Source organism: Phaseolus vulgaris, chromosome 1 (genome assembly GCF_000499845.2).
Source record: "Phaseolus vulgaris cultivar G19833 chromosome 1, P. vulgaris v2.0, whole genome shotgun sequence".
NCBI classification, from domain to species: Eukaryota; Viridiplantae; Streptophyta; class Magnoliopsida; order Fabales; family Fabaceae; genus Phaseolus; species Phaseolus vulgaris.
The window spans coordinates 11,632,014-11,695,986 of record NC_023759.2 but is presented as its reverse complement, the minus strand read 5'-3'; the positions used below and the strand labels follow the sequence as shown (position 1 = coordinate 11,695,986).

Below are 63,973 nucleotides of genomic sequence, written 5' to 3'. Positions count from 1 at the left end.
TTGTAGTTTTGTTTCTGGATTGATTTATTTTCAAAGAATCCTATTAGTGACTTAAAATGAAGATTTGATGTTTCTAACCACTTCCATCTAGTGATAGATATGTTGAATAGTTGATCTTATGATTAATCTAGTATTTGAGTTAATGTAATTTTGATGTTTTAAGTATTAGAAGTAAGTGTTCATTCTTTGATTTTGATGTTTTATGATTTAAGCCTTTTAATTATTTTAATAAAAGTCAAGATATTTTAATTGCTTAATTTTTTTTAAAGTTAAAATGTTTTTCATGTTCTTGAGTTAGCAAACAAAACATTTTAGTTAATTAAAACACTTGAGCTTTTATTAAAATTGATTTCTGTCGTCCTTTATTATATTAAAATGCGAATTAAACAATTAAAATCACTAAAGGACCTTATTAAAGTGATTTTAGGTAATTAAAATGAACTTTTAACCGATTAAAAAGTAGCGTACTATTTTAGTTAATTAAAATATATTTTTAATAGGTTAAAACTATAGTTCAACTTAGCAATGCATTATAAACACACTTGAAACAAAGTTTTACCAAAATATATTTTGAAAAAAGATTTTGTTAGTGTTGAACAATTTTTTGAAGCTATTGATAAAGGATCATTGAATCAAAATCATTAATTGTTAGATATATATTAAAATATCATCATTCTTTATTTATTTTTTTCCTTGAGATGAAATCTTGCCCAAGTAAAAAATTTATATTGAAGATCACCATATTATTTTTCCATATTTGTAGGATATATTGAATCCTGTGGAATCAAAGGGCATATGATATTGGAATTGGTATAAAATTAATCATTGGCATGCCTTGAATGCAATTATGAGGATTATGAGACGAAAAACCTTACGGAAAACAAGGAAAGAAAAATTTAAAAGGAGAAAAAGGCGTTTATAAGAGAAAAAAAAAGTTTAGGGAAAGGACGGAAGAAATTATAGAAAATAAATTAAAAATGGAAAGATAAAAAGATAGAAAAAGAATATAGAGAAAGAAAGGAGAGAGAGAAAAAAAAAAGAGAAAAGAAGAAAGAAAAGAAAGACATCAAAGAAAAAAATAGTAGAGAAAGAGAAGAAAAAGATTCAGTTTTATTTTCACATTGTTAATCATGTAAATCTCCTTATTTTGAGCTTATTTAATTATTCCTTATTTTGTAGTGGATTGAATTGATTCTAAAACTTATGATTGGTCCTTTGATATTGATATTGTTTGATATTTTACTTGGTTAGTATTTAATCCTAGAGAAAGATATATAACAATATTGATAGTGAGAAATTTTTCTTTTATAAATTCAAAATATCAATATAAATTAATTTTCTTGAATTACTTTAAATTTGAGTGTATTCAACACTTATGTTTGTATCTGATTTTTTAGGTGGTAAAGAGTTGAATTCGTAGAGAAAATTTCTCCGATTTGAGCAGGATGATGAGTGCATGAAGGGGTCAATAATAGACTTAGAATTTTTAAACTTTTAATTTGTTATCTTGTAATTTGGATTAACTTTTTTTTAATTTCTTATATTGGTCCTTGTATTTGTTTTCAACAACTCCTGTAATTAGATTAATAGTATAAAAAAACATTTTGTAAACTCTTGCATTCGTAATATAACCTTTTGGAGAAATTGAAACTTAACTTTGATGACAAAAATTCTTATTATTAAAATAAAGAAAAAGAAAAAAAAAATCTCTTGTATTTAAAGAGCACATAGGGTTATGCATAGAAAAAATATGCAAAAAAGTATGGGTAAGCCCATTAATATCTAACATATATAGAAATATCTAACACTCCTCTCCAAGTTGGTTATATAAATCGTATGTATCTAGTTTGTTTATAATTATAATCCATCATAGTCCCTTATAAGGATTTTGTAAACATATATACTAACTGATAATTTAAATAAACAAACTATGTCTTAACATGTAATGATACAATATTTTCTCGAATAAAATGGCAATCAATCTCAATATGTTTGGTTCTTTAATGAAAAACGATATTTGAGCTAATATGAATACTAGCTTGATTATCACATATAAGTGTCATTTGATTGACCTCTCCAAGTTGTAATTCTTTAAGGAACTATTTAAGCTAAATAATATCACAAGTAGTTGAGGTTGTAGCTTTATATTTTGGTTCTGCACTAGATCTGACCACAACATTTTGTTTATTACTTTTCCAAGAGATTAAGTTATCACCAATGAGATACAATATCCGGAAGTGAATATTCTATCAAACAGAGATCTTTCCTAATAAGTATTTGAGTAATATACGAATTTGGTATGGTTATTGTGACCACATTTTTAAGAGAGCATTTAATGTACTTCAATATATGAATGACTACATTCCAATAATCTTCACATGGGGAATAAAGAAATTGACTCACCACACTAACTATAGAGGAAACATCAGCACGTAATGGTAAGATAGTTCAATTTTCCAAATAATCTTTTGTACTTCTCAAGATCTGAGAGAGACTCCCCCTGATTGGCTAGAAGTTTGGCATTAGGATTTATGGGTATGTCAAAATCTTTTGAATTCATCAACCCAATTTCATCCGAAATATCCAATGCATAATTCATTTTAGAGATAACAGTATCAATATTGGGTTGTGCCACCTCAATCCCCAAGAAATATATGATTTTTTCAAAATCTTTGGTCTGAAAGTGGTGAAAAAGACGTTGTTTTACCTGTGAGATGTCATGATGATCACTACCTATAAGAACAATGTCAGAAACATAAACTACTAGATAGATACCAAGCATTCGAGTGACAATAAAAAATTGAGTGATCTGTCTCAGTGTGATTCATACCAAACTATTGAACAACATTACTAAATTTTCCAAACTAGACCCTAGGAGATTGTTTGAGGCCATATAAAGATTTGTGGAGACAACATATAATCCGAAAGTCTCCCCCTAAGCAACAAAACATGGAAGGCTGCTTCATATAAATTTATTCCTACAAATCCACCTACAACCAGCAACATATCTCCTAGACAGTAACAAAACAAGTTCTCAAGTTACACTCTTCAGAAGACCATTTATTCCATCAAGCATGTCCTAACCCTAACCTAGATGGGCTAAGGCATCACCTACAAATTTTTTAATGGACATAGAAGAAATAGACAAAAGGTAGGTATAAAAAGGTTGAGGTAGTCTAGGGTAACTCAAAGTAGTGTAATGAGAAGATGGATTACGGGTAGAGCGTATACCTTTATTGATGGCAAATTCATGGAACTCTTCTCGGATTTATGATCAAGGGTGCGGAAGCTATGGATTGAAATGTGCAAGATCCTCCTAGGAGCTATGGTGATCTTGAAGGTGCATGATGTGTATGGAAAGAGGGAGGTTCGGCCAGCCCTATGGTAAGTGATGAAGATGAAGATTAGGTCCTAGAAACTAGGGAAAAGCAATGTATGGCACAATGTTGGCAGCATAACATTACTCTCATTAATCTTCAAAATACAAGAGCTAGGCATCTCCTTTTATAGGCTAAGGAGGCCGTAAATCCTAAGCTAAGAAAAGATGAAATGTAAGCCAAATGAAATGTAAATGTGAGGCACATGGGCACATGGAGCACATGGGTGCACATGGGTTCACATGGCTACCAAAACCGTCCCTTGATTAGTGAAGGCTTCTAGAAACCTTTGCTAATCAAGGTTAACTCCTCCTTAATTCTAATGTGCAGAAAAATAAACATTTGTCCACATGGCTATGCTATTTACACCCCAATTAAAGCTAAACTACACTTGTTGGGCCTTCACGGAAATTGTGCTAGTATACCACTCTCCCATTCATAGCTTGATCCAAGTCTTCTTGTCCTAGACGCTCCTAGCTTGTCCTAGACGCTCCAGGCTTGGTCTTCTTGTCCTAGACGCTCCTAGCTTGGTCTTAGACGCTCCTAGCTTGATCTTGGACGTTCTTGACTTGGCTCTTGCTTTTCATGAAAGGTTGTGCTTGACCCTCTTCCATCATCCCCTCCCTTTTGAAAAGGATTTGTCCTCAAATCCAATGCCTTTGCTTCCTAGGGGGATGGTTGTGGCTGGATGGTGTCCATCATCTTCTCCTTCTTGAAAAGATCTATCCTCAGATCTTCAGACTGGATCTCGGATAACAGCCTCTTGCTTTGAGAACTAGGATTGCCCTCCCGGGTCAAACGTGTACCTATGGAAATCATCAAATAAAGCAGAGGTGTTAGTTTGAAAATTTATTTCACTAAGTTGCCATGTTTGTTTTTCCTTTGTTTTTGGCAACTTTTCACAATATTTCTCTTTTGATGGTTGTATGTGTTCTATAATCATCTCATTTATTTGAAAATGTTCATTTGTGGTTACTTTCTCTTTAGGCATAAATCCTATAGAAGATGGTAACAACTTAAAAGGAGAAAGATGATTTAGCCCACATAGGACCTCAAAAGTAGAAATATAAGTAGCGTTGTGAGCTACTTTATGGTATGTATGCTCATCTCTAGAGTTGTGTTTGTCTTTTATGATTATTCTAGGCATGGTAGGAAGAGTTAGATTTTTAAATGTATTTTGACCATGGCTTTGAGGATTTAAAGTGTACAACTTAGTTGCAAGTTTTCCAAAGAGAATCCTCAAATCATGGTTTGCGAAATTTGGAGCTCTATCCAACACTATGCTTGAGGATAAACCATGAAGATGTAGCACTTCTCTAGAGAAGAGTGTATCCATGAAAATCGAATCAAAACCTTTTGTTGTCCTAGGAAGTTCTAATATGAAATGTGTGTCTTCCCAATGATCATTTACAAAAGGTGAAGGAGTATAGAGTTCTTGAGACTTTGCTTTAGATGTAGTTTGAAAACAAGAATTGTACCTAAAGTAATGTCTTTGAACCTCTTTTCTCATGGGTGACAAAAGTTTTCCTTTTAAAAGCTCTAGAGTTTTATCAACTCTAATTTGACCCATGAGTTCTCCTTCATGTAGACTTTTTCTCTCATGTGTAAAGAGAGTCTCGTTGGTACAACCATTGTTTATGAAAATTTGTACACTTTGCAATGGTTGTCTCAATAAGACATGACAAGTTGTTCTAGGCACTACTTCACACAAAAATTGGTTTTTGTAGATGCTTATAGATAACTTGACATTCTCTTGGGGATATCCTAACACATTTGAGAAATAGTCTTTATCTATGCAAGCTTCTTTTAAAGGCTCTTCTTTTGTGCTCATGCTTGCAAGTGTTCCTTTACAATAGGTAAGGCTAGGTTGTTCAACAAGAAGCATGTTTTCAAGGGTATTTTCAATGTGTTTGACTTGTTGAATGACCTTGTGGGAAGGAACACTCTTCTCCCACGCCTTTTGTTTCCCAAAAGTTTTCTCTTTTTCTATTTTCTCTTCATCCCTTTTATGTTTCATTTGTATTTGGTCTTTTACCACTTGGAAATGTGGTAAAGGGCTAAGTAAAAACTTTTTGTGCTTGTGGATGAAAGAAATCTCGTTAGTTAGACCATCATGCAAGGTTTTCTTATCAAATTGCCATCGTCTACCTAATAAGATGTGGCAAGCTTCCATAGGTACTACGTCACATAAAACTTTGTCTTTGTAGTTACCTATAGAAAACTTGATTTCTACTTGTTTGTCTACACGTAGTTCCCCATTTTCATTGATCCATTGTAAATTGTAAGGTTTTGGATGAGGAACTACTTGTAGATTTAGTTTTTCAATCAATCTACTGCTACAACAATTGCAGCATGACCCACCATCCACAATAAGAGAGCATAAATTTTCTAAAACATTGCATCTAGTATGAAAGATGTTCTCTCGTTGTGTCTCGATGGATGCACTAGGTTGATTGTGGAGGATTCTTTGAATCATCAATAAGTCCCCCTCCAAAGGATTTATCCTCTCTCCTTCCCCCTTTTCTTGTGTACTAGGTTCATCCTCACCACTAGTGTACTCATTTTTTCCTTTTAAAAACAAAGCCCTTTGGTTTGGACATTGCGCTTGCACATGCCCTCTTCCAAAACACTTAAAACACTTGGTGTCCCTAGCACGGATGGATGGGGTGGAGGCATCTTTCACTAAAGGTTTGGTAGTTTCTTTGGGTTCGTCTCTAGATGTGCTACCCTCCCTTTTAAAGTCTTTCTTGGGATAAAAGTTGGAGTAAGAACCCACCCTTTGACTTGAAGTTTTGCACAAATTTTGTTGTTCAACTTTAATGCAAAGTTGAACCAAGTCATTCAAGTCTTGGTAGGGTAGAAGTTCTACTCTATCCCTTATCTCAAGGTTGAGCCCACTTAGAAACCTATATATGGTGGTGGTTTCTTCCTCTCTAATGGATGCTCTCATCATGTAGAGCTCCATTTTCTGTCTATACTCTTCCACACTCATGTTCTTTTGTTGGAGTCTTTGGAGCTTGTCCATTAACTCCCTATGGTAGTAGGAAGGTATGTGGCGACGTCTTAGGGCTCCCCTAAGGTCATTCCAATATTCTATGGGAGGTTCCCTATGAAGACGTCGGTCTCTCTCTAGAGAGGTCCACCAATACATGGCATTGCTTTGGAAACTAAAGGTTGCTAAGGGTACCTTCCTTTCTTCACTCACCCTATGGCAAGCAAAGAGTTGCTCTAGTTTCATCTCCCAATCTAGGTATACCTCTACATCTTCTTTACCATAGAAATGGGGTAGGTCTACCCTTACTTCCCTTGGGCTCTCTTCCTCTCTTTGCCTATTTCTTCTAGGGGGTGGTTGGTAATAGTCATTGATTCTAAGGCTCCCTTCCCCTAGAGACTCATTACTTTTAGATGCATGAGTATGAGATTTTTTTGATTTCTCTTCTTGGTCTTTAGCCAACTCATTAATTTTAGTCTCATTCTCCAATTGTCTAAAAGAAATCATTTGCACAGCTTGTGAAACTTCTTTCAAAAGAGTTTTTATAGATTTTACTTCACTTTCAATAGACTTTGGAGAGTGAGGAGAAGAAGACATGGCTAAAGTTTTGTGTATACAAGTATTTTACCTTGAGAAAATTTAGGAAAGTCAAAGAAGGTAGTTTTCCAAGTAAGGGAGGTGAGTCACAAAGGACTACTTAAATACCAAGCCTTTGCCTTAGCCAAAAACTATCCCTCAATGTCTTCATACAAAGCTTTCTCTTAGTAAACCACTTAGAACACAATTAAGTTGAGAAATCAGATTTTAATGCAAGAAAACAATGCAAGCTAACTAATTAACCAAGCAAGACGAATTAACAAAGCTTAAACAAGGCAACACAAATGAAAAGCGTAGCTATTTAAGCAAGGAAATGTCATTAAAAACAATTAACAATTGCTAATTAGAAAACTCTACACTAGTCGGCCCTAGGTGAGGCTTCTTGGACACTTGGAGCCCTTGAAGACACACTCACCGTCTAATCACGTAATTAAAGAAGTAATTAACACAAGTTAAGTTGCAAAGAGAATTAAGAAAACTCCCTTTATTGATCTTTTTTTTGCTATTGGCACTTCCTTGGTTGTCTTTTCTTGTTGGGCCCTCCAAGTGTTTTTGGTGTTTTGAGAAGTATTTGTTTCTGCCTTTGCTTTTGTTCCCCTTAGAATTAAGGACTTAATTCTCCAATTCCAGCACCTATCAAGAAGACTAGACCTTACTCAAGTCAAATTTCCTCTCAAATAAGCACCAATTGAGAATGAATTCCAGCACCAAATTTAGAGGCCAAAGAATGAAAGCAAGAAACAATTTAATTGGAAAAACAGTACCACACAAATGGAGTTAGATTGTGACCACTAGAAAGAGCTCCAAGAAATATTAGACAAGCAAATAAAGGTACTCAAATAAAGGTAGGCACACAAAAAGAATCCTAAGAATAGCACTAGAATAGATTTCAAAATCAAAAAACAGCACCACTGAAAAATTGTTGTGGGCCAGAGAACGTGATTTTCCCCGATTTATGCTGAGCTGCCCCTTTAAGATTTGCTTCTGAAAATTTATATGCAAAATATTCAAGATCTTAACTAAATTCTGGCGTTGGTTTCACTCCAAACGCATGAACCATTTTCTTTTAATAAATTTTTCAAATTCAGTGTTCAGTTACGCCAACTGTAGCGCCCAGATTTGCACACTGTTTTTAAAATATTTATCATTTTTTTTCTATTGACTCTTTTGAGCTGATTCTTTTTTTGTCTTTTCTGTAACACCTCAATCTTGCATAATCCAGAGAATCAAAAATTTCCTATGTAGGGAAATAATTTTCTTAAACAAAACAGCCAGCACAGAGTATGTAAAACAGGGGATTCTGTAAACACTGGAAAAAAAACAGCAAGAGACCAAAAGATAAACACAATGGATCGATGAAAAGGAATTTGTGTAGATCTAAACACAAATATGAACTCAAGCTAAAAAATAAAAGGCACAAAAAGATCAAAACACAGCAGATTCAAAACAAATATTTAGACCAAAATCAAGAAACAAATAAGGCAAACAAAGTACTACTTATGATTTGATGACATTTTGGAAAAACATGACTAGACAAAACACATATAGATTCAGAAATTAAAAGACTCAAAGAGCCTAAAATGAACCAAATAAAATTGCAATAAAGACTCAAATACCTAAAATAAAAACAGTAACTCAAAGGTGTATGGAATCCTACCAAAAATTGCACAGGGATTGCTCAAGATCAATTAAGCAAAGTGCACCGATTGGATTTTCCAAATAGCACACCAAATCAAAGTAAAAAATTAAAAACAGCAAGACAAGTATGAAAACAAGATGAACAACATGAAATAAAGAAGAACTCAAAATGAAAATGACCAAGAACTACTCATCTTTGAAGAACCTATGCTCATGATACCAAATGATGGCAAATTCATGGAGCTCTTCTCGGATTTATGATCAAGGGTGCGGAAGCTATGGATTGAAATGTGCAAGATCCTCCTAGGAGCTATGGTAATCTTGAAGGTTCATGATGTGTATGGAAAGAGGGAGGTTCGGCCAGCCCTATGGTAAAGGATGAAGATGAAGATTAGGTCCTAGAAACTAGGGAAAAGCAATGTATGGCACAATGTTGGCAGCATAACATTACTCTCATTAATCTTCAAAATACAAGAGCTAGGCATCTCCTTTTATAGGCTAAGGAGGCCGTAAATCCTAAGCTAAGAGAAGATGAAATGTAAGCCAAATGAAATGTAAATGTGAGGCACATGGACACATGGAGCACATGGGTGCACATGGGTTCACATGGCTACCAAAACCGTCCCTTGATTAGTGAAGGCTTCTAGAAACCTTTGCTAATCAAGGTTAACTCCTCCTTAATTCTAATGTGCAGAAAAATAAACATTTGTCCACATGGCTATGCTATTTACACCCCAATTAAAGCTAAACTACATTTGTTTGGCCTTCACGGAAATTGTGCTAGTATACCACTCTCCCATTCATAGCTTGATCCAAGTCTTCTTGTCCTAGACGCTCCTAGCTTGGTCTTAGACGCTCCTAGCTTGATCTTGGACGTTCTTGACTTGGCTCTTGCTTTTCATGAAAGGTTGTGCTTGGCCCTCTTCCATCATTTATGGAGAGCATAAAAAGGTCAAACTCAACTGTCAGAACCTAAGGGGATAAATAAGTTGGCATTAGAAGTGAGTTAGTTGGTGGGGGGGGGGGGGGTATTTATATGCACTAACAAGAGGATCACAAATAACAAGGATATTGACTTCATTAGAAAAAGATGCAGGAGGAGAAGAAAGAGACTTAAACTTAAAGTAAAAGAAAGACTCGTTGAAAGTGACATCTGTTGATTTTTTTTTAGAAGAACAAAGTTTGTTTATATGTTTTCTAAACATCAAGGATAGTGTGTATCGGTGTTGTGTTGTGTTCAATGCACTCTTCCAAAAGAGTTCCCTGAAACATGGTTTTGAGAAAGTGGGCAGTTGTGTTTCATCTTTTATTGAGAATCACAACAATCATTTTCCCTACATCTTCTTCCTATCTCTTCCCCTTTCTCTACTTTTCTTTTTCATTTCATTTTACTCAAAATCTATTCTTATTATGTTTTTTTTTTTGTAGATCTTTATTTTATTTTTAAGTTGAAAGTGACATCTGCTAAAATCAAATACACGCCAAACAATCTCAAATATTAGGGAGTACTTGACTTTTACATTCTTAGAATACTTTCTGACATTGCTTAAATGTTTTTTTTTACCTTATTTGATGATTGTAATTCATATGAATCATAGGTTTCAAATAAGATAATTGATTGAATGAGTTTGGAAAGTTTTCGTATTCATGAACCTAAAATAGAGCACACTGAAAGTTCCAAATATTATATGTCTTAATGATTTATGAATAGAATACACTTGCTATATTGATTATAAATTGTTTCAAGTACAACTATGCCTTAAGGATTATGTTTAAGACTGTATTGGAAAGTTTTCAAATGAACAATGTATTACAAGAAAGTTTTCAAAAAATACAGGCACATCGATTAATTAAATTAAAGAGTTTTTCAAAAAATATATTGTGGAAATATATCCAAGTTAAAAAATTGATTATGTCTAAACATTTAAACTTTGTATTGACTTGGAAATAATTTGAAAATGCATTTACAACTAAAATTGTGAAAATAGAAGGTTCAAATAATTCATAAATGTAAGAATTAATAGCTTAAACAAGAGGGAGTGAATTGTTTATCAAAGATTTTCGCAAAGACTGGATATGAATGAAGCTTTAACATAATTCACAGATTAAGCAATCAAGGAAGCAATCAAACAATGGTTAACAAACTGTTTGCAGAATTTCAATCGGTTGAAACTTCGTTTTAACCGGTTATTTATAGCAGCAGCAAAAGAAAAATTAAAACAAATAGTTATAAGGAGTGAGAGAGAGAGATATTTACTCAGCCAATTTTGTATTGGTTCACTCAACCTTGAGCTACATCCAGTTCCCAGAACAACCATTGGGTTCCACTAGTAATCACTCACATATTACAACATACACAACCACAAAGAGGTGATATTGAAACCAAAAGAACCACTCACCCTCTTTGGAAATACACACCTCTAGCCAGAACACACTCTAACTTTACAGGATTTCACACACACTTACAAGTTTATGAAAGATCAATTACAAGAATCATGAAAAGAACAAAATACACCTAAGTTTACAGAAATCAAAAAGCTCCTATGATCAGACCTTGAACCAGTGCACAACTATACAACAATCTTGCAAAACTTTTGAAAAAATTCTTTCAAATCAATCTCAATCTCACTGTGTTTGATATAAAACTTTTGTATTTTGTTTTGAAAGAAAGGCTATATTTATAGCACACAAAACTAGCCGTTCTAGGCAACATTTATTAGCCAAAATAGTTTTGATTCACATCCAAAACAGATTAACATGTTTTCAAAAAGCTGTTATGAAATGTCACAATCAACCGGTTGAAAATTCATTTTAACCGGATGAATTGGTTAGACAGTTACTTAACCAAGTCAAAAGCAGTTTTAAAACCTTCAAACAAGCCAAGTGATAAACAATCAATTATTTCGAGATTTCAATCGGTTGTCTCTTTGCTTAGAAAAACACTTTTTTCTTTCAAAACAAATTTGAGCAAGCTTGTGCAAGAAACTAGGAAAGATCTTACAAAGATTCTAAACACCCTAGACTAAACCAAAAATAAAAAACAACATAACTTCAAGCTTCATCATGGATTTGAAACATCAAAGCTCTAATGTTCTACAATAAATATAAGAGATATTATTTTAGTGATACTCATGCCCTATTATGATGATGATTATTATTATTATTTCTAATACTCATAATATTTCCAGAAATTGCTAGAAAAACTTAAAGACACATTTGAAGTCCAAAGCTAAAGTTTCCAAATAAAGCGTCTAACGGGAAAGTGATGAAGCTAAAGAGAGAGATTTGTGCCAGTGAGGATTAAAGCAATATCAAGCTATTGTGAACGAAGAACAACATATAACGAATTATTTCAAAGTCAAAACAAGTTATGCATATTTATTCAAGACTCATAACATAACATTCCTTATTGAGCGTATTATATGAGGAAGATAAAGAACAGTAAAGTGATAAGTGTCATATTTCAGTAATATTTCATATTAAAGATAAACACTAAAAGGATTTTTATTGATAAAATAACTATAATTCAAACCTTAATTTAGGAATTTAAATATTTTACATATTTTATGATTATAAGATGAATGAAAATGATTTATTCCCAAATTTGTGTTAATTTCAGGATTCTTGGGGAAAATGGGGATGAAAGGGCTAAAAGAGAATAGACAAGATGAAAAGGAAAAGTTGGAACATTAGAAACTCGCTCAAAACTCGCCCAAACTCGCACAAGCAAGATCACTCAAGAGGAACTCACCCAAGGCTTCGCCCAAGTGAGTTCACTCTAGTGAAGTTGGGTTTTTTCTCGTCAAACTCGCTTAAGCAAGTAATTACCCGCTTAAGCGAGATGTCACTTAGCCCAACCCCAATTAGGTTAAATAGAAGGCGTGAAGCATAACCATATACATCATTGGGAGAATAGAAAGAGAGAGAAAATCCTAGAGGAGGCAACCGTTAAGGAGAAACATCCTAGATCTTCTTTTCTTGATTTCCATGCTTGTAATGGCCAACATGAGTGGCTAATTCTTCCTTTTGGAATTGAGAGTAATTTTTTCAATCTCCTATGTATTAAGATGATATTTATATATAATATTTCAGTTCTTGATTGGTGATTGGTATTATCATTTTATTCTCAAAGCTTGAATTGTTCATGATTTTTATCCTTAGATTTGACTAGAAAGTACTTCTAAGAATCTGACCCAAATGATAATGCTTAACATATTTGAATGTTGAGAATAAATTTGAAATTTTAATTGTTTTTTAACATATGTTCATAATGATAAGAAGTTTTTATATATATGCGAGAAATCGATATTTAGGAGACTCTTCTAATAATTTTGTATAATTTTGTATGCGAGGAATCAATAAGAATAATTTTTATTTGTGCATCAATATCAACCAAGATTGAATATTATAATCTTTTGTAAAAATACAGATGAGTGAGAAGGATGAACCCCAATCCCAATTTTCCTAATTGACTCATACAAATCTTTTACTTTGCTTTATTTAATTTCCTACAAATTTACCATACAAACAACCTTTTCCAACAAACTTTTACATATTGTCTTGTATTTAGTGAATATTATACTTGAGAACTCAAATGTTCCTTATGGGTTTGATATCCATCTTTAGCAATAAATTTATTACTTATGATATGGTACACTTGCCATAAAATAGTCATCATAAAACAAAGTGAAGAATCGATTCCAAAAATGTCAAAGTCTCGGCGTTCAGATTTTATATAGATAAATAAACTACTTGAAAGAAAAAATATATATTTAAGATACGAACATTGCATCAAAGAAGATATTTCCTCTTAGAGCATCTACCGCATTGAAGAAAGAACAGTGTGGTAGATTCCAACAAAGATTGAGTTAAGATGAATTGAAGTTAAAATGTTCATATTTGTGGAATAAAAAGAAACAATTCAAATTGCCTCACATGTTTAAGACGCGAAAGAAATCAATAAGAGCAAGAGTTTACATTTCAAGCGTATAACGACTATGTGAAGAAAAAGAATACAAGAAGCTTCAACAATTACATTCTGAAGACTGTATAAATACCTTGAAGAGGAAGATCAATATAAGAATATAGAAGACAAGAGCACGAACAAGTGTACAGAAATGCCATTACAAAGTGATACACAATTGTGTGAAATATTTGTGCTTATATAATTTGTATTCATTATAGAAGATCTTCTAGTAAGTTGGGTTATGTGCCACACATTGTAAATCCTTCACTTTGTGAAGTGTATGTTAGAATTTTAGACCTTAAACAAGAATGGGGTGAATTTTTTATAAAAGATTTTCGAAAATATTGAAGGCATGGAGAAAGCCAATGAAGAATCAAAGAGAAAGAAACCAAGTTAGCCAATAAACAAATTTGTTTTATTATGTTTCCAAAAAATCAGCCGATTGTTTATGCGATTCAACCGGTTGTTTTTATCAACATTTAATAAAAACAAACCAAAACAGATTTAAATGAGATTAAGGATAGAAAGAATCACACAGTAGATTTATATTGGTTCACTCTTATCCAAGAACTACATCCAGTCCCCAAAAACCACTGGGTATTCCACTAAACAATCAATAACCTTGATTACAAACCACATACCAAAGAGGTGATCTTGAACCTTTCAAGAACACACACCTCCATTGGCAATCAACACACCGCAAATCACATAACACCCTTTGAATTCTAAAGTTACAAAGCAATCTTATTCCACTCTTAGAAAAATCCAAAGCTTGAAGCAAATCTTGGAGAAAACTGATTTGAAAGATTTAATCCAATATCATAACAACCAGAAGCGTAAAACTGATTATTTAAACTCTAAAAGGTTGTTAAAAACATTTAATGCAAAAGCCAAATCAATTTTGAATCAATTAAAACAGATTTAACAAACTTAACAAATTATGTTAAGGATTTTCAAAAATAATCGGTTGACATGTCGAAATAACCGATTGAATTGTTTTGACAGCAATGTCAACCAATTTCAAGCTTTGTCAAAACCTGTTTCAAAAACACTAAGTGTAAAACAACCAATTGAAACGATAAAACAACAGGTTGTTTTTTCACTTCTTTGGAAAACACTATTTTTTCAAAAGAATTTGATTTAAACTAACTTTGGATCCTAACTAAGAGTGGATTACAAATTCAAACTACCAAAAGCCCACACACACAAGCAGCAACAAAGCCTTCAACCAATCTTCATGGATTTGGAGACATCAAAGCCTATCTTCAATAGTATATCCAATGAGCTTTCATTGTTCTCTCTAAGAAAATGTTTTCTCATATCTTTGAGACATTTTGATCTCAGGGAGAGATTATAACTGGTTTGCTTGGAGAGGTATTGAATACTCAATCTTGGAAAAGTGTTAAAACTCGTGTGCCTGGAGAGGTGTTGAATACTTGTTCTTGGAGAGGTGTTAAAACTTGTGGTACCTAGAGAGGTGTTAAAACTTATTGTACCTGGAGAGGTGTAAGAATATTTTTCCTAGAGAGGTGTTAAAACTCGTTTAGTGAAAAATTCTTAAGTGATTTGTTTAAGGGGACTATACATAGCGTAAGTTGTCGGGTGAACTAGTATAAATCTTGTGCCTACTTATCTTTATCTTTTACTTGTTAGACGTTGTATTTGCTTTGTTTTTCAGCTACGTAAATTAAGTTCAGGCTTCATTAACCCCTCCTTCTAGAGCCAATTGTCCCTTCAAATTATGCATAATCTAGTGAAATATCACTGTTGTTACCTTGATAAAGGTTATGGATTTACTTGAAGGCCTTTCTTGTTCTAAATCTAAAATTCTCAAAAGATACTATTGGGAATATCAAAATTGTAAATCTTTTCAGATCTTTTGTGCACCATCCATTCATTATGAGATTTATCTGATTATGGGAGAAACATAATGAATCAACCACGAAACCACCATGTTAGTGCATCTCTTGCAAATTACATAGAGAATGTGATTTGATGCAAGTCTTTGAAACGGGCCATAAAATAAGTCAGATCTGTTCTTTGCACACAATGGCATAAAATAACTTTGTTGATTGTAATTATATGCATAAAAAACTAGAGCAACCAAAGTCATTGGTGGATTTTCATATAGATGAGGATTATAGAGATTGTGAAGATTGATAAAGTATAATCTTTTTACTGTTAGCCACTCATGATGCAAGAAACAAATGATTAGAAGATTCAAGAAAGAAATTGTTAGAGCAAAAGTTCAACATCCTATAATTTTGATTAAGTGCTGAAAATAACTAAGTATAAACATGATCATGCTTCATTTATAAAATGATAGTTTAGTTCAACAATACATCATGTAAGACACAAATGTTTCATTTGACAAACGATGCAACACTAGCTAGTTTTATCTTTACGTTTGATAAACATAATTGATGCTCATATGATACACACATAGTTTAACCTAACCTTATACCTCTCAAAGCGCTTATTCTATGTTTCAAGATATGTCTATTAGCTTTATCTGCTAAGGAGATTTGTTTGCAAACATGAGTCACATCAAATGATCTCTTTGATAAAGAGCTAAATATGAATTTATTGAACAATTCCCTAATGCTAGCATTGAAAACTCTGAAAAGATTATCTAATTTGTATGATTCTACACTTTAGACAATGTCAAGCAAAAACACACTACCCACGAACAAATAAGTACATCCAACTTTTGGAAAGTTACTTAAAAGAAGAAAAAAGACATTTAATGATGAAAAGAGTGCATTTAACACATCTTTCACATTCAAGCTCATCACATGAAAGAAGGACATTCAGAAGAGTTGAAGTTACTCAACATCTAGAAATAATTTTGCTACGGTTATCTTCTTCCAACACCTATATAAATCCATTAATCAAGAAGATAAACAACATAGAATAGGCATCCTAAAATGTTGTCTACATTTTTTGTGCCTCATAAAGCATCAAGAAGGACATTATGAATGTTCATCTAGAAAACTAGGCAAGAGTGCTTAAATCTTGTACTTGTCGAAAGACACAATCTGGAGTAAGCAAAACCAATAATCTATTGATCATATCCTCACATAACCTCCTTAACTTAGCCATGAGTGGTTGTTTCCCAAAGAATACTCGTTGAGCCAAGAGTGGCATGGGAACGAAAATTGAAGGGATTAATCAAGAGTGATTATGATACTCGTTGAGCTATGAGTGGCTTGGAGAAAGAATAATCAAGGGGTTAGCCAAGAGTGACTACAATCTCAAATAATACTTGTTGAGCCAATAATGGATTGGGGAATACTCAAGAGGTTAGACAAGAGTTACAATACCAAAGAATACTCGTTGAACCAGGAGTGACTTGGGGAAAGATTACTCAAGAGGTTAGTCAAGAGTGACTATGATCCCCAAGAATACACGTTGAGCTAGAAGTTGTTAGAAATGTAGGTTTCCTTTAAAACGAGGGTGAATTGAACTTTTAAAGTTTTCTTGAAAACTCTGAAATACAATGAAATTCTTAAGAAAAATCAACTCATTAGAATATATAACAACTAATTAAAAATATTATTAATCAGTTAATTTTTACTAGATTACACAATTAACCAGTTGAATTTCAGAACACACAAGAAACACTTAAAAATCATATTACATAAATGTAAAGAGAGAGATAGCAGAAGCAACCATACAAATTTTTACACTGGATCATTCTTTCTCAAAAGCTACATCCAATTTCTCAAGCCACACCAGTTGAGATATTACTATAACAATGAATCTTTACAAACAAGAGTAACAATATAATAACTCTTAAACCTTTCAAGAATTACCTATATCACAAGCAACACCTTGTTACTTTAAAGAAATCAGAAACCTTATCTAATTTCAATACAAAAACCTTAGAAACAAAAGAAAGGAACAAATATACATGAATTACAGCAGAAACAACTAGGTTCTGAAAATTTGAGAGGAAATTCTTCAATCAAGACATGCAATCAAAGAATGCTCCAAGAATTAAAAGTATTTACTCAATGAAAATTGTGTTCTCAAAAATTCATTTTTCTCTCTTTCTGAAAAATGTAAAAGCTTGTCTACAAAAAGGTTTTCAAAACACATTTTTATAATCCCACTGAAAAAATGTTTTACAAAATATTTTGTTATTTTTAATGGATTAAAAACTCGATTCAACCGATTAATTTCACTTAAAGTGAAAACAATGGATTAATTCGAATATCTAATATGTTAAAAGCATAAAAACAAAAATAAAAATCCTTAAAATAAAGAGCTTTCAATTTGTTAAATAAAATTTTTTAACAGATTAAACATCTCTTCATAACTTTTTGAGGTTTTAAGTAGTTTTAACAAATTAAAATAAAATTTCAATCTATTTAAAATTTCCTTAATCCTAACACAAAGTTCTGATTATTTAAAAATATTTCAAAACATGATTCTTGGAGTTTTATAGATTATTTACCTTGATAAACAGAAATAAACACACACAAAAGCACAAAGAAATATATAAGGAAATCTTCATAAAAATGGATCTTCATTCTTCAAAATATTGATCTTCATTCTTCAAATGGGTTTGAATACTTCAAATACAACCATTGAGAGATAAAAAGAAGAAAAGCAAGTGAAAAAAAAAAGCTAAGAAGATAAAAGAAGAAAAACATAACTTTGGTATTATTATTTCACACTACCATACATAAAACCTATTTCTTTTATATATACAATTTTGTTGTATTAACAAATTATTGCTAACTAGGACTTTGAAGCCATTGTGATACCGAGGATCGAAAGTATATATATATATATATATATATATATATATATATATATATATATATATATAGAATCTTCCAAAACTTAAAGAAAAATTAGGCGTCACTTAGATTGAATTAATTATTATACAATAAATTAATTTTCTGTGTATTATATTTTAGGAACTAATTAACTTTGAAAATTGTTTTACAATATAAAAGTTTTTTTATTATATACTAACACTATTCAACCTTTTGTCTTTTGTATTTTGTGTATTTAACATACATACTTTGTATAAATATTAAAAATTATTTTTGTGAAATTTTCCATCAACACTCAATTTCTAAGTGCATTTATTTCAAAGGACCAAGCACCCAATGGCTGGCATTTCGAACATGAAAAACATAGGGTTAATTAAACCATTTCTTCAATTATGTTTATATTAATTACTGCTGTAGATTGGTAAAACTTCAAAAGTGACTTCATGGCCCAATGGATAAGGCGCTGGTCTACGGAACCAGAGATTCTGGGTTCGATCCCCAGTGAAGTCGTTGTGTCACATTTTCTTTTAATTTTTAATGAGCAAGGGTTTATATTTTACTATTTTATTTTTATTTGTTTCTTATCGTATTTTTTTAATTGCATTTTTAATTTTAGGTAAGATGAAAATAATCAACGCAAATAATTTTTTATATTTAATGATCTAACGTGCATATCTAACACTTACAAAGTAAAATAAGTTTATTGTGATGCTTACCTTAAAAAACAAATTGGTTTCACCCTCTACCAATGTTTATAAAATCGGATTTGTAATTAACTTATTCAAATTTTAATTAAACATAATAAGTGTTAATAAAATAATAATTTCTAACTAGTATATTACATAAAATAATATCATAATTTTATAATGCTAAAAATTAAAATATATAAACAATTAATATTAACAGTTAAAAATAAAGCATTTGTTTATAAGTTTATAACATTTAAAACACGTACAAAATTTAATCAAATATACATTAGTACTTAGGTTTATGTTTAAAAAATTATTTAGCATTTTTAATTAAAAATAACAAGTTTTCATCTAGGATAAAAAAAATGATAAATTGGTATAATATAAAACAATAAGAAAATGTAGATATAAAATATTCTAAATAGTAATAAGATAAAAAATTTATTAAATAACAATTAATTTTAGAGATAAAAAATAATTAATTACTGACTACGTTAGATACTATCATATAAATTAAAAAAAATATTAATATTTATAATAATTTTTATTATTAATAAAAAATTATAAATTAATTTTTAAATTAACATGTAATATTAATTATCAATATTTTAATTATTAATTAATTTATAATTTATAGTAGTTAATAACTAAAATTTTAATAATTAATATTAGATATTCATATAGAAATTATTTTATAAATTTTTATTAATAATAAAAACTTTTTTAAATATCAATAGTTTTTTAGTTTATAAAATAATATATAATTTAATAATATAATAATAATTTTTTAAAATTAATTATTATTTAATGATTTTTTTTATAGTGTTAATATTAGTACATGTTTTTGTTAATATGTTTTTTATTTATCTTACACAATTAAATTATATAAAATGTGATTTAGGGAAATATTATTTTCAAACAAGTTTTCTAATTCGATTTGGGATTTATTCTTAACGAATTATGATAGTAGTTGATTTTATTCTACTGACATGTATGGAAATAGAAATTTTTATTTTTAATTTATATTTAGCATTTAATAAATATGGTAATTTGATTCTCACCAACTTTATTACTTTGGATTAATGATGTTGAATAGTACTCATCTTATTTAAATATCTGCATATATGTTGAGACGTAACATTGTCAAAATTAGCATGTAACACATTTAATTGAAAAGTAATAATAACTAAAAGAAATAAATTCACATATTTATTTATTAATATCGAGTATAAATATCATTGAAAATGTTCATATAATCGGTTTAATTATAGTGAAAAAAGGTAAATTTAATTAAAGTATAAAATATAAGTCTTTATCATTGTGGTATTATACATTTTGTATTAGCATTTTTATATTTTGAAACATAAAAGATAATTATAGAACAAGAAAAGAAAATTGTTGGAATAGTTAGTGTTAAAAGAGAGGTTTACGTTAGAAGAAAATCATTAGATAGAAATTAATTTTAGAGATAAAAAATAATTAGTTATTATTTTGACTAAATTATATATTATTTTAAGGACTAAAAAAATATTGGCATCTAGAGTATCTATTATTAATAAAATTTATAAACTAGTATATAAATTGGTATCTAATAAGGTACCAAGGTTTTAATTACCAACTACTTTAGATTCTAAAATTAGTAGCTAAAACCTTGATAATTAATTAAATACCTTTAGAAACTAATTTACAAATTTTATTAATAATAGAAACTACTTTAAATATCAATAATTGTTTTAGTATCTAATTTAGTCAGTATAGTAACTAATTATTTTTTGTCTCTAAAATTTGTTTCTATTTAATGATTTTCTTGTAGTGGAAGTTTTTAACTCTTATCATGGACAACTAAACTAGATAGTTTAGCAATCAAGGAGCGCATAAAGAATACAAAAAGTTTTATATTGACTCACCCCACAACACGGGCTACATTGAGTCCCCTTTTAAATTTTCTTAAGAGGTTCAACTAATCAAATTAATGATTACAACGAATACACAAACCACTCCTAGTTACTGTGAGTACACAAATCACTTCTGGTTATCACATCTTAGTCTCTCCTTGAGACTAAGACCTCAAAGACAAATACCAAGAAAATTCTCAAAGAGGAAAAATTTTGCTAACTAGGTTGCTTCATAAAGTGAAGTATTACAGAGGTTTCACTCATTCACAAAGAACATTGAAAAGCCTAGGAATACTAGAAGGATGTATGACACTTGCATAATTATGTTGTGTTCTTCTTCAACTTGATTCCTTTATATGTTGAGATCCTAAACTGTCTAACCATATAATGTTGGGTTCAATAGTGTCAAAGTTCAAGAGGGGGGTGAATTGAGCTTTTAAAACTTTCGCACAGATTTGAATTTATCACATAACAGAGACAAATAAATCGATTTATTTAGCAATGAACAGATTTATTTTTCTTATTCTCTTTAATGAAACAAAAGTAACACAGTGCAGTGATTTCAAACGTTTAGCAAGATGATCTGCAGGCAAGTTCAAGTTGATTTCTACAGGATAAAACGAGAGGGCTAAACAATTAATCACAACCCTGAAGACAAAAACAAATTCTCATTTTTAAACCAATTAACATATTGAGTTTACTTTTACAGAACACGAATTCCAATTATGTTTCACATCACATACAGATTTACACAGAAGATCTTCAGAAGGTTTTTCAGAAAATCAAGAACAGTATACATGTACCCAAAAACAACAAATTCAAACACAATTGAATGGATTTATTTCTTGACAGATTAGTTTGATCAACGATTATTGAGTGCAGGGATTAAGAGAGAATGAACACAAAACAATTATATTGGTTCACTCAAATGAGCTACATCCAGTCTTCACCTAATCCAAGGTGAAATTCACTAAACCACAATTCAAAACAATTACAAAAACCACTGTTCTTGAACCCTACAAGAACATGACACACTTTGCTGAAAAACACTATTCCAGCACACACAACTCTTCAAACCCTATCAAGAAGAGTTTACAACCACACTTTACAAGAAATTGAAATATGAAATGAATACACCTGATAGAGAATGCAGAAATCTGCCTTAGACCAGTAGAACAGATTGCTCACACAGTGACAACACCTCTAACCAAGCCTTAGATTCAACCAAGAACAAGCACACTTTGTAATTTGAAAAATCTTTCAAGAACTCGTGTTAATCCTCAGAAATCTCTTATGTCTCAGTTGTAAAACTAGTTTTCTCAATTATATGAACAATATTTTAAAGCCAGAACAAAATCTCTTTTTATAGGAAACGTTTTATAACAAACTTTCAAAAAGCAGTTAAAGTTGTTACAAAAAGAACATATTGAAAATAAAATAAACAGATTTATTTTCAAAGGCAGTGAGAGATTTTGTTATATGTAGGAGACTTAGTCAAACACTCTGGTGCAAGGATAAAACTGTGAAAAATCCGTTTAAGAGAAACATGGCACCAGACTAAAAAGAATCTATTCATTTACTGAAGAACAGATTCATTTTCAAAACGATAACAAGAACTTTTTAACAAGTGAAACACAATAGTTTTGATGAAATGAAAACTTAGTTAAGATACTTGATGTATAAAACATGATTTTCAAAAACACTTAATCAAGACATCAGATTAAGAAAAGAATTTATTCATTTAGAGAAGAACATATTCATTTTCTATGCAGTAGAGGATATTTTTGCAAAACATGTGAAAAACATTTTCATAAAACTTGTGCTTGCTCTTATCACATGGTCAGGGGTTAAGATGATGGAAGAGGCCCAAGCTTGGGCCTTAGTTCAAGCCCAACAGCTAGGTCCATGGCAAAGAGGATTCAAGAAGATTGAGACTCTACTACTGATGGTAGAGAAATGTTTCTTTATATGTTCAAAGAGGACCACAAGAAGTAAAGCCCAAGCCATGAGAGCTAGTTTCTTTATTTGCAATTTCAGTAGAATAGGGTTCCTTTAGCATAATGAGGGGGTGTGCTTATCATTGTAGCTTGAGTAAAGCCTTTTAGGGTAAGAAGTTAACCTAGCTTCTAGAAGTTTCCTCCTAGGGTGCGGCATTGACTTTAGTTAAAACCCTAGCAGCTACTCTTTTGTGTATTCCCCTTCCTACCCTTACTCCTTGTTCTCCAAGGCACTTGAACCTATATAATGGGGTGCTTGGCACATGTTTTAATAAGATCAATTTTATGAGTAAATTGTTGCCAAATATTGCAAGCTTCTATTCCCTTGTCTAGTCTCTCTAGGTTAGACACTTTGATCTTCACCTCCACCTTTCTCCAAGTGATATGGTCCAACTAATCACTCTTCATACCTTTCATGCACCTACAAGGAACCCATAACTCTATATGAGCCCTCCTTGATCCATCACATCCATTGCTTCCGCCACCCTTTTCAAATCTCCAAGAAGAACAACCCATCATTTGGTATCAACCCATCATAAGATGTGAGTTACCTAGCAAAAAACCTACTTTAAACAACCTCTAATCTATACCTAAGACATTCTTAAAGCAAATACAAGCACTAAGGAAAAATACACATTTGGCTTCATCAAACACTTTGTCTTGAAGGGGCAGCATCCATCTTCAACATATAAGATCCACTAGACGGTCTAGTACAAGTAGACCATCTATGAATTTTGATGATAAAAAAACATTTTAAGTATCTTATCTATTTGAATAAGATTAAATTATTTGAACATTTTAACATGTGTTTTGTGACAGTTGAACGACACCTTAAACCATCTAGTGAGTATAACATGTCTTGCAATAGACAATTTAATCAATCTTATGAGTTCTTAATTTGAAACTAACTTAAGGATAAGCCATTACAATCATTTTTTTAAAATAAACATTAAGTGTTTGAAATTTATTCTCAACGTCTATATTATTCATGTTTGAAATTTTTTTAAGACCAACAGTCTTATAATAAGCTTCTTAAGAAAACAACCAAATCTAAGTGTTTATGATTAATTGTGAGATATGAATATCTTGTTCAATTATGATCTACATGTACTTGTTCAATTATCATCTACATGTACTTGTTCAATTATGATTTACGTATACTGTAATGATGTCTTCTAATACTGATGGGAACTTCATCGCGAGGTGGGGAGTCAACAATATCGCTCTAAGCTGGTTTAAGGATGATCTCCCCAACAAGATGTTGTATAAGGTGTTTGCTTTGACTAGTAGGTATCAAATTATTATGGTATGACTTTGGAACCTTCCCATCCGAACTTGGTGTATAGGTCTATGTATCCTTGAGTATCCCTTGTTCTCCTGAGAAACCCACGATCTGGTCGTCGTAAGGCTGGATCTTTGTCTCAGGGATTTTGATAAGTGTCTAATTTCAGTAATATTTCATATTAAAATATAGGCACTTATGAGGATTTATTGCTAATTTACATATAAAATAATCCCTAATTTATGAATTTATACCTTTTTACATTTTTTATGATCTTTATTTGAATAAGAGTATTTTATTCCCAAATTTGGTGTTAATTGCAGATTTCTAAGGAAGATTGGAGATTTGGATTAAAGATGAATGATTTGAGCTAAAAAGATAAAGATAGAAGGTCCCAGAATGGAAAAAAGATGCAAAGAAAGATTGGGCCTTTTTTATGTTTTATCATTTAGCCCATTAGCGCGACACAATAAACAACCTAACCCTAGAAAACTAGGCTAAATAGATGGCTAGAGGCTCAACCTTAGTGTGCCAGATTGAGAGGAAAACACCATAGAGTGAATTGTAACCCAATTGGGAGAATGGAAGGTGCTAGAAGTATGCGTGGCTAATTCTACCCTTTGGGATTGGGAGTAATATGCTCAAACTCTTATGTATTGAGGTGATATCTTATATATTAATATTCAGTTCTTGATTGATTATTGGTATTGTTGTTTTGCTTTTAATTTTCCGTGACAAATTGAGAATCTTAAATATGACCGGGAGGTATTTTTAGGGTTCGGACCTAAACAACAATACTTAACATATTTGAGTGCTAGGAATAGACTTGAAATGTTAATTGCTATTAAACGTCTGAGCTTCGTTCTAAGTTGTTCTTATAATTATGCGAGGGATCGATAGTTAGGGGACATTCTTAAGGATTTTATATGCGAGGAATCGATATAAATGATTTTTATACGGGCATCAATTTCAATCAAAGAACTTAATATTGACATGCTAATCAAAATACTTGAGAGTGAGAGAGATGAAACTAATCCTTATTTTTCCAATTGAAACAACTAATTCTTTGTCTGTTTTCTTATTGATCAGTGCCAACACAATTAATTCAAAACTCTTTTAATTGTTCTATTTTTATATTTAGCGATTATTGTACTCGATAATTCACTGTTACTTGTGGGATCGATATCCGTCCTTAGGGACAATTATTACTTCTGACAAAAGCGGTGCACTTGCCGTAAAAAGTCATCAGATTTGCAATCTTTTGAATTTCTTCCAATACAAAAATTGACCGAGCTTCCCTAGTCAACTAACACCTTCATTACTACGAAGTTTTCAACTTCTACGACCACGACCATGGGATCATCTTGTGCAGGGTAGATAACCTTGAAGTCTGCATCTTTGAAGGTTATCAGGTAATTCTATGTTGAATTGGGGCTACAATGGAATTGACCGACTGTACAGTGTGGAAATGATGCTTTCTAACGGAGGTAGCCACCCCATCGCGGATGAATTCTCCGGATATAGTGTTAATGACCCCCATCAAGGGTCCCTCTCGAGACATCTGTTCTCGGTCAGAGCAGGCTCATTGTGTTGGTTGACTTCTATCTTTTTCATGATCATTGTGAGGTTGATATTCTCTTCTATCATATTCTCGTCGAGATGGTTCCTCCCTCCACTTAGGAGAGCGAGGGATCTAGCGATGGTCACTTCTAACAAACTTTTGGAAGTGTCCAACCTGTATCAATTCTTTTATCTTGTCCTTAAGAGTTATGCATTCTTTTGTGAAATGGTTGAAGTTACAATGATATCGAAATTGTTTCATAACATCAACATTTCAAAGGGTGGGAATCTTCCGATGAGTTGGAATCAATTCGACATTCTAGGCTACTTCCAAAATATGAGTTATGTATGTATTAAGGGGAGTGTAATGAGAAAAACGAGGTCCTCGAGCTTCCTTGGTCTTGTCGTGTTTCTCCTCTTCTTTCCCATTTTATTTCATCATATCATCTCAGACCTGACTGTGGTATTTGATGACTCTTTTACAATAAGTGTATCGTGTCAGGAGTAATAATTTGTCCCTAAGGATGAATACCGAACCCACAAGGAACAATTGAATTATCAAATATACAATTCACTAAATAAAAAACAAAATAATAAAGTTTTTTGGAAGTTTGTTATGTGTGATTGCAAGAATTATAAAGAAAGCAAGTTAAAAAGTTTATTGAAAAATTAGGATTGTGGTTCATCCTTCTTACTCTTTTATATTTTGAAAAGTATAATAATATTCTATCCTTTGATGGATGTTATAAAATTCATTTATATTGATTCCTCACATATAAAATTATTAAGAGAGTCTCTTAAATATTTATTACTCGCATATTTATAAAAACTCTTTATCATTACGATTAGATGTTGATAGAAGTTAAAATTTCAAATCTATTACTAGAATTCAAATATGTTAAGCATTATCATTTGGGTCAGAAACTTAGAAGTACTTTTCAGTCAAATCTAAGGATCTAAATCATGGTAAAACAAGCATTACAAATAAAATGACAATACCAATCATCAATCAAAAACATAATATTATATTTAAATATCACCTCAATACATAAGAGTTTGAACATATTAGTCTCAATCCCAAAGGGTAGGATATCCACTCATGTTGGCCGCATGGAAAACAAGAAAAAAAGATCCAAGATATTTCTCCTTGTCGACTGCCTCCTCTAGGATTTTCTATCACCTTTTATTCTCCCAATTGATATCTAGGGTTGTGCCTCACACCTCATATTTAATCTAGTTGGCCTTGGACTAAGTGACTTCTTGCCTGGGCATGATTGGGCTCGCTTAGGCGAGTTTGACGAAAACAGGCCCAACATTTCTGGAGTGAGATCCTATGGGAGCTTCTGGCTTAGGTGAGTTTGGGCAAGTGCTTGGAGCGTTCATGATGTGAGTTGATTTTAGGATTGAACATTTTAATTGGTTGCTCTTGTTTATGATTTTGAGATTAGCAATTTAAGGTGAGAATCCTAAGAAGATTCCCACTAGACATGAACTTAACCAAGTGGTTAAGTAAGTGTGAATGTTCACTTCAGAAGGGAATAGAAAAAAACACAAGAATATGGTGTGGATGATGCAAGGGCGGAAATTAAAGAGCATAAAATGAAGGAAGGAATGAAGAAAATGACTGAATGGAGAAAGACACAAACAATAACATAATGAAGAAAGTAAAAGACGAAATGGAAAGGAATGGAAAAGATGAGATGAAGAAAGCTTATGGAGATTGGGAAAGATGAACATGCCAATTAGAGGGTGAGAAACTCCAAGATAAGTAAGGAAGAACTGCCACTTGAAATGCTCACACACTCAAGATAAGACTCAAATAATTTAGGAGACAAAGCTCACTAATTAGTCAAGCAGAGTTTCTTTACTATCTTCAAAATCTAGGTGAAAATACATGAGGCAAGGCACCCTATTTATAGGAATGGGTGCCTTGGTGGGCCAGATGGGAAAGGATAAAGGGGGAAAAGAGGGAGGGGTGGCCAAGGGGGTTGACCATGGTCAAAACCGCCCCTTGGCTAGGTCTTCTAGAAGGTAGGACAACCTTCGTAAACCTAGATGCCTTGTCTTGAAAAAATGGGCTTGGTACAAACCCATTTCACTAAGTACACTCCCTTTTATACTATATGAACCTATTCTAGCCTATTTTTCTATTTAGACTCCCAAAATAAGCCCAATTTATTTACAAACTTGTTTTTGTCTTTCAAGAAGACCAGAAGAAAGAACATTTGATGTTCTGGTCTATGCCCAGTTCTTCTTCTGCTGAGGTTCGTATGATATTTGGTGGGGCTTTGACTTGATTGCTGGGATGACTATTCATAGTGTGAATTGTCTCTTGAGTCATGGGTCATCTTCTTGGTTACTTGGATTGTATCAGTTCCAATTTTCCATTTTTATCTTGTATATTCTTCTTTTGCCCTTTCATCTCCATTTTTCCCTAGAATCTTGAAATTAACACGAATTTGGAAATAAATCATTCTTATTCATATTATAATCACAAAATATGTAAAAGGGTGTAAATTCATAAATTAGGTATTATATTATAGTTATTTTATCAATTAATATCCATAAGTGCCTATATTTTAATATAAAATATTACTGAAATATGACACTTATCAGTACTCTTACAACTCTTCCAACTCAACTATATCAGCAATTGACTTCTTGCACAGACTATCGACAAACAAATCTAGTCTTAACACCGTAACTATGTTATGTAAAGCAACCTCATGGCTCATATTTTGGATGTTGAAAGCGATCATGTCGAATCTTTCCATGAATGTCTAAAATGACTCTCCTTTTTATTGTTGGATGTTTACCAACACGATAAAGGTTAAATGGTGAGGTCGGATGGTCGCGAACTAGGTTCTATACTTGACCACCAATGTGTCAAAGCAATTTATTGAAAGGGGTGGGAGTCACATGAAGCAACTCAGGACTTCTCCTTTGGGAGATGCTCGAAATATGACATCATAGTCCATCGTGTACAAACTCATTTGGGTGGTATAAACATCGATGTGCTCATTTGGATTGCTTGTTCCATCATATTGGTCCATGGTGAGTCCTTTTCCAGTTGAAGGGTAACTCGGCCTCCATGATTCCATCCACAAACAAGTGTTAGGGCATCCCCGTATGATTCCTGAGGTATGCGTTGTGTTTGGTCGAGACTCAACCCTTGTGCTTTCGATTTCAAGAGGACGACTAATAAGTGATGGGAAGCATACTGATGATGGTTGTGCACTCTCGAATGGGATTTCCTTATCGGATTCCTTGTTTGGGCTCTTAAGGATTAATGCTTCCTCCGCCAACTTTTATCTCATTTTCTCATTCTCTTAGGGATTAATGCTTCCTGAGGATGTGAATCTCTTTAACATTCTTTTGTTTTATCTAGGTCATTTCTCTCTAGAGAGCCAATAAGAGGGCCACTGTTTGGTCTTTGTCATCCTTGAATTATTCGTCCTCTGATTGCTCATTATGTTTTTGGTAGTTACCATAAAGCCTTCAGAATTCTTTTTCGACCCTACGGTGGACGTCAATTATTCTTGTACGGACTGAGAATGTCTCATCCCTTTCATCACTCACGCTTCAGTTTTCCTGTCGTTGGTACCTGGTTGGTCTCGGTTCTAAGTCTTGGGGAGGAGTACCTGCAAAAATGTTCTCCAATGCTAAAGTCAGTTCTTCAGTACTTGGAAATAATAAATGTAGTAATAAATATGTACCTTCCTCTAGTTATAATCAACCTATTCATAAAGTCATATTGAACATTCTTTCCTCTGAACTTGGATTAACACGAATATCGCTGATAATCTGTTGTTAATCTAATATTGGTACAATTTAATTATCGTAAAACAATCTTAATCAAAATGTTATTTTATGTGTTTGACATATACTCGGTTATGGGGTTGAGATTAGTCTCAACTGTCTTGTGACATAGACCCTCTCAATTATATGATAGTACAATCAAAAAAAATATAATAGATATCCAAATGGATAAAATCTTTAAACAAAATGAAAAATATCTTTTCAATACTAGGTATTTTATTTATATTCACTTAACAATTATTTTTTATAATGAATATTATATTAAAATAATAAATATAAATAAAATACTATAATAAAATAATAATTTATAGAATTGTAATTTAGATATAAATCAAAACAAAAACTAAAACGCTTCACATTTTAATGCCTTTGACTCACGAGCATTTTAGTTGAGATGTCACATACAGACAACTATCACAAACTTCTGTGTCTCTTTCCTTTTATCATGTCATATTTCTAAGAAATTTATCACCCTTTTCTTTTCCTCTTCATCACTTTGGGAATCATGAAACATTTTTCTGTTTTGAAACAATAACCCTTTCTCCACCGACGTGCTGCATCCAAGAAGAAACGGAAAAAAAATGGAGTCCTGGGGTGCGACCAACGATGATCTCTTGGAAAATGGAACTTCTTCGTCTTCTGAATCCGAAAAGGGAAAGGGTGGTTTGCGAACCATGCCATTCATCATAGGTACAATTCTCTCCCGCGCGTTGACTTTCTTAACTGTAAACTGGTTTCGCTGTTTGGTAAATGGCGTCGTTTTGGTTACTGTCATTCTGGACTCAATTCAGTGAACGAGTGTCTGGAGAAGGTGGCCAGCTACGGAATCATGCCCAACATGATACTTTACCTGATTAATGGTTACGGAATGGCCATTGTGGAAGGTACAAAAGTGATGAACACTTGGTCTGCCATGTCCAATGTGTTGTCCATCTTCGGAGCCTTCCTCTCCGATTCTTACTTTGGTCGCTTCCTCGTCATTTCCATCGGTTCCTTCTCCAGCCTTCTTGTAAGTCTCATCTCATCATTGCATGTTAAAAATGAAAACCAAATTGAAATTACTTGATCCATCATATGCTAATTTTGGTTAGTTATCTCCAATAATTGTTTTTAATTTTTATCTTTAACTTTTGAAATTGGGAATTTTCATTTCTAGAATTAAGTAAATAAGGATTTCTCTATTTTTTCTATAATACTGATTTATTTCTTCCACTTCAAACTGATTGAAGTATTAATTTCCACACACACACACAAAACACCAATCTGTTGATGTTAGTTTTTTGCAAAATATTGATTTTTCCCCTAATTTGCCCTCCAAATAAATTACATCCCCAGATAAAAGTAAAACGAGAAAAAAAGAGGTTATTTTAATAAAAATGTTTCTTGACATAAGTGTAAATTACCTTGGGAAAGAAGAAATATTTTTCAAAAATTCTGTAGAAATTCATTTTGTATTTAATTATAATTTTGAGAAGTTAACAGGTTGTTATACTATCTTCATTTTTGGATAATTTTAAGCTTCTTCTTAGGTTAAATAATATTTTAAGAATTTACATGAAATAAGTTTTTTAATTAATTAAGAATCGTATTTTTGTTCATCAAAAAAAGTTTGCATACACACACTATAAAATTTGAAAAATGTCTTCTCTTGAACAAGATTGAAAACTTTGTGGAATATCATAATGAACAGCAATTTTGGTAGTAGCACTGATTTTTATTAAAACCATGGGATTGATCCTGCAGGTGCTTGTTAAACAGCAACAGAACAAACAATTGCTTCTGAGACTGTCTTTTGAAAAATTAAAGTTTGTTATTTTTATTCAAAACAAGTTTTTTTTATCGGATGTCCCCGAAGCATCTACCATCCCCCGTCCCCGCGAAAATCAACCTTTTGTAAGAAATCAAATGCTCATTTACTTATAATTGCTTTAGCTGGTATAGGCTAGAGTAATCAGCCATGGTTTAGTTTTGTGTACTCTTCCAAAGGGTGTCAGTAGTGCTCCATTGCTTTGTTTTCCTCAGGAAATATGCTAAGAAGAACCTGACATCCATGATTCTTTGATGCTTACCTTCCTAATGCTGTGATAATATTTCTTGTCTCTCACAGGGTTTAACCATTTTGTGGTTAACTGCCATGATACCAGGGCTAAGAACTTCGTGTGAATCATTCATGCTAGACTGCAGCTCCGCTACCGGAGCTCAACTAGCAGTTTTGTTCATTTCCTTGGGATTAATTTCCATTGGAGCTGGTTGCATCCGACCTTGTTCCATAGCATTTGGAGCAGATCAACTGACAATTAGAGAAAGGTCCAATAACGGGAGGCTCTTGGATAGCTACTTTAATTGGTATTATACCTCAATTGCGTTATCAACTGTGCTCGCTTTGAGCGTAATTGTGTACATTCAAGAAAATCTTGGATGGAAAATTGGTTTTGGAGTACCTGCTGTGCTAATGTTCATATCGGCTGTCAGTTTCATTCTTGGTTCACCGATCTATGTTAAAGCAAAGCCCGGTCATAGCTTACTCATTAGTTTTGTTCAAGTAGTTGTGGTGGCCATAAAGAACAGAAAACTTTGCCTTCCTGATAGTTTTGATCAGTATTATCAAGAATGTGATTCAGATCTGGTGCTCCCTACTGATAGCCTTAGGTACTTGTGTTGTGCTTGCCCTCCTGATCTAATTTCCTCTCAATTTCACTCTCAAATGTTTTTTTTGCCCCCATATATTTCGTATGATTAACAGCAAATGATATCTCCAATATTTGGATAATGCCAATTATATGTTAACTTTGTTGAGTAATTTGTTATTATCTATTAAAGATGTTTCAGCTTCTTATTTACAAATTCTACTTAATTTGGGAATGCATAGTAATTCCATCACACATTCATGCTCCTGTCGTATAATATTTTATGAATAATTTGCAGTGAGTTACTATTATATTCTTTTATAGGTGTTTGAACAAAGCTTGCATAATAAGAAATCCCGAGACAGTATCAAACCCAGACGCATCAGTTTTAGATCCATGGAACCAATGCACAGTAGGACAGGTGGAGTCACTGAAATCTTTGCTCAGAGTCCTTCCTATGTGGTCTACAGGCATCTTTATGGTTGCCTCCCAAGCAACATTCTCTACTGTCCAAGCAAATACCATGGACCGAAGACTATTTGGCACTTTCAAAATGCCTGCAGGATCCTTCAATCTTGTCATTGTAATCACTGTATCAATAATCATTCCCACGTATGACCGTGTAATGGTACCTCTTCTTGCAAAATACATGAGCATGCCCAGAGGATTCAGCTGCAGATCTCGAATAGGGATAGGATTGTTGTTCGTATGCGCAAGCAAGGCAACATCAGCTGTAGTTGAAACTATGAGACGAAATGCGGCCATTGAAGAAGGTTTTGAGGACCAACCTGACTCTGTAATTCACATGTCAGTTTTATGGCTAGTTCCTGAGTTTGTTTTTCTTGGAATTGCTGAGGGCTTCAATCCGGTTGGTCAGGTTGAGTTTTTCTACACTTATATACCCAAGTCCATGTCTAGTTTTGCAATGGCCCTTTTCACTCTTCAGCTTGCTGCTGTTGATATATTTGGAAATTTGTTGGTGAGCATTGTGGACAAGGTCACTAGTGTTGGAGGGAACGAGAGCTGGCTTTCAACAAACATTAACAAGGGTCATCTGAATTACTATTATGCACTGCTCACTTGCTTAGGTATACTTAACTACTTATACTTTCTTGCTATATGTTGGGCTTATGGTCCTGCTCCGCAGCAAAAACTTGAACCTTCAGCAGGCAAGGAAGAAGAGAAATTTGATTACACGGAGTTACCCACTTCCTAGATTATGTGCCAAATGTTGCTATATCCGTAAACGTAATAGGTTAAGAGTACATGTGTGCCAAGTGTTGTATTATAATCTTGCACGATACAAGGGTATATTCTGCAGAAATGGAATGAATTATATTTTCTACGTCAAATACTACTATTATATGAAAAAAATATTAAAATAATAGTATTGAGAGTTATAATGTGGTTATATAAAATATTGGAGTTATTGAAACTTCTTCGACAGAATAAACTTACTTAGGCCATCATCAATAGCCCTTTCTAAAACTTTTCCCACTTACATTATTTTCTTTTAATTCCTTCCGCTTTGCCTACATTGCACGATTATGGGTGTCTAAACAGAGAGGACATCAGACATATATGGTGTGTTTTAATTTTATTTAGAGCACTAAGTTAACTTTCAATTTCGAGTGCACATTGTGTGAATATGTTTAACACATTTCTTTTAAACCCAATAAAAGTAAAATTCATTTTAAACTTAACATAAATTGTTGAACCTAATAATAAAATGTATGGCAATTTGTTGTTGTTTCCAAACATAATGATTTTGCATTATGACAAAAAAAAAATGATAATTTTAATATGGAAACATTGAAAGTTTTGCATAAAAAAAACGATTTCAAAATATTTGAAGTTGTTTAATTGTGTTATAAATAATTGTATATGATGTGGTCTTGATTAAAATTGAAATTTTTGCATAAAAAATGATTTAAAAATATTTGAAGTTGTTTAACTGTGCTATAAATAATTGTATATGCCGTGGTCTTGATTAAAGTTTTGTTTCATACTAAACATTATCATGCTCTGTTTAGCATTATGCTTTTATAAACATGTCATGCATGTGTGTTTAAAATGCCTTCAAACTGTTAGAAGAAATACATGTTTAAAATCCATAAAATCAGTTAAATTGTAACATTGTGTATATTGTGCTTTATCATGCAAAATATTTTGTCTAATTACTTGGTAAACAAAACTATTATCTGAATAACCATCATCAGACAATATTTATGAAAATATTTTAAACTTAATTAAAACTCAATTCAACCCTCCTTCTTTTGTTTTCTCTGATTTTCATAGTTGGTACCAGAGCTTGCCTCTAAAGAGTTGAGTCCCTGACAACATGTAGAGGAAATAAATCCAACACTTCAAGCATGAAATATAAGATATAACAAAACTACAAATGAGATATAATTAAAATCCTAACTCCTCTATTTTTTAAACATATTTAGACTCTTCATATTCATTGTTTGATGAAGATGATTTATCATGTAGAGATATTTTTAATAGCTGCAACATCTTTGAACAATATTTTATTTTAAAATAAAAATTCAAATTTATTTTTAGAAAATGAAATACTCAAGTTTGATCTAGCTGCATCTAATGAGAAGATGTCACGTTTTGAATAAACTAATGAATATAATATTTTGAAATTTAAAAATATGGAGAAGAAGGATGCATGTTGTATGCATGACCTTCAAATTTGTAGAGAGATTAGAAATTGTAAATGTCATTTTCTTAAATGTTAAGCCTACATTATATAAGTATGGTCTAAACTATGATATAAGAGGTATTATGCATGCTCAAGAACATTTTAAGGTTGTTTGAGCTCACAATAGTAAATTTTGGACACAAAAAGTGACAAAGGTATAAAAGAGACAATCATCCAAAACTAACAATATTAGGTCTTTGGCAATGTACATGGCAAGGAAGATTGAAGAAGAAGAAACATTCAAGAATAAGGCTCTCCTCCTATAAGAGTAGTTTCTTCTTTTTTTATAGGGTTTTATAGAGGCACATATGGGCCTCAATTGAGCCCTAATTCAACCTCCTTTTAGGCCTCACTTGGATGGCCAACTCTAGGGGAAAAAACTCTTTTTTTTGTGTGTCAACACTAGAGTGAAGATTTGAAGTCCCACACCAAGTGTCATAGGCCACTTATAGTCCAAAAGGAGGCAGTCTCTGTTTGGCAAGGAGGGCCCCCGAAAATTGTTCATTTGCAGTTGCATTTTGGCTTGTTTTTCAAGTTGCACATCCCTTGTAGAATTGTGGGCAAGAGGGTCAAAGCATTTATATATATATATATATATATATAGAGAGAGAGAGAGAGAGAGAGAGAGAGAGAGAGAGAAATAGAGAGAGAGAGAGAAAGAGAGAGAGAGAGAGAGAGAGTCGTTTGCCTCTTGCAAAACTTACCTTTTAATTGAACTTAAAATGAAATAACATTATGCATTCATCTTGTACTTTTAAGGTCACTAAGGATCCTAAATTTAAAAGAAAAATTTAAAGAATACTTAAGGTTATTTTGACACATGATCTGACCCTGGATCGGACGCAGAGATAGAAAATCCATACACAGTGGAAGAATTAAAAAAAAAATCTCAATGTATCACACCTCGACATGTGTTCCTCACCATGATGAATGGTCAATCTACAAAGGATGTTATTGAAAGAATCTTTGGGAGGCCAAGATGACAACCATCGTAGAGACCAAAGACCTAAAAAAGGCTCACTTTGAGACGAGCCCCTCGGGATCTTAAGAGTTCATGAAATCCATTTGAAGGATAAAGGGTAGAAGGAGGCTATGACAGTCATAAAAAAGAAATTGTAGGCTAGAAAAGAAACATCATTGAGACAAATGGTTACCAAACAATAAGAGAGCAAGCTCTCAAGGCTCTAGATAATAATGGTGATATATCTAAGGTTGACTAAGTCAAATCAACTGATGGTGAAATCTTATTAATGTCTTAAAATTTTAAGCAATTTCTCGGAAAAAGAAGGTTTCCTCTCGCGAGAAAGGAAAACTCATCCAGATAAAGGAAGGATGAAGCCTCACAAGGTATCATCTGTTTTTGAATGTGGGAGGCCAAGACATGCGATTAGAATGTCTTAAATTGAAAAGGAAGTTAGAATTAAAGAAAAAAAGTATGATGAAAACATGGGAAGACTTAGACTCAGGGTCAGGCTCTAGCACATACGAATGCACCAACCTCCATCTAATGGTAGATGCAGAATATACCTGTTGTACGGGAACAGACTAACAAGAGACTATCAAATATTCATCATGAATTTGCAGATATGTAGATCAATAACCTAACAAAAAGAAAGAAGATTAGACGAAGAATCGTTGGTTGGTGCAGCAAATGGATCAAACGCACCGAAAGAGACAAACGAAGCTGACATGTTAAATGAAGGACCATCTGAACCCTTTTACTTTGGTCAGACCCCTACGAGGGAGTGGAAACATATTTCGTCTCATCCTTAAGATTGAACCTTAGGAGAGAGAAATGATGGTGTCAGAACTAAGTCATCCTTTAGAGAAAAAGTTGGCATGACTTTAATGTCTCAAATTGAGCACCAAAACACAAAGAAAATCTAACATGATGCTCGAGCTTCATTGCATGCTTATACTCTTGAAAGAAAATTTGATTAGCTTGAATCCTCTCCATCTCTCAAAACTTCATCATAAGAATTCAAGCTCCAAATAAGGACATTTAGAAGACACCATTCATCTTCTCTGTAGCAGAGGCATTGTTGATGTTTTCTGAACTATAGGTCATGCCAAGAAAGTTCATCAACTTCAAAAATTTGGAACATGTTGGGTGTTCTTGGAGAAGATCTTTGATTGAGTGGAATGAGTGTAGTTTTGATAACTCTTAATTTTTTTTTTCAACAAATGTCTATCGTGATTATTTTATCGTTGATGTCTACATTCATTTTCTTTTATCATCAACATCATAAAAATAATCTTGATCAAAACCAATATAAATAATTGTAATTAAATTAAAAAAATTCAATTAACGTCAATTGGAAAAAAGATTTATAAATATCAAATGAAAAAGAAAAGTAACATAAATAAAGCAATATCAAATATAAAAGTTTATCAATATTGATATTTTTAAAATTTTAACAATTATTTAATAATTAAATAGTTTTTTTTTTTGAATTTGTCCAATTTATGCTTTGTTAATATTTGATTTTACAATTTCTATTATATCATATCTTTCCTTTTATGTATGAGATATTATATTTGGATTTGGAAAACATGTTATTAATGATGAATAGTTTTAGATTAAAATATTCCTACTATATTCTTTTACACTATATAGCGCATTGAGTGTTGACACTTAATGATATTATGTTATGACACTTAAGTGTGTAAACGTATATTATAAATTTTATATTAGGTCTAACATTTTGTAATTTTAATATATACATATGAATGGTAGACAATTTATACTTCAACAATCCACTTAAAGTTTTATTAACACTTTAGTTGAAAATGTGAATTCTTACTTTTTTTATTACCTACTATTATTATTATTTTAAAATTTAATAATATTTTTGTCATAAAAACGGCTTTCTAAATTGTACAAGAGAAAAATGTTCAAGAACAATTATGATTTTAGTATAATATAAAACCAAAATTGCATAACAAAAATTGAGTTAAATGATAGATTTTACAAAAAATATAAAGATCAAAGTTACTTAAAAAAAACTAAAAGAACAAAATTACATACTTTTAAAAATATAGAATGGAAATTATAATTAATCCTAATAATTTATTCTGAATTCACATAAAATTACACTTTCATAAATGTTTATTTTTTAATTTATAACATTTAAAAACTGATTTGAAAAACCTTAAATTTTTCTATAACAATGTGGAGATATTCACAGTATAAATATTTCTTAACAAAAAAAAGACTGACACATTGGTTAACAATGCGACGACGTTTTTAGCAAGAATCGGAGCAAGGGTTTCGGACATGGTTAGTGCAAATGCCACAAAGCACCTCCTTCTTCTCGTCGAGCTTCCTTTTCTGGTTTCTACATTGGAACAAATCCAAGCTAAGAAATGAAGGATTACGACGATGACGTCACCTACACTTCGGGTACAGCTAGCGCGTTTCGATGCACGCGCTCCCAAGCGGCTCCGGATTGGAGCGTCATCGAGTCGCTCATTCTGGTGAACGAAGTCGCGGCGGTGGAAGCTGACTGCTCCGTCGCGCTCTCCTCCTACCAACAGTGGAACATCATTGCTCAGAACTGCGCTGCCTTGGACGTGCCGCGCAACCTCTCGCAGTGCCGCCGCAAGTGGCATGCGTTGCTCTCTGACTACGACCGCTTCAAGGGAACCGCCGCTGCTGGAGGAAAGTTGCCGCCGGATTTCGATTACGAATTGTTTGAGGCCGTCGAACGCGTTGTGAGGGCGCGTGAGGAGCGGGGCATGGCTGATCCCGAGAGCGATACCGATGCAGGGAACGATGCGCGTGACGCCACCGTGGAAATCGGTACGCACCGTTCCAATGTTTCTGTGAACTCTGTGTCGTTGTGATATTGGAAGAATGTTACGCCTAATATTATTTACCGGTTAATTTAATTTCGGAAACTATATATAGTGTAAGAATTAGTGTTAAGATTTTTCAGATGCTCATCTAATCACTAATTCATATGAATGAAGTTATCATTATTTTTTTAATAATTATTTTAAAGAAGTCGTGTGTACTGTGTGAGGGTGATGTTTAATTTGTTGACAAAAAAAAATCTTTATACTTACAGATTGTACTCAAATTTTACTGAGGTGTATGCACTACCGTTAAAAATTTTACACATTGGCCATATAGAAATTATCCTTAAACTAAATTCTAAAATTCAATAAATTTTTATGTTTCATATAATTTATTATATACAATAGTTTGTGATTGGATAATAGTGTAAAATATCTTTATGTAATCTGTTATTTATTCATTTGAGCTTGAATTATCAGTAATTTAGGAATTTAATATACGTATTCTCTGAACTTACCATATATGACAGTTTAAGTTTGGTCTGAATATGATTGCTACAATCTTTGTTACGGTGATTGGTTGACTAAGTAGTTTGATTCAATGCATTTAAACATAGAGTGTTGAAATGTGGAATTTATGCCTTGTATCTTGGCTGATAGCAATAACTTATGGTCCTAGTAAAAATACCTAATTGAACAAGTTCAAGTATTTGTGGCCATATGGGTTAGTTGTTCGTGCTGTCATGTAAGGGGGGTGTTAGAGGAGGTTCCGACTTACCAGTCATACAACTTATTTGTCTTTATTAACGCAATATTTGGTTGGTAGGCTGGTTTAAAAGCACTCCTGTGCTCTTAAGGATGCCAGATGATAGTGTCGTTGACTGGTGATTATATAAAGCGTAAAGGAAGCCTATTATCAATGTTACTGTTTAAGGTTTAGTTTGGTGAAAGTAGGCTTAGGGGCCTTGGTTGATTTAGAGTGCTCATTAATGACTAAAAATTCATGAAGATAAATTGAAGGCATTTTTAACCATAAACTTGTTTAGGTCCTGATTTCTTTTTTTGCTTAGTAAAAGGTAATGAACAAACTATGGAATTTAATTTGTCCGGTAATAAGTTGCAGTAGAACTATAAGCTGCATATTTTTTATAGCTTTAGATCAGAGTACGCACTTCAGAATTAGGGGTGGCTTGGTACCCACTCCCCAGCTTTTGATTAGAATGTGTAATTCAGAACTAGGGTTGGCAAAGCACCCAGTCCCCCGCCTTCTGAAAAAAAAAACATAATCAGGTGGATTGGCCCTATTCAGAAAATGGTTAGAGAAGGCTAATTTTTCCCTCCGTCCCATCATGACGATTAAAAGATGGGGAAAAACCATGATTGACTCTGGGTTCCCTGACTGGTTGCAACAACACTTGAATGGATCATTGGGTCTGTGAGCAAGAAGGTTGTGATCCATGATCCTTGCCCTTGCATGGGAGATGCCAAATGGGCCTAACGGCATGGAACTTGTTGCATTGGAGAATACATTTACATGAAGGGCTAAAGGTGGCTAAAGGTGAAGAAGCTCTTCATGACATAGTCCATTTGTAACAAACTTTTGTTGAATAAGAGGTCATTTGGGCTCCTTGTGACAAAGGGTACTCTACTAAATGCTCATTATGATAAGCTCAATTCAATATTGATGTAGCTCCAAGACATTAACGTCAAGGTAAAAGATGAAGACGTACAATGATTTTGTTGACTTTTTCTCCTACTGTTCTATGAGAACTTGGCAAGTTCTTTGAGTGTATAGAAGGACTATATTACGCTTGAAGAGGTTAAGTTTAGCCTCTCTTCTAGGGAGCTTCCCCTCAAAGCATCCGAGAGTGTAAAAGATGCATCATCTTCTAGATTAGTGGTCTTTAAGATTGATAAGAAGGTTAAAAAGTTGAAGACAAAGGTTAATCCTAAAAATGTTTGCAAAGATTGCAAGCAACTGAGACATTGGAGAGAGATTGTCCAAGCTTAGGTGTTAGCTACATTTTAGAAGGTGGAGTTGTGTCATAATTATCAGGTGTTGATTACTATCTCAAAACAAAAGTCCTCTCTAATAAGAGAGTGCTGAATTTTGGGTGCTCTCACATAAGACCTCGAGGAGGCTTGTTTATTGTGTTTGATGCCTTGAAGCTGCTTCTTCAGAGTACTCAGCTTGGCTGCCAAATCTTCTTTCTCTTTCTTCTATGTTGCCTTCTCTTCTGCAAGCCACTTGACCTTTTTCACCTTGGAAGAGAAAGCTAGGTTGTGCTCTACCAAGGACTTCTCCAATTCCATGATGTGCCCAATACCTTGGTGAGCACCGTTGGAAAACAACCTTCTTCCAATGATGAACTGTGGCCATGCTCCTTGCCATCGTTATCTCAACTAAATCAAAACTTCCTTTGGGCCACACAATAGACACCAAATATTATTACTAAATGCTTTGTGGAAAGGAACAAATCTCTTTGCCAAGTTGTGGCTACTAAGAAATGAGCTTTGGTTGTAAAATTTGAGTACCAAATAGAGGTCTGCCTACAGAATACTCTCCTACGCTCAAGTAAGTAGAAACACAAAATAATAATGAGAGTGAAGAGAACTAAATGATACTTCCTTTAGCATATGCTTATATTTATAGGCCTTTTGGCCTCCATAAATGAGGCTAAGTAAACTGTCAATCTTTCCATTACTTAGTTTGTCTCCTTGCGCTTTACTCAATTGATCAAGTGATTGATCTATTTTTATACTGGATTTGATTCTGATATCTGTGATAATCAGAGTGTACTTCTGTTTGGGAGTAGGTTGGTACACATTTTATTGGTACAAATTCTAGATATTACTTGGTCAACGACTAATCTCCGTGGAAGTACTTGGTTGGTCATCTTTAGTAGAGTCTCTCCTTTCAATCAGATTTTTTTTTAATTCACAAGGTTTAAATGTGAGACCTTGTTTAATAAAATTGAGTTTAGTTTCACTTGGACCAACTACTTGTTGAATAAGTTTGGAGATATAAAAGGAAGAATGATACACATCTCATAGGACACAAGAGTCTGTATATGATATTTGATGTTGGTTCTTTTTCCTTTTTTAACACAAGGGAAGAGCAAGTTGAGAGAAGAAAACTGTGACTCCTACAAATTGTAATTGAGCATAAATTTTTTTAAGTATGATTGATTTTGGCCTTTCATTGGTGTTCTAAGGCAGTTTAAATATAAAATGGCCCTTCATACTTAGAGTTAAGTGGTAGCAATTGTCAATCTTCGCACCAATTTTTCTTAATCTGCTTTTGAATTGTGAAAATTAAAGTATAGCACTAGGAATTGTTTTTATCAACACGATATAATTTCACATGTTGTTTCTTCTTTTTTCCCCCACTTTTCTAATTATTTAGTCAATGAATGTGGCTAAGTTGTTTTATCCCGTTTGGAGCATTACCTTGTGAGTTTCCAAACTGATGAATTTTTGTGAATTTATGCGAATTGAATGAATAGGGTCCAAAAGAAAAGGGCCACGAAGTAAATTTAGACACCGCGTTCAAAAGGCCAAAGTATGTCTTGAAGAAAGGCCTGAGGACAGGGATGAAGAAGAGCCTGAGGATGATGATTCAGAAGACGAATATTTGAAAGACTTCCTAGAATCAAGACCTAAGTTGAAATGTATTGCAGAAAGGCCTCCAAAGCATTTAGTGATGCCACCAAAGAGCCTTCCCAAAGTAGAGGTTCATGAGAACCACCTTATTGAAAGCCCGAAGCCAATTACTGTTGAAAAGATAGCAGCCAGCAGGGAAGAAAATGAGGAAACATTGACTCTGAAATTGCATAACTTGGCAGTGGAGATTGAAGCAATTGCCAGTAAATCAGCAACAGAGAATTTAGAGGACTCATGTACTGACTTTACAAGACGCCAAGGGGACCAACTCATAACAAGCCTTGGAGATTTCTCCAACACCCTCAAGCAACTATGTGATATTCTCCAAGAGTGTAAATGAACATTACAATGTTCTTCTACAACAACTATTTTCTATCCTTGTTAGCGAAAGAATGCAGCAGCAGGCATAGGAAATAATGCCGCTGACTTTATGCTAGTGTAGTAGTTCTCTTCACTCATTGCTGCTGCCAAAGTAAATTATTACAGCTTAACGAGATCATCTGTGTACTCTTCTAACTATGAAATTAACTTCTTTTTTTTTCTGACAGCAACTACCCAAGAAATAGAAATGCTAACGTTACAAATTTCATGTGTCTGTTTACCTTAACATCAACCAATACAAAAAAATTCAAAACGGTATAATGAATAATTATTTGCGTTAAATATTTTCACCTTACCTAAAATTAAAAATGCAATTAAACAGATACTATAATGCCTTTTTTTCTATAATTTATCGTAATTCATTTTATATCCAAGTTAATTAATTTTTTTAGTAAAATAAATAATATAAAAAGAAACAAATAAAAAATATAAAAATAAACGAATAAAAATAATAAAAATAAATATAATAAACAAATAAAAATAAAACTAATAAACAGATAAAAATTTTAAACAAATAAAATTTTAAACAAATAAAATTTTAAACAAATAAAATTTTAAACAAATAAAATTTTAAACAAATAAAATTTTAAACAAATAAAATTTTAAACAAATAAAATTTTAAACAAATAAATGTACTGTAACGACTTCACTGGGGATCGAACCCAGAATCTCTGGTTCCGTAGACCAGCGCCTTATCCATTGGGCCATGAAGTCATTTTATTGATAATAAATTGTTTGATACAATATTTAATAACAAATATTTACTTCGCAAAACTCTGCTTTACAAGATATTAACATGAACAGATTTTATTTTATGATTTGTAGTTATTTAAGTGATAAATCACCATTTTTAAAAAATAATTATATAAAATTTTGATTTTTTCATTTTAAAGCATTCAATTATTTTTCCAATTTTAAAAAGATATGTAATTTTGGTCCAATATTTAATTTTGTATATGTTTTATTTTTTATTCAATTTAACCCTAAGTTTATATATTCGTTTAAGTTACATATAAAGAACAATTTAATTAATTAGAATGTAAGAAATTACAAATTTAAAGTAGATAAAATTGAGAATAAGATATATATAACGAATTTATTAAAATAGAGGAACCGAATTGTAGATTCGACACAATAAATGGAACAACATTATATTAATCTAAGAATTTAAATTTGAAAGCGTAGTTGTGAATCAGGTAGGTAGGAACTTGTAACTTTTATGTTTTTGACATTTATAACTGATATTAAATATCCTATTATTATAGCTAATTAATTAAAAAGTCGTTAGTACTGGTAAAACTACACTTGAAACTCACCTATAACACAATAAAAAGTCTTATCATGTGATGTATTATGCATTTTGTTATTACAAATTTTGAGGTGTCAATACAAATATTTAAAGTCCAAATTCGTGTATTTTAATTTTTTCCCTTAAACACGTGATCACGAATTTGATCTTTGGGTCATGTGTACGTGTATGAGAAATAGTTGTTGAAGAGGTAAACTCATTAAATGAATTTGAGTACATTGAAAGATTATTCATCATTTCTCACCTGATTATTTATGTTGTTCCAAAAGGATTATTATTATTTTTTTCTTAGTTAAGTTTATCTAACATTTTAAAGTTCCAGGATTTCATCATAACAAACTATGGTTTAATCAACACTATCATAATAGTTTAATTAACACTATGTAATCTTCATTAATTAATTTTGATAAAAGACAAATAATTATTAGTGATGAGCATAATTTTACTCCCACTTAAAACATATGATTATAATTTTTTAGACTGTAACAATAAATATATCCACTATTTTAAATGAGATTCATTTAATTGAGTTTATTTGAGTCTTAAGTGTTATTATTGTTAACTTTGGATTTTGAGTCACAATAGACGGTAGAATCCATGCTCCCATTTGATCCTTCATCTAATGTGTTTTTCTTGTGAGCTTTGTCTTATGTATCCTTTGTTTGACGAGCACTTCGTCTTATGTGGTGCTTTTTCATCTGATGGTCTTTTTTGTGCAACGTTCTTTATTTTTTGTGTTTTCTTTGAATAATACTCATTTACATAGTGAACATGAAGACTAGATCATCTGAACATTATTTCGTCTAACAACATTCTCTTGTTGTATTATTTAATGGGTCTTGCTCGTTTTCTCTTTTATTTTTGTCTAGACTTACACTGCACATGAGTGAGCTTGTTATACCATAACATACCTTATAGTGTTTGTTATCATAACATATATACGTTCACTTCATGAGATCGTTTGATGGGTATTGAATCGTCTTCTAACTTAATACCTTATTTTGACCTACATTCACGTAGTCCCCATTACATCCCATTTGAAGTCCTTTTTATCTTTGATTACTAATTGTTATGGATATTAGAGTCTTGCCAAGCCTATGATAGTGTTTTCCCGCATGAGTGCTTTGAGTGAAAGTACAATCCTAAACACTTGAAAGTTGGAAAAAGTCTAATGAAAATTCTATCATTCTTAATTCACCCTTTGATTTAAGTTACCTTCTTATATTGTTTAGTGAGTCTTGCTTAATGTATTTTTTAATTTTGTTTAGACTTACACTGCGCATGAGTAAGCTTGTTATACCATAACACACCTTTTAGTGTTTGTTATCATCAAAACATATACGCATTCATATCAAAAGATCGTTGGATGGGTATTGAATTGTCTATTGACTGAACACCTTATTTTGACCTACGTTCACCTTGTCCCCATTGCATCCTATTTGAAGTCCTTTTTATCTTTGATTACATGCTATTAATTATTGTGGATATTAAAGTCTTGCTAAGGCTATGGTAGTGTTTTTCTGCATAAGTGCTTTGAGTGAAAGTACAAACCTAAACACTAAGAGTTGAAAATCGTCTAATGAAAATTCTATCATTCTTGATTCACCCTTTGATTTAAGTTACCTTCTGGTATGCTAAAATATAAAGAAATCCATTCACATTTGTCTTGATTTTTTGATTTCTTGGAGATTGTATTATGCCTACTATTATGCGTTCATAGGATATGCTATATTTTCCCATCTGTATTTGCATTATATTCCTTTGGTCAACCATGAGTTCATTGTAGGTATAATTAGCTCCAAAAGGGGGCAGGGGGTGGGTTGAATGAAGCCTTAGGCTTTTTTCACATAAGATGAAATAAGTAGAATATTTTATAGACAATTTAGTGTATCATTTAATACAAACCTTTTTATGGGACAGTTTAACATATTATCTTCTAGTAAGAGTTAAAACATAAGTAACAACAAGAGTAAACAAGAGATCATCACGATAATTTATCTTGCTTCACTCAAACTCAGGCTATGTTTAGTCCCCTTAACTAACTGCTTAAGAGCTTCCACTAACCAATTAGTTTAACAAGTATTCTCACCTCTCCAGATTACAACGAGTATTAGTACTCTCAAAAGAAACAATGAACACTCTTAAAGAGAGCACAAAGAAAGCTCACATGGGTATAGCTTCACAAAGTGAAGAATTACAATGGTTTCTTATGCAGGACCATCTAGAAGGACATAAATTAGGCCATTAACAAGGCCCGTGGCAAGAAGGTTGGAAGAAGAAGAGGGTGCTCAAAAGACTCTCCTTTTATGGAGAATTAATTTTTGACTGTTCTTCCAATTTTCTAGTCCAATAAATTTGTACAATGTAATGTAGCTTTTAGTTTTGTTTTTTTTATCATGTATTAGGCTTAGTAAAAAGGGTATAAATAAGAAAAGAGACTCTAGCTAGGGGGTTAAAATTGAGCCTTCTTAGACCTAATGCAACCCTAGATCGTTTAAGGTAAAACAGAGTGTCTAGGTCATTCTTTTGGAGAAGCATGGAACATCACTGGTGACGTGGAAAACATGAACGTCCAACTGTGCATTGGCAAGGAACACACGAGCATCCACTTGGCATATCCTCAATGGAGACCATTTCATCCATTAAAGACACGCTACTTATCATCTTCTAATTTGAGAGAATTTGCTCCAATGACAAGATGCCACTTGTCGTCTTATAAGTGGAGAATATTTTCTAAGTTTTGTCTCCAATTAGAACTATAAATAGAGGTGTTAATCCTCTTTTAAATCAGCTTGGATTGAACTAATGAAATGCTGCCAAAATTTAGCTTCACTGGTCTCCTAGCTCTCTCTTTGTTAACACCTTTGAGTGTTTAGCTTAAAACTTCTTTAAAAGTTGGCATCACCTCTTCTAAACATCTACTTCTACTAGCTGAATTCACCTTCTCCAATCTAAATACATCGACCATTGAATCTCCATTTTTCTTCCATCAATCCGTCCAAAAATGTCAAACAACAAATCAAAGAAAGGATGAAAAACAAGATTGCATCAATTTCGCACACAACCTAAAAGACTAAATGTTCTAAAGACTATATCAGACGCCCATTACAACTCTAAATATTTTCAACAAGATCACAATATCTCTTTTTATTTCTTGGCTTGCCCTTACTTTGTTCTCGACCTTTAATCTCCATATATCTTTACATGGGCAGTTGAATTCGTTTTGTTTGGATATTACAATATTTTCATGTATTCATCTTTTTCGTTCTTGACGCTCAAAACAGAAAGCTTGGATTTGCAATCTTCTAATTTGTTTTTTCTTCAAATCTATTTAAGAAAAAAAATTCGAAAGTATTTGCAATAAGGGTTAGTAAAAGCAAATCAAAACATAATCAAAAACTTATTTCATTACGCATAACGTGTGAGACGAAAATAGGGTATTTGAGATTTTCAATTTGTTCAAATAATTTTTGGTTAAAGGATATTGAGAGGTATTCACAATTTATTAGAAAATATATTCACAAGATTTATTTGAACAAATCTATTTAGGAAAAGATCGATTTTAAGGATATACAAAAAAATAGGGTCGAACATAGTCATTGTGCATATTAAAATCTTTTCGTTTCTGGAAAAGATCTCTTTATTTGAACATGGTTTCAATAGATATATGAATTTAGAAGATTTTGTTTAACAATTATAATCAAAACATTTTATTTGTTCAACATGTTAGTCATATCATCTAACATGAACAAATTGTAGATGCTTGAAGGATATACTTTATATTATAGTTGTACAAATCGTTGTTAGAACAAAGTAACTCATTTAGTCTGAATTTTTTTATACACCTAACAAAACTTATTAAATTGTATAATGAATTATATTTTATAGACACTCAAACTATTTATCATGAACTTATGTTGTTGATGCTCAAATCGTCTATTAGACCGTCTAATGAGTACTATAGGTGTAGAAATGTTTTTTAGATCTTCCAATATACAAGTAAGTCATCCAATCAGATTTTATCATCAAAACATAAGAACATAAGCACCACATATGATATCCTGGTTATCAGATCGTTTAATGGTCAATAGATTGTCTAGTGTCTCAACAAACCATCTAGTTGGTTGAGACCATTTAGGAGCTTACCTAAGGGTGGGCATGGATTGGATCCAATCCAAATCTAAATATTTGGATCAGATTTTAAATCCAGATTTATAAAAACAATTCAGATTTTTATAAATTCAAATCCAAATATTTAGATTGGATTTAAATCCACATCCATAATTTTATAAAAGAAGATTGAATTGATTGAATTGGGATGATATGAATGAGCTAGCATTAATTAATCTGTGCTTCTGCTTAGTTATATAAACAAATCTAGTGTATAAAATATAAAAGTAGGGGTTGATTTCTAAGTTACTTTCAACCCAAACCAATTAAATTAATGATAAAAAACAGTTTTTCTTAACTTACAATGTAAGTTAGTATCACTTTTTTTTTCACAATAATATTATAACATCAATTTTTTTCATACACCTCCATGCACTCTCAAAAATATAAAAATTATCCTTTCATATCATGAAAAATATTCTGGATTAAATGATTAAAAAAATTACAAATTATACAGTATAAAAGTTAAAAAATTAAATGATGTATTCTTGCAGTGTCAAACTATGAAAATTAATTATTAACTCTAAATATATTTTCAATCATTCAATTATTGTATAATCTAAAATTATATTTTAAATTATATAATCTGTAATTAATATTTGTAATTTATATTTTAAATTATACAATTGTAATTAATTTTATAGTAGTGTAATTAATTTGTAATTAATCTTATGAAAATATATTTCGAACTCAAAATTATTTTTTCGAGTTTCAGAATTACAATTTGAAATTAATTTTTAATTAAATAAAAATTAATCTTTTTCTTTTGAACTATGTTCCAAAAGTAAATTTCCATTTCAAATTCTGAAATCCAAAAAAAATATATAGCTAAATCCAAAAGTTTATTTTTCTCTTTCCAAGTGCCATCTCAAATGCAAATGTCAAATGCAGATTGTCCTCAAATTGACATTTCGTGTCGTTCCAGTGCATAACGCTCAAAGGTCGTGGAGAGAGAGCTTAGAAGTTTAAAATTTGGAAATTCAGATTTTCTAATTTCTAAAATCTATAAAACCAAAACGGAAATCTGATCTGAAAAAAATTGTAAAATCCAGATGAAATAAAAACTGGATTGAAATATATGGATCTTTAATGGATCAGAACAGTGCAAAAAGAAGAGCAGTTTATCTAACTAGATTTTTTGCCCACCCTTAGGCTTACTCGACCGTCCAAGGGCTTGGTCATCAAACCATCTATGGACTTAGTCATGAGATCGTTTAGGGACATGATCATCAAACTGTCTAATGGCTTGATCATTAGACCGTGTAGGGCTCAATGATCTCCCTTTTTTTTTATGATGACAAAAACATATTCAAACAACAAAATATATCAATGAGACACCAATAGTAGGCACATTGACGTTGACATGGACTGAAACTGTGAGTTATATGAGCTTAGGAGAGGTTTGGCCTACTCCTAAAGGTCCCTAAGGTAGCTTTACTTGGAAGAACTAACCTAGAAGATAGACTAGAGAGTAACTAATTTTGAATTTCACCAAAGTTTCATTACTCAAATCAAGTATGCAATTACAAGAGACAATAACCCTATTTATAGGCTAGGAGACTTGCATGCGAAACTTCTCAAACCTTAGCTTGCATGGAAAGCTAGGGTCATAAACCTACCTTTCTACCCAAGGCATCTCCATACCCTACCTTACGGTCCAAGCTTCCTATTTACCCTAGCTTGACACACACAGTTCTTCTTAGTGTTAGGGTTTTATTCTACTTTGAATACAAGAATTTGCACATGAATTCCTATGCTAATTGGCCCATAATACAAGGCCCGAAAAGATGTCCTACACTATTCTATATAGATTATTTACAAGGCTCAAAAGAATGAAGAATCAAAGGATGAGTGTTTCCCTCAATAATGTTCCATCTTATCTGATCTTTTTAGCCCAAGTTGTGGTGGCTAGGATTGTCCTCCATCAATAGTTTATGCTTATAGGGCAATGAGATTTTTTTAGCAGTCAAATTAGAATTATTTCAGCACAAAAATGATAGTATAATTTTGGTCAAATGATCCAAAGTTGTCTCTCAACAAATCCAATAGTAAATCCAATTAAGACAATATCCAAAACTTATTTGCAATCAATATGGTTAGAAGTAACAATAAAGTTAAAGGAGGTTGAGTTTGTTTAGAAGAAAATAACGTAAATGATAAAAAACAGAAAAAAAAAGTAGGTTGACTTTTAAGCTTTTCCAACAATGAATTCTTTATCCGTTGATAAATATACCATTCTTTCAATCATCTAAACATAATTAAATAGATCAAACATGCATCAACCAAAGACAATTGAATCTCATTAATGAAAGATGGATCCACTACATTATTTAGTACCTTACTCGTCTCCATGTGTGTGCTCATAAGGTTTTTAATATTTTAATCTTCTACCTCTTGAATCATGCACCCAGGAGATTATTCAAAAAACTAAACCAAAGTTTAATTAAAGAAAGAATTGAATTATCAACATTCGTTTAAAAATAATTCTTAAAACTGAAATTAAACTCAGAAAAGACTAGATATTTAGTACATTAAGATATTGAAGAACAAAACTTGAATTACACAAAACCTTAAAATTCATTGTGAAACTACAAGAGATATTTAGTATTATTATTATTAGTTAGTTTTTTTTATAAAAACTATATGCAAATCATCTCAAATCTTCGTATCACTTCATCTTGAAATATAACTCTATAGTGATAACATTAATTCCCTATGAATTCGACAACTCTCAATCGTACTATATTGACTCGTCTACTTCCCGAGTAAAAAGAAGTGGGACTTAAACAATTCCATCACCATTTAGCCCATTGGAATTCACTTACCCTTCTAAACTCCATAAATCTTGATCCATCTGGTCTCAATCCTCTTAGTGCGTGCCTTTGGCACTCAACGTTTTGGAAGTTTTTCAATATTTGTTCTTTTGTGCCAATCCACGTAGCCCTTTTCCTCGCGCTGGGCAGATTTGTCATTTTTTGTCCTTCTGTTTGTTTGCGGTTTTTCCTCTCTCTTTGCAAGATTCCTCATATTTTTATTCTTCTCTAAGAAGGATTAGGTGAGATCCTCAGAGAGGCTTAGATAGTGAGGTTCTGCTGATTCAGGCTCAGAGAGTTTGAATTTCAAAATCAAATAAGGCTAAGTAGGCCAGAGCCTCAAACCAGGTGAAGAGAAATATCTTGAAAAGGGATCCTTGAAGCCATGCTGGCAACAACATCAAAAGGATCTTTGTTATTGTAATTTAGCTTCTTATCTTGCTTTGTACTATAAGATTTCATTATGAGTTGTTAAATATATTTTGTTGGGATTGGTTGACACTGTTATTTCTAGAGTTATTGTTGTTCTAGATGCATGTTTCTCTTTAGTATTCAATTTACTTGGGTCTGGTAGTGTGCTTAATGCTCAATGGTAAGGAACGACCGTTGATTGTTCATAGGGCATGAACGAGACCGAAATGTGATTTCATGTGTCTGAACCCTATTCAGTTCGCCATGAGACTCAATGGTCACAAAGTGCGGAGCTGAGACTATGGTGAACTGTTCCATCTTAATGCATAGGTAAGATCATAATAGTGGCTTACTGTTATAGATAACCTTGTGCGAGAAATCTACTTGGTTTGACTATGATTTATCTATTCAAACAAGGATATCTTGAATAAAACATTGCATCTATGAATAACAATAATAAAGGAAAGTCACAGGGTTATTCCAATTCCAACATTTGTGTTCATTGATATTTCTCTACTTCTATGATTGATCTAACACTTTACCTCTCGATCTAAATACTTATTAGGATATTATTATTATTAGCATTACTCTTACTATTATTATCATCATATATGCAAACCATCTCAAGATTACGCTTCACTTCATTATAAAAGATAAAATATACTGTGATATCATTAGTTTCCTGTGGATACGACAACCCACGATTGTATTATAGCTGACTCGGTTCTCTTATCGAGTAAAAGAGTGATTTTTTATCGAGCTTAATTGACATACACAAAGGATTTCTGACATCTTGCTGGGGATTTACACAAATCGCTCATCAATGTGTGGATAAAGAACGTTGTTAAGTCAGTAGACGATTTAATACCCATAAGACGATCTCATGATATGAGCATCTATATGTTTTGATGATAACAATCACTATAAGATGTGTAGTGATATGACAAAGCTCACTCATATGCAGTATAAATTAAGACAAAAACAATATAGCAGACGAATAAGACTAACTAGACAATACATCAACATAAAAAGATTTTACAACAAACAACAGTTCATGCTCATAACGTTAGACAATCCAACCCTCGTTTCTATATTACAATAATATTCTAAGTGGATAATGTATCCAAAGGAAAATACTTGGAATTAAGAAGTTGCGCATGTAAGAACCTCAGATGAAAAAACACACGTTAGACGAAGCTCTCATCAGACGAAGAACGTATCAGATGAAGCTACTGAGAAGATAAGATCAGGTGATAGATCAGACAATACAATTGAGAAATATCCTATCAGACAATCTTACTGTTCATGAATATATTAGAAGATCATATCAGACGAACTCCTTGGGTAACACATGGAAGATGCACATGCTTACAAGCATTAGACGCATGCTGGAGATTGCATAGATCAAACAATGCAAGCATCTTTAATGGGTCAAACGAATCACTACGTCAGGAAAATGTCCATATTAACCTTCTTACTATTTGAATGATTTATGACACTGCCTGTTCAATTATAAATCTTATTTGATATTCTTGAATTATATGTTTTCAAATAAGATTATTGGTTAAATGATTTTATTACCTTGTGTCTTAATGATTAGTGAATGAAAAACGTTTTCCATATTGGTTTTATATGTTTTTTTATACAATTGTGCAAATAAAATAAAATTTAAAACTGTACTGAATTTTTTTGTATGAACAATATTTTCTTGTAAAGATTTCGAAAAACAAAGCATGAATATTTTTTTGTACACTACAAGAAAATCATTAAATAGAAACTAATTTTAGAGACAAAATATAATTAGTTACTACATTGACTAAATGAAATACTATTTTAGAGACTAAAAAAATTATTGTTATCTAAAGTAATTTCTATTATTAATAAAAATTTATAAACTAGTTTCTAAATTGGTATCAATTAGCTACCAAGGTTTTAACTACCAGCTTTATAGTCTAAAATAATATCTAATTTATTTAATATAGTAACTAATTTTTTTTGTCTCTAAAATTAGTTTCTATTTAATGATTTTGTTGTAGTGATATGAAAGAGTTTTCGAGATAGGTTTTAGTGAAATAATATTTAGATTAAATGTAATTATGCTTCAACATTCTCTTTTATTACTAACTTGGGTTTAATTTGAAAGAGCTTTAAACAGGAAATATCTAAGTATAGAAAACATTGATAAATCACATATATTCTAAAATATTGTTTCAGTGATACCCATGATTTAATTTTTAAATTATATTGTTTACTGATACTTATTTTGTTCCAAAAAAATTATCGAAGGGACTTAAAGACGCGTATATAGCTTAAAGCTAACTATAATTTCCTTTCTTACCAATTTGATATTATTTGTCTTAATAAAAAAGGAAAAATTGTTAAAGCATAAATGATTCACTCGCTATCAAACGTAAATCTATATTTGAATATATTTGCTATAATTACCCATAACCAAGACTCTTTTGACTTCATAGGACGACATCGTAAAATTTTTAAATACATTGTTCATACATTATCGTCTTATCCCAAAGAAAGAAGTTACACTCTCTAAAAAAAACATACATCCTAACTAGATTTTAGATTTTATATGCTCATTTTGGTGTTCTCAATATAACTAAACTAGCCGTAGAGAAAAATGTTGTCCTTCACCAAACAAAAAGAATTAAAGTGAACTTATGAGTAAAAAGGGTCACCATATATAAGTCAAACACTCGGTCACAATAATACACTATTTTTGTCACCTAAAAAAAAATATAAGTCCTTGTTTTCATAATTATTTCCTACTATATGACACCTACGTTATCTTGTCAAAGGTCCACTCACCACTCAATAGTTGTAGCTTCCCACATATTTTATAACCTCTACTTCCATAACTTCTCTTTAAATAGATTATCTTCTTTCATAACCTCTACCAACCCATGCCAAATTTATTCTAATGTATACTCTTTTATAATCTCTAACAAACTATTCTAAAATACATTTTTTATTGCTTAAAATCTTTGTAAAGTATAGCAAAGAGCTTCATTAAATAAGCTATGAAACATACAAAATTTGTTATTAAAATTTCAAACAATAAAAGAGAATGTACTCCAAACATTTCGAATGCACGCAAGCACTATGACCAATTCAACAAAATAGAAGCAATTATGTAAATAGAAAGATTTTTAAAACAAAGCTATCGATAATAGTATAAATAAGCTTGTTACCGTGCAAGCGTTTCACTACAAGAAGTTTATTCTGCATGATATATACCCGTACTGTGCAAGACCACAATAAAATTCTTAGCACAAATCTACTTTTAACCTAAGGCAACTAAAAAAACACAATTTCTCATGCGTTTACAGCACCTGTTCTATACTAAAAATTAATCTAGGAAGTAGGTAGCTCCCTGTAATCAACCTGCTCTTCTTCCTTGTCTGCTGAAGCTTCAAGGTTTTGCCCTGGAGCAGGAGCATAAGCCCAACAAATAGCAAGAAAGTATATGTAGTTAATTACTCCCACGATAGTGAGCAATGCATAATAGTAATTCAAATGGCCCCTGTTAATGTTAGTTGATAACCAGCTCTCCTTCCCTCCAAAACTAGTGACCTTGTCTACTATGTTCACCAACACACTTCCCACTACATTAGCAGCAGCTAGCTCAAGAGTGAAAAGAGCCATTGCAAAACTAGACATGGTCTTGGGGAAATAAGTGTAGAAAAACTCAACCTGCGCAACAGGGTTAAAGGCCTCACCTATTCCAAGCAAAACAAACTCAGGAACCAACCATAAAACGGACATGTTAATTACAGCACTAGGTTGGTCTTCAAAGCCTTGTTCAATGGCTGCATTTCGTCGCATAGTTTCAACTAAAACTGATGTTGCCTTAGCTGCACAAACAAACAACAATCCTATCCCAATTCGTGTTTTACAACTGAATCCTCTAGGAAGGCCCCAGTATTTTGCCAGTAGAGGAACCATTATGCGGTCATATGTTGGAATGACTATCGATAATGTGATTACCATGATAAGAGTGAAGGACCCTGCAGGCATCTTGAAATTGCCAACTAACCTTCGGTCCAGGGTAGTTGCTTGGAGAGTAGAGAATGAGCTTTGGGAAACCATCATAAAGATGCCCGTGGACCACATAGGAAGCACTCTGAGCAACGATTTCAGTGACTCGACCTGTCCCACTGTGCATTGGCTCCATGGATCTGAAACTGATCCAGCAGGGTTTGATAGAGTCTCAGGAGTTTTTATCATGCAAGCTTTGTTCAAACACCTATAAGATAAGATAATGTTAATTTACTCAAAGAATTTAGTTAAATCCCTTATTTATTTATTTCTTATAGATCCCCCATAATTTCTCTACAATATCTACTTACTATTTATTTCATTAATTGACAGATTTGAGTGGCGGTAAATTAATCATGTACAAAGCAAAGTTGCCATGTACAATTATAGGCAATGTTTCCTTGTACAACGTTAAAGATTCTAGTTAAATGAGAATCTCTCGATGATGAGAGGCTTTCAGACAAATCTTATAGGAGGAACATTTCTATATGATGGAGTTACTCTGAACACCCAGAGAAACAGAATTTATCAAGAGGAACAGAATCATTCCTAACAAAGAAAGAAAGACAATACAAAATTACCTTGAACTAAGTCAATAAATGATTGTCACTATTCAGTATATGATGATAGTTGGAGATATCATTAGCTGTTTCTCACTTAAAAAATATAGGGGGAAGAAGTATTTGCGAAGTGAAACTGAAAGGAAATTGCATAATAAGGGCAAGCACAGTTACCTAAGGCTATCACTAGGAACCGTCAGCTCAGAATCGAGGTCTTTATAGTATTGACCAAAGTTGCAATCAGGAAGACTAAGTTTTCTGTTCTTTACAGATACTACAGCTACTTGTACAAAACTAGTGAGTAAGCTGTGACCTGGCTTCTCTTTGGCATAGAAGGGAGAACCAATGATGAAACTGACAGCCGATATGAACATTAGCAAAGCAGGTAAACCAAATCCAATTTTCCATCCCAGATTTTCTTGAATGTACACAATTATACTCAATGCAATAATGGTTGATACTGCAATTGAGGTATAATACCAATTAAAGTAGCTATCCAAGAGCCTCTCATCATTAGATCCTTCTTTAATTGTCAGTTGATCTGCTCCAAATGCTATGGAACAAGGTCTGACGCAACCAGCTCCAATGGAAATTAATCCCAAGGAAAGGAATAGAACAGCTAGTTGGGCTGCTGTGGCAGAGTTGCAGGCTAGCATGATGGATTCACAGGAAGGTCTTAGCTCTGGGATCATGGCAGTTAACCACAAAATGATTAAGCCCTGTGAGAGACAACAAATATAATAACAGCATTGTGAAAATAAAACATCATGAAAGCTTTGTTCTTCTGAAAAATCTATCCTACATTTCCCCGGGAAACGAAGCAATGAAACATTTATGAAGCACACTTTGAATCACAAAACCAAGCCATGGCTGATGACTTTAGCCTACACCAGCTAAAGTAATTACAGTCTACAGATAATAATTACTGTTTCAGCTATAGCCAGGGAAATTATTAAATTTATGTAAGTCCAAGAAAGGTTATCATTTAAAAAAAAGATTATGCTACTTTGCGAGTATCTTGGATTGGATTAAGTTGCCTGAAGCAACTTTCTGAGCCAAGTTTTACCAGGTTTTTTTTAATCATGACAAACAGATAAAGTTGACAGAAAGATTCGCATTCTCACCAACTCCAACCAGTGTATTGTTTTCTCTTTTGTAAAAAAAATATAATTAGAATGCCTGTCAGTGAATAAACCGTGAATTACCCATAAATGCTAAGATCTTTGGCTTCAATAATAGTAAAAGTCATAAAGTAATTTTTAATTGATTAACTGACTAGAAATCTTTAGACTATTTTTTTTTCGAAATTATACTAAAAATATAGTCTGAAAAATTCAAATTTCTAATTTTTAAAGATATCATAATTAAAAGTAAAGTAACTTTAGAAGTCTATCAACATTATTATTCAAATCGATAGAGTTGACGAGATATTATGAATATAAAAAATTGGAATAAAAGAAGAAATATATGAAAATTTTCAGTTATTCTAAAAAATTTCTAAAATTTCAATTTATTTTATAATCACTATATGAATATACCATTTAATCATAAAACATTTTTAAATTTTTTATAAAAATAAATTACTCCTTAAAAATCTTCCCTGGTGATCATCTAACTAATTAGGCGGATGCTCCATGAAGGTTTCTAATAAACCTACAAACAATAAATACCTAACAAGAAATCCTCAAAACACAAACATTCAAAAGCTTTTACATTAAAAAACCCTCAAATAATAAATGCATAGTAAGAAATCATATTACCGGACAAAATCATTATTAGACTTAATTACAGGAATATAATCACTATTAATGAGTCTATAATTAGACTTAATTATAGGAATATAATCACTATTAATGGATCTATAATTAGTCTTAATTACAGATGTTATGTTAGAAAAAGAATCTGTACGGTTCCTGTACGGTTCTAATGCTATGGTTATATATATATATATATGTATCATTGCTATAGATGAATGACAGATTGAATAAAACAGAAAATATTCTTTCATGGTATCAGAGCACAAAACTCTGATACCCGACAAACACAAAGCAAAGGCAACGGTGCACAACCATGGCAGATGCACCATAAAAGAATAATGCCAACAAAGCAGAGCACGAAGGAGGAGGTGCTAAGAAGACCTACTCGCCATATGATCTCAACGCGAGTGACAATCCCGGAAACATAATCACGCAAGTCCAATTGCGCGGAGAAAATTACGACGAATGGGCAAGAGCAGTAAAGATCTCGCTTCGTGCCCGGAGAAAATGGGGCTTCATTGATGGAACACATATCCAACCAGAGGATGAGGCACCCGACCTTGAAGATTGGTGGACCGTGCAGTCCATGATTGTCTCTTGGATTCTAAACACAATTGAACCAAGCTTACGATCCACAGTAGCATATGCTGAGACTGCACATAACTTGTGGGAAGACATTAAAGAAAGATTCTCGGTCGTGAATGGACCTAGAATTCAACAACTAAGGTCGGACTTGTCAAGATGCAAGCAGGAGGGAATGATGGTGGCAACTTACTTTGGAAAATTGAAGGTCCTTTGGGATGAGCTTGCTAACAGTGACAAAATTCCATCTTGTACGTGTGGTGGATGCAAGTGTGGGATTGGTGCTCAGTTGAAAAAACAAAGGGAGGAGGAGAAGGTTCATCAACTCCTTATGGGGTTGGATGACGCAAGCTACGGGATAGTAAGATCAAACATTCTGGCCTCAGACCCATTGTCGTCTCTGAACCGCGTATATGCTATGTTGGTACAAGAAGAAAAAGTGAGAATGATGGCCAAATCAACGGAAGAAAGGGGGTTGGTCGTGGGTCTCGCGATGCAGGCCAACTACAAAGAAAAAGGGCGTGGAGATATGGTAGAAAAATTAATGACGTGCAGTCATTGCGGTAAAAATGGTCACGACATGAAGGGATGCTTCCAATTGATCGGATATCCCGAATGGTGGGGTGACAGACCAAAAAGTGAAGGCAAATGGAACGGGGACGCCAAGGGATGCGAAACAAAGGTAACCCGACACGTGCAAATGTGGCACACGCTAGTGGAAGCAACACAAGCCAACAATGACGACAAGAAACTTGAGATGGCAGGTCTGACCAATGAACAATGGAAGGTACTGGTTGATATGATCAGCAAACAAAAATCAAATGAATCATGGTAAGAGCATTTGGGATTTGTGGATTATTGACAGTGGGGCATCAAACCATATGACCGGGTCACTGGAAAATTTGAGTGAAAAGGAAACTATACAAGGGTGCCCCGTAGGGTTACCCGATGGTGAACGTGTTCTAGCTTGCGAACAGGGAACAATGACTCTTGAAGAAGGACTTGAATTGAAAAATGTCCTTTATGTTCCCAAATTAAAATGCAATTTACTTTCAGTACCTCAATTGACGGATGAAGAAAATTGTGTTGTAACATTCACTGATAAATTGTGTATTATACAGGACCACACTTCGAGGACGCTGATTGGAGCAGGTGAACGGAAAGATGGGCTTTATTGGTATCGTGGGGTACGGAAGACTCAAGCATGTCATGTCAAGATGGAAAATCAACTAGCACTTTGGCACCAAAGATTAGGACATCCGTCATTTAAGATTGTGCAAATGCTTCCTGATATAAGTGGGAAATGTACTCGTGATGAGTTGAATAAAGTTTGTGAAGTTTGTGAAAAATCGAAACAAACGAGAGATAAGTTTTTCTTAAGTGCGCATCAAGCTTTGAATATTTTTGATTTAATTCATTGTGACTTATGGGGTCCTTATAAAACTCCTTCATCCTGTGGTGCTTCATATTTTTTGACAATTGTGGATGATTGTTCACGGGCAGTTTGGACCTATTTGTTAAAAGAAAAAACAGAGGTATCAGTGACTTTGAAAAAAAATTTCACACTCGTTGAGAGGTAATACAACAAATGTGTTAAAATGGTTTGCTCTGACAATGGAACCGAATTCATGTGTCTAAAACAATATTTCATTCAACAAGGTATCCTTCACCAAACTTCCTGTGTCAAGACCCCGCAATAAAATGGACGCGTCGAACGCAAGCATCGGCATATTCTGAATGTTGCTCGGTCATTACGGTTTCAAGGCAATCTTCCCATTAAATTTTGGGGGGAATGCGTTTTGACTGCAGGCTACTTAATCAATCTGACACCATCCTCCATTCTAAAAGGAAAAACCCCTTATGAAGTGATCCATGGATGTGTACCCAGTTACGCGCACTTACGAGTATTTGGTTCATTATGTTATGCTCATAATCAAAATAGACAGCGGGATAAATTTGATAGTCGTAGCCGAAAATGTGTGTTTGTCGGGTATCCATATGACCAAAAAGGATGGAAATTATTTGATTTGGAAACAGAAACTTTCTTTGTCTCTCGTGATGTACATTTTTTCGAAAATAAATTTCCATATTTTGAAGCCAAAAAGATGGACACTGCACCACCATTGCAAAACCCAATTATTGCCAACTCTTTAGAACCTGGAACGGACCCACATTTTCTTCATGAAGTTGCCTCCTCAAACCTAGATGAATGCATCGTCAACCAACCCATTGCATCTCCTATCCCAGCCAAGGAGGATGCTACCCTCACAAATGACTTCGACCACACTATCAACGACTCCGATCCGTGTATAAAAGCCTCGACGCTACCCGCGGATCCACCGCCGCGTCCGACGGAGACGGCGCCGTCGGTTTCTTCACCACCGTTGACGGCCGCGGTTCCCCTTGGGCGAGGGCATCGCGCGAAGCTGCCTTCCGTACGGTTACGCGATTTTGTCGCAGCCACCACGATACCGTCAAGCCCCTCTGTTCCGTCACCTCCTTCAACAGAATCCTCAGGTGTTTCGTATCCTATACATGATTTTGTGAATTGTGATTCCTTTTCTAAACATCATCAAAGTTTTCTTGCCTCTTTACACACCGAGCAGGAACCCCTGTTCTTTTCTCAAGCGGTCCGAGAACCCCGGTGGCGTGATGCTATGGCACAGGAGATTCATGCTCTCGAACTCAATGACACCTGGAAACTCACCGCTCTCCCTCCTGGAAAGAAGGCACTTGGGTGTAAATGGATCTACAAAATCAAATACAACTCGGATGGAACAATTGAAAGATTCAAGGCTCGATTGGTAATTCTTGGCAATCATCAAGTGGAGGGTTTGGATTACAACGAGACGTTTTCTCCTGTCGTAAAGACGGTAACCATTCGCACAACTCTAGCAGTAGCAGCCGCAAAAGATTGGGAGCTTCATCAGATGGACGTTCACAATGCGTTTCTCCATGGTGATCTTGATGATGAGGTTTATATGAAACTCCCTTCTGGCTTCCAAGAATCTCAACCAGGGGCAGTGTGCAAGCTTCAAAAGTCTCTATATGGCCTCCGACAGGCCCCCAGGTGTTGGTTTGCTAAACTATCTTCTTCTCTCACTCGTTACGGCTTCCAACCATCCCCGAAGGATCATTCCCTGTTTACTCTCAATAATAATGACATACAGTTGGTTGTGCTAGTCTACGTTGATGATCTTGTGATTGCAGGGAATAATGGTACTGCCATCCAATGTTTTAAAGGCTACTTAAATCAATGCTTTCATATGAAAGATTTAGGCCGCCTCAAGTACTTCCTGGGGGTTGAAGTTGCTCGCTCCCCAACGGAATCTTCCTTTGTCAGAGGAAATATGCCTTAGATATCATTACTGAAGTCGAATTGTTGGGTGCGAAGCCCGCCACTACACCATGTGAAAAAAATCACAAATTGAGCTCCGCTACTGGTTCTTTTCTTTCTGACCCGGCTACTTATCGTAGACTTGTTGGGAGGTTAATTTATCTGTGTTTCACTCGACCTGACCTTGCCTACAGTGTCCAAGCTTTATCTCAATTTATGCAAAATCCACGCTCCGAGCATTGGCAAGCTGCTCTTCGTGTTGTTCGATATTTAAAGGGGCATCCTGGACCAGGAATACTCCTACCTCGAGAGAACAACTTACAACTCTTTGGGTGGTGTGATTCTGATTGGGCAAGTTGTCCACTGACACGGAAATCTCTCACCGGATGGTTTATTCAACTCAGCACTTCCCCAATCTCTTGGAAAACCCAGAAACAACAAACGGTTTCTGCCTCCTCTGCTAAGGCTGAATATCGATCAATGGCTAAGACCACCCGAGAATTAAGGTGGATTAAAGACATTCTCGCTTCTCTACAGGTTCCTCATCCTGACCCAATTCGTCTTTATTGTGATAGTCAAGCAGCACTTCACATTGCTAAAAACCCGGTCTTCCACGAACGCACCAAACACATTGAAGTTGACTGCCACCTTGTTCGAGATGAAATCATTCACAAGCGCCTTCTTCCATCCTATGTGCCCACACATACACAACTAGCTGACCTTTTCACCAAAGCTCTCGGTGCTAAAAAGTTTGGAGCCATCTTGGTCAAGTTGGGCATTCAAGACTTACATGCTCCAACTTGAGGGGATATTACCGGACAAAATCATTATTAGACTTAATTACAGGAATATAATCACTATTAATGAGTCTATAATTAGACTTAATTATAGGAATATAATCACTATGGTTATATATATATATATGTATCATTGCTATAGATGAAGTACAGATTGAATAAAACAGAAAATATTCTTTCAAATCATCATCCAAAATTCTAGGTAGTTTAGTTTAGTTTACTAGCTATTACTGATATTTGATTATTGTTTGAGTAGACTTACAAGAAGGCTGGAGAATGATCCAATAGAAATGACGAGGAATCGACCCAAGTAAGAATCGGAGAGAAAGGCGCCGCAGATGGACAAGACGTCGGAGGTGGCAGACCAAGCGTAAATTATGCTTGTGCCCTTGGCAATAGGAATGCCGTAATCGTTCAGCAGGTACAGTATCATGTTGGGCATGATCCCGTAGCTCGCCACTCGCTCCAAACACTCGTTCACTGATCCATTCCGCAATCAACGTGAGCAAAACGACATCGTTGATCAATAAAGAGTGAGTGAGTGAGTGAGAAATACCTATGATGAAGGGCATGGTTCTCAAACCACCTTTTCTTATCGGCGGAGAGGAAGAGGAAGAAGATTGAGATGAAGTGCCATTTTCCAAGAGCTTCTGCTCTGCAGCAACAGAGGACTCCATTTGTTTGGTTTTGGTTTTGGATGAGGTACACAGTGAAAGAGATGAGGGGAAGTTGAAGTTAATACCACATAAAGATAGTGTCACGCTATCCTCGCCGATCTCGAGTTTAACTTTTTAACTATTTTTTAGTAGTTTTTCAATCATAAATAGACACGTGCCTCCTCTATGTTGCTTCAAATTTTTTTCTTAAATTACAATATTCACAATGACGTATGTGGGGAAAGTTAGATAAATGGTACAATTTTTCGTTTTTTTTTTCGAATTTAAAATATTTTTTAAAAACTACATTAATAAATAAGTGTGCATGAAAAATATCACTTTAAAATAAAGAAATAGAGTTTAGGTCCCTGTTGTGATTAATTTCTTTTAAAATTAGAAATTATGCTTTTATAAGCAATTTTCAATTTTTTCTTGCAGTACTTTTTTTTTAAAGTGTTATTTTTTTAATTTGTTTATTGAAGTCGTATTCTACAAAATAATTTTTTTTAAAATTTTCATTGAAGTCGTGTTTGCAGTCATGATTTTCATCCTATTTTTTTTTTGTTTTTCATTTTTTTAATTCTGTTATGTTTTTATGACTTAAAAAATATAATTAGTTATGATCATTATTGACATTTTCATTTTATTCGCATGATTACTAATATTGACTTTCCTTTGAAAAAGGTTACCTTTTATATGATGTCATTAACAATCTTTTTATACGCAAGAGTTGTATTATTTTATTGTTAA

General features: G+C 33.1%; 3 protein-coding genes and 3 non-coding genes across 7 annotated transcripts; 4 read left to right on the top strand and 2 right to left on the bottom strand.

Moving 5' to 3' along the window:
- Positions 1-9,805: 9,805 nt before the first annotated feature.
- Positions 9,806-9,946, top strand: LOC137816762 (small nucleolar RNA snoR135). Its single transcript, XR_011081875.1, has one exon. It is a non-coding gene; the product is annotated as a small nucleolar RNA snoR135 (small nucleolar RNA).
- An 8,848-nt stretch (positions 9,947-18,794) lies between these two features.
- Positions 18,795-18,867, top strand: TRNAR-ACG (transfer RNA arginine (anticodon ACG)). The gene has a single exon. It is a non-coding gene; the product is annotated as a tRNA-Arg (tRNA).
- An 11,087-nt stretch (positions 18,868-29,954) lies between these two features.
- Positions 29,955-33,578, top strand: LOC137813576 (protein NRT1/ PTR FAMILY 1.2-like). 2 transcript variants are annotated; one of them, XM_068615911.1, is made up of 4 exons: positions 29,955-30,289; positions 30,391-30,608; positions 31,707-31,945; positions 32,551-33,578. In XM_068615911.1, the coding sequence occupies exons 1-4, from the start codon at positions 30,181-30,183 to the stop codon at positions 33,440-33,442; spliced, it is 1,458 nt and encodes a 485-aa protein (XP_068472012.1). In that variant the 5' UTR covers positions 29,955-30,180; the 3' UTR covers positions 33,443-33,578. The 2 variants fall into 2 exon arrangements, with proteins under 2 accessions (XP_068472012.1, XP_068472011.1); XM_068615910.1 differs by having other exon boundaries at positions 31,707-32,248.
- A 4,542-nt stretch (positions 33,579-38,120) lies between these two features.
- On the top strand, positions 38,121-42,948 carry LOC137813575 (uncharacterized). Its single transcript, XM_068615909.1, has 2 exons — positions 38,121-38,738; positions 42,241-42,948. The coding sequence occupies exons 1-2, from the start codon at positions 38,303-38,305 to the stop codon at positions 42,735-42,737; spliced, it is 933 nt and encodes a 310-aa protein (XP_068472010.1). The 5' UTR covers positions 38,121-38,302; the 3' UTR covers positions 42,738-42,948.
- Positions 42,949-43,419: 471 nt separating this feature from the next.
- On the bottom strand, positions 43,420-43,492 carry TRNAR-ACG (transfer RNA arginine (anticodon ACG)). The gene has a single exon. It is a non-coding gene; the product is annotated as a tRNA-Arg (tRNA).
- Positions 43,493-54,642: 11,150 nt separating this feature from the next.
- On the bottom strand, positions 54,643-63,346 carry LOC137813574 (protein NRT1/ PTR FAMILY 1.2-like). Its single transcript, XM_068615908.1, has 4 exons — positions 63,124-63,346; positions 62,830-63,047; positions 56,269-56,813; positions 54,643-55,742 (listed from the first exon to the last, which is right to left on the bottom strand). The coding sequence occupies exons 1-4, from the start codon at positions 63,242-63,244 to the stop codon at positions 54,851-54,853; spliced, it is 1,776 nt and encodes a 591-aa protein (XP_068472009.1). The 5' UTR covers positions 63,245-63,346; the 3' UTR covers positions 54,643-54,850.
- Positions 63,347-63,973: the final 627 nt, after the last annotated feature.

Coding starts and splice junctions, on each gene's coding strand:
- LOC137813576 (XM_068615910.1), top strand. CDS start 30,181: ATGGAGTCCTGGGGTGCGACCAACGATGATCTCTTGGAAAATGGAACT. Junction 30,290..30,390: donor AACCATGCCATTCATCATAG/GTACAATTCTCT, acceptor GACTCAATTCAG/TGAACGAGTGTCTGGAGAAG. Junction 32,249..32,550: donor CTCCCTACTGATAGCCTTAG/GTACTTGTGTTG, acceptor ATTCTTTTATAG/GTGTTTGAACAAAGCTTGCA.
- LOC137813575 (XM_068615909.1), top strand. CDS start 38,303: ATGAAGGATTACGACGATGACGTCACCTACACTTCGGGTACAGCTAGC. Junction 38,739..42,240: donor TGACGCCACCGTGGAAATCG/GTACGCACCGTT, acceptor TTGAATGAATAG/GGTCCAAAAGAAAAGGGCCA.
- LOC137813574 (XM_068615908.1), bottom strand. CDS start 63,244: ATGGAGTCCTCTGTTGCTGCAGAGCAGAAGCTCTTGGAAAATGGCACT. Junction 63,048..63,123: donor AACCATGCCCTTCATCATAG/GTATTTCTCACT, acceptor GGAATGGATCAG/TGAACGAGTGTTTGGAGCGA. Junction 56,814..62,829: donor GATCATTCTCCAGCCTTCTT/GTAAGTCTACTC, acceptor TGTCTCTCACAG/GGCTTAATCATTTTGTGGTT.